The sequence below is a fragment of the Gossypium hirsutum genome, chromosome A11, assembly GCF_007990345.1.
Source record: "Gossypium hirsutum isolate 1008001.06 chromosome A11, Gossypium_hirsutum_v2.1, whole genome shotgun sequence".
In the NCBI taxonomy this organism is placed as follows: Eukaryota; Viridiplantae; Streptophyta; class Magnoliopsida; order Malvales; family Malvaceae; genus Gossypium; species Gossypium hirsutum.
The window spans coordinates 38,440,428-38,512,516 of record NC_053434.1 but is presented as its reverse complement, the minus strand read 5'-3'; the positions used below and the strand labels follow the sequence as shown (position 1 = coordinate 38,512,516).

At 35.7% G+C, this 72,089-nt stretch overlaps 1 protein-coding gene, 1 long non-coding RNA gene and 1 other non-coding gene across 3 annotated transcripts; 1 reads left to right on the top strand and 2 right to left on the bottom strand.

Moving 5' to 3' along the window:
* Positions 1-38,217: 38,217 nt before the first annotated feature.
* On the bottom strand, positions 38,218-44,480 carry LOC107897646 (uncharacterized). Its single transcript, XR_001684235.2, has 2 exons — positions 43,828-44,480; positions 38,218-38,533 (listed from the first exon to the last, which is right to left on the bottom strand). It is a non-coding gene; the product is annotated as an uncharacterized lncRNA (long non-coding RNA).
* A 3,294-nt stretch (positions 44,481-47,774) lies between these two features.
* On the bottom strand, positions 47,775-47,881 carry LOC121210625 (small nucleolar RNA R71). The gene has a single exon (XR_005905739.1). It is a non-coding gene; the product is annotated as a small nucleolar RNA R71 (small nucleolar RNA).
* Positions 47,882-55,649: 7,768 nt separating this feature from the next.
* Positions 55,650-56,634, top strand: LOC107958783 (uncharacterized). Its single transcript, XM_016894657.1, has 3 exons — positions 55,650-55,893; positions 56,001-56,395; positions 56,476-56,634. Exons 1-3 carry the CDS (start codon positions 55,650-55,652, stop codon positions 56,632-56,634), a joined length of 798 nt encoding a protein of 265 aa, XP_016750146.1.
* The last annotated feature ends 15,455 nt before the right edge of the window (positions 56,635-72,089 follow it).

The following is a 72,089-nucleotide window of genomic DNA, read 5'->3' as shown; positions in this document are numbered from 1 at the left end:
TTCAAATCTGCATACGACTTTCGTGGATCTGAAGTGGGTTTCAAGCAGTCACGGATTACCTTTACTTTTTCTTTGGTTTATCTAGCCAAATCAACCCCGTGAATCTGCCTCTCACTAAGCTCAGTCCAATACAACGGTGTTCGGCACTTGTGGCCATACAATGCCTGATACGGTGCCATTTTTATACTCGACTGGAAAATGTTGTTATAAGCAAATTTGACTAAAGGTAGATATTTCTCCCAACTACCTTCGAATTCTAGAATACAACATCGGAGCATATCTTCAAGAATCTAAATTACTCTTTTGGATTGACCATCGGTTTGTGGATGAAATGCGATACTAAAGTTCAACTTTTTACCCAAAGCCTCTTGTAATTTCTTTGAAAATCTCGAAGTAAACCTCGGATCTTTATCAGAAATAATAGAAATAGGCACCCCGTGCAATCTCACAATCTTAGAAATGTACAATTCAGCTAACTTATCAAGTGAGTAGTCAGTATGTACCGGAATAAAATGAGCCAATTTCGTCAATTTATCAACAACTACCTAGACGACATCTTTCTTTTTCGAAGTCCAAGGCAAACCCATCACGATGTCCATCGTAATTCTACCCTATTTCCACTCAGGTACCATCACTAGCTTAAGTAAACCCGAAGGCACTTGGTGCTTGGCTTTTACTTGTTGACATATCAAACATCTCGGTACGAATTCAGAAATATCTCTTTTCATACCTGACCACTAATACAATTTCTTCAAATCATTATACATTTTTGTACTACCTGGATGAATTGATAAACAACCACTGTGTGCCTCGTGTTGAATTTTTTGAATAAGTTCATCATCTTTCAGTACACATACTCTATCTCGGAACATCAAACAATCATCTGAACCGATCCAAAAGTCTGTATCATTACCCGATTCACACTAAGCTTTTTGGCTTGCAATTCACTAAGATGTTTCTAAGCTTCACAAATTTACTGAATAAATACTAGTCTAGCTCTCAACTCGGCCAAAATTAAACCATCATTAGATAAAGTCAATCTTGTGTTCATAGCTCTCAAAGCAAACAAGGACTTTCTTCTCAAAGCATCTGCAACTACATTCGCCTTTCCCAGATGATAGTCAATCACTAGTTCATAATCCTTCAGTAACTCAAGCCATCTCCGTTGTCGCAAATTCAGATCTTTCTGAGTCATCAAATATTTTAAACTCTTATGATCAGTAAAGATATGACATTTCTCACAGTGCAAATGATGAGGCCAAATTTTCAAAGCAAAAATGATGGCGGCCAATTCCAAGTCATGTGTCGGATATTCTTCTCGTGCGGTTTCAACTGTCTCGAGGCATAAGCTACCACTTTTCCCTCTTGCATCAACACACACCAAAACCATTCAATAAAGTATCGCTATAGATTACAAATTCTTTTCCCGATTCAGGTTGTACTAAAACCGGTATCTCAGTTAATAATGCTTTCAATTTCTCAAAACTTCGCTAACATTTTTCAGACCATTCAAATTTAACATCCTTTTCCAACAACTTGGACATAGGAGTAGCAATCATCATAAATCCTTTGAAAAAATGTTGGTAATAACTGGCTAAGCCTAAAAAGCTTCTAACTTCAAATACATTCTTTTGCAGTTTCCAATCAATAATTGCCGAAATCTTACTTGGATCAACCTGAATACCATCACGTGAAACAATATTTCCCAAAAATCTAACTTCTCGGAGCCAAAACTCACTTTTACTGAATTTAGCAAATAATTATTTATCTCTCAATGTCTGCAATACAATTCTCAAGTTGTAACACCCCAAACCCGGCCTGGAAGTTTGGCTCGAATCTGGCATGCCATATTGAAGTGTTTTTCGAAAACCATGTTTCTATTAAAAACCCTTCTTAATAATTAAAAAATTATACCCTTTTTAAACCTCGTTAGAAAACCTCAGCTGAATAACATTCTTAACAACTTTGTAAAAATCTTGGCAGTTGCGGAAGCTGAATTTAAAAACAATTGCGGATACGTGATGTTTTGAGCAACAGTAGTTGCTTTGGAAAACCGTGTTCTAATACTAGCAATTATAAGAACAATAAATAAAATTCCAAATTTGAAATCCAGAAAATTACAACGGTTGTACTACAACCCATATAAAAACATTTAAAAGTATTAATCAAAACTGTAACATAAACAATGTGTGTGGCTTCCTCCGAGCCCCTCGCAACTCCGATCCGTCTAAGGCTGGAAATTACCTGAAAGGTTAATAAACGAGGTGAGTTTACGAAAACTCAGTATGAAATCCCCTACCATATAAAAGGAACAGTCAGTCATATAAAAGAATTAAAAGTCTGGCCCCAGCCCTACTTACAGTTTCAATATCAATTGGGCCTTAGCCCATTATAACAGACAGTACCAGACGGGCCTTAGCCCATTACAGAATAAGAAACATTATCAAAACTAGAATCAAAATGAGAATCAGAATCAGAATCAGGTGACAGAATCAGAATCAGAATGTGAATGCAATCCCAACCCAATCTAGTCGTATACACCCCCGTACCAACCTTACACCATGTGGGGAGACAACTCGACCCACCCATCCGCTACACACCACGAAATTTGCAGCATGGCTGCCAGAACAGATATTGTGACAGAGCCACCAGATACAGATATTGTGGCAGAGCCACCAGAACAGATATTTGTGGCATAGCCACCAGAAATAGATATTTATGGCATAGCCACCAGAACACTTCCTCCATCAATATAACCCATATCCCACGCAACATGTCATGTATGTAGAATGTCATGCCCATATTTGAATCAAACAATCACAGTCAAGTCATTCATATCACCAACATATATTCACAATCAAATCCGTCAACCACACAGTCCAAGTCAGTCACTTGCCCATAAGGGCAAAATAGTCAATTAACACCCTAGGGGCAAAATGGTAATTTTATCCCACAAGGGTATCTCAGTAATTCTACCCTACAGAGGTATTTTGGTATTTCTACCCTACAAGGGTATTTCAGTAATTCTACCCTACAGGGGTATTTCAGTAATTCTACCCTACAAGAGTATTTCAATAATTTTGTAAATCGAGGGTAAAACTATAATTCTGTAAATCGGGGGTACTTTGGTAATTTGACAAGTCGAGGGTGTCTCAGTAATTTGGTAAACTAAAGTATTCTAAACAGGGATAACAATACGAATGGGCCTAAAGCCCATTCTCGGCCCAAATTGGCCCACACGCTCATGTGGCCCTTTTAACCCAAATCTAGCCACAGATATGAGATTCACCTAGCCTAGTCCAATATTTACTACACAATCAAACAGCTTATCCAATTGGGCCCGTAGGCCCATTGGGCCCACATGGCCCCTTTCGGCCCATCGCGGCCTGAAGTAGCCATCCTACAGCTAGAGTAGTGAGAAATACACACCTGCTATGAGACTGGAGTTAATCTGCGCTCCAAGCACTCTTAGCCGACGCCCAACCCAAACGAGCACACCATAAAGCAAAAGGGATCAGCCAAGAAAGGTACCTTTACTCTCCACATGGTTCTCTCTATTTAAAGCCAGCTTCGCATCCACTCTTATGTTAGCTTCCCAATGTGGGATCCCTCCATCATCAGAGTTTAAATTCAACACCAACTCTTGCCGCCCCCTATTAGCAAAATAAATGCTCTTTGATTGCCATGAGTTTTGAACCCTGGACCTCCTTGCCAACTCTGTGACGCCACCTTTCTGCCTCTTATGTGGCACTACTTTGCCACTAGACCACAAGGCTTTTTGTGGCACAATTTCTCCAACAATATTCATAAGGCCTACCTACTACACTCAGGGTTTGATTCACCTTAAACCAAAATTTTTTCTAGAGTCCAGGTTTGAACCCAGGACTTATCCAACACTTCTCAGCACACTTAACCACTAAAACAAGCCTTCATTAACGAAATTTACATGCACAACAAAATATTATAAGCTACCTTCAACCGCTCCCATGCTCAAGGCCCAAAACTTCTAGGCCCAAATTTAGGGTGTTACACAAGTGCTCGACATGCTCGGACTTATCTAGAGAATAAATCAGAATATCATTGACGAACACAACCAAAAACTTATCTAAATATGATCAAAATATTTGATTCATCAAGTCCATAAAAAGAACAAGTGCATTAGTTAATCTGAAAGGCATAACAAGAAATCCGTAGTGCCTATACCTTGTCATGAAAGCAGTTTTCGGCACATCCGACTCTTTAACTCTCAACTGATAGTAGCTAGATTTCAAATCAATTTCTGAGAATACCATTGCTCCTTTCAAATGATCAAACAAGTCATCAATTCTATGGAAAGGATACTTGTTCTTTATAGTCACCTTGCTGAGCTGTCGGTAATTGATACAAAGTCAGATCTGTCTTTCTTCTTTACAAACAACACTGGCACACCTCAGGGAGAAAAACTCGATCTCACAAAACCTTTATCTATCAACTCTTGCAACTGAGCTTTCAATTCTTTCAATTCAGTCAGAGCCATTCTATACGGAGCAATTGATATCAATGAAGTCCCAGGTACCAAATCAATAGCAAACTCCACTTCTCTGACCAGTGGCAACCCTGGCAACTCTTCCAGGAACACATCCGGATATTCACAAACTATCGGTGCTGGTTCAATTTTCAATTCAGACATCTTTTTATTCAACACATAAGCAAGATAAACTTCACAACCTTTCCTTATATACTTCTGAGCAGACATAGACGGCATCACAATAGGCAATTCCTTGATTCATCGGTTTCAACCGAAAGAACCTCACCATTTTCACATTTCAGTTCAATAGTTTTCTATCTACAATTTACTATGGCATCATGCAATGTCAACTAGTCCATGCCCAAAATAACATCGAATTCATCAAATGGCAACAACATTAAGTCGGCTGGAAAACATTAACCTCAAATCATCAAAGGACAATTCCTGCAAACTTTATCAACTAGCACATATTTGCCTAAGGGGTTTGTCACTTTAATCACAATTCAGTAGACTCAACAAGAAAATTATTAGTAGATACCAAATTCACACAAACCTAAGAATGAGTTGATCCAGGATCAATCAATGTAATAACATTAGTATCATAAAGAGAAAATGTACCAGTCATCACATCTGGAGATGACGCATCCTCACGAGCACGAATGGCATAAGCTCTAGCAGGTGCTCTGGCCTCAAATGTCACAGCTGTATCTTTTGTTCCACCTTTATTGTTAGTTCCATTCCCAGTATTTCTCGGTGGCCTACCTCTATTGGTAGTATTACTCGACCTTGCACTCTAAAATTGTTCTTTCTCAGCCATTTCAGGGCAATCTCAGATAAAATGCTCTTGAGAACCACACTTAAAACAAGCTCGGTCATTCATCCTACACTCATTGGGATGTCTTCTTCCACAATGCTGACATTCAGGTTTGTTAGACCTAACATTACCCACACTTGCCACTGAAGTAGCTTGGGACTTAAAACTTGAATATTGCTTCTTGCGGTCTCTATGCGAATACCCAATTGATACATTCAAATGAGAATACATTTCTCTAGATTTCTTTGACTGAGATTGAAATGACTTACTCATCGGTCTTTTCTTACATCTCTAGCCTCACTCTCGGTCTTTCTTTTCTCTTTGCTTAGCTCTTTAGCTTTGCAAGCTCGTTCAACCAATACAACAAATTCCTTTAGTTCCAAGATTCCATCTAACAGTTGGATGTCCTCATTTAGTCCATCTTCTAATCTTTTACACATAATAGCCTTGGAGGAAACACACTCTCGGGCGTACTTACTGAGCCTGAAAAATTCTCACTCATATTCTATCACTAACATTCGGCTCTATTTCAGCTCAAGAAATTCTTTACATTTTTGATTGATGAACCACTGGCTAATATATTTCTTTCGAAATTCCTCTTGAAAGAACTCCCATGTAACCCTCTCTCTCGGCACCACAGATACTAGCGTGTTCGACCAGTGATATGCTGTGTCCCTTAATGACGATATGGCACATTTCAAACATTTTTTAGGTGTACATGATAATTCATCAAATACCCTGATAGTATTCTTAAGCTAGAACTCGGCTCTCTCGGGGTCATCATCTACATTATCCCTAAACTCCTTAGCCCCTATCAACCGGATGCTTACTCTATCTTACCATATCCACACCTTGAGGAACTACGGAAATCGATTGGGGATAAAGAGGGAGTGAAGGATGTTGAGCATTCAGATTTGTTCGAACAAACTCTGAATACCACTCGTTCATCATGTGGAGGAAGGCTTCCTAGCCCCTGCTCCTTGACTGACAGTGGGATGTTTATTTTCAGATGACGCTACCCCTTGAGTGGCAATCGATGCATTACTTTCTACATCACCAGCTACAGATCGGTCAAGATCCATTTACTATATGAAAACATAGTTTAAAATTGTCAAGAGTCACCACACTATCACAGTTCATATATGGCATGTATAGCTAGACTCTTACACCCACTAAGCTAGTCCGAGAATCGACTAAACTATAGCTCTGATACCACTAAATGTAACAACCTTTTACCTATATTCGACACCAAAATAGGGTACAAGGCATTATCGAACTTAAATGCAAGCAAACATACATTCCCGAGCCATAAATTTTTGTTCATATTAAAACTTTTTACACTCAATCATAAAGTCCATAATTCGAGCGTATTGTGACAGCCCTAATTTGACCCTAGTCGAAATGTGGTTTCGGGACCACAAAACCGAGTCATAAAATTTAGTTAAAATTTTATTTGCATATCTTATATGTGTGATAGTACTTGTATAAAAATTTGATGTTTTAATTTTATCTTAGGAATGTGAATTTTGCTTGAAAGGATCTAGTTGAGAGACTTAGAAAATTATGATAGGTAAATAAGTAAGGACCAAATAGTATTAAAATAGGAAAGTTTGGGTTTGCATGTCAAAGTGCCCAATTCATGTTAAGTGGCCGGCCAAGCATGGTTCCATTCCTCCAAGTTTATGTTGTTTATTATTTAATATTGGTAAGTAAATTAAAATAAATTAAAGAAAGGAATTAAAAAGGAAAAGATGAATAAAATAAGGAGGGAAGAGGGAGTGTTCATTTTTTTTTCTTTGGCTATTGCAGTGAGTGAGGAGAAGGAAGGGAGATTTGGTTATTTGATTTTGGCTTGGAAGATGGCTAGAATGAGGTATGTATTGAATGATTCTTGAAAATCTATGCATGTTTGAGATGGTTAGTTCAAATTCTACTCATCCTATAGATTAGACTTAGGATTTTGAGGTTGAAATTCGGCCAAGAAGCTTGAAACACTTAGTAGATGTGTTAATGTCATTAAAATGGATAGTAATGTAGGATATGCTGAATGGTTAATTGATTTTAACTTAAAAGTTGAGGTTAAAATGGGTTAAGTGATTGCCGAATCTAATTTAGGGGTGGAGGATTGTGTTCATGTTATATTGGATAGGTAGAGGTTGTAATGAGGTTGAAATTGTTGAATTGTTAGTTGGGTAACAAATGAAGCAATCGGCCATATGGGGTAAAAATGGGATGCTCATTTTAGTTGTTGTTTCATTTTTGTGAGAAATGGGTCAAGTGTTCATGAGATGAAATTTTGTGATTAGACGAATTAAAAGTAATAGTATAGTTGATATATATATACATATTCGGCCATCACTTAGGAGCTTATGTGATGTTGAGTTTAAGCTTTGCATATGCGGCTATATATACATATATATGTAAGCCCATTCGTGATATTACCTTAGGACTATGTATATATATAACCGACAAAAAATGGGAAAATTAGCAAAGGTGATTGCCGAATGTCCAAGTATGCATATGCATGTGTGATTGGATTATTGAAAGTATGGTAATTGCATAAGGTTATTAGCCGAATAGCTAAGAACATAAGGTAGCAAGATAAAAATTTTACCATGTCGTTCCGTATGTCATAAAATCATTAAAATGTGAATACCAATATATGTAGCAAAGCGGTTGAATGAGTTAATTTATTTGTTTAAGCTCAAGATCCTAAAGGAGAGGCGTCCAACAAGGGGAAATCGAAGGTCATCGAGTAGCCGACTTGGAATTATTTTACCCAACACAAGGTAAGTCATTAAGCATATAGTTGGTATTGATTTAAATGATCGTAATACCTATGCAATTGTGTTTAATGAGATGAAATGTATACAAATGTATATGTATGTAGAGATGAAATTGTCGAATGTAAAAAGGAAGTGAAGCGTATAGAGTGGCTGGTTTTCGGCACTAAGTGTGCGGGCAATAAGTGTTCACGGTTGTGAGATTGGCACTAAGTGTGCGGGCTTGAAATGCATGGCACTAAGTGTGCGAGTTTAAAGTACATGGCACTAAGTGTGCGTGGTTGATTATTAAGCACTATGTGTGCGAACCCACTATATATATATATTTTCTATCAATTATTTATATTAAGGGTGCGACCTTACCGAGTCGATTTCGGACAGCGGAAAGGGTAAGTACCTTGAGTTCATGGCTAATAGGTGCTATGTTTATATTTGGAGTTGAGCGTGGTAAGTTTTGAACCTATGTGATGATTATAATTGAAGTCACGTACATAAGGTTCATCGTGGAATAGGTGAAAGTTCGTTTAGTTGTATGATTGTAACGAAAATAAAATGATGTATGGAAATGCCTCAATTATTCTATTGAATAGCGTATGAAATGTCAATGTAGGACTTGGAATGAGATTGAATCGTAAGGTCTAAGAAACTATGGCATAGTTCGGTATGGATGGAGTACTTAGCCTCATTTCGTTGTTTCCTCTTGTGAAAATTTTATTAATGGATGGTAGTGTAATGCTTATGACTTACTGAGTTATATACTCATTCGGTGTTTGCTTGTCACCTATTTTAGGTTTCTTGGACTCGACTTTTTGCGTACTCGGGACCGTCATCAAAGTCATCACACCGGCTAGCAACTTTTGGTATTTTCTTCTTAGTTGGTCTAGGAGAACATTTCGGCATGTATAGGCTATTATGTTTTGTTGAAATTTGGTATGTAAACTTTTAGCCATGCGAAAATGGCATAAATGTTCGGTTGGATTTGGTTCTATGATGTTTGGACACAAGTCTTGGTAATTCGGTTTTGGTTGAGTATTGGTTGAGGTCTACTCGATTATTATGCCATATGTCATGGCTGATTATTTTCGGTGTTAAATTCATGATTTGGTAATAGTGTAGTAGGGAGATGCTCGGTGATGATTAGCCTTTGGCATGGCTAGTCATGGTCATAAATTATGACATGTATGATGAATTATTAGTTAGATCAAGGAAAAATCATGAAATAGGCATAGTTTGTTTTGGTAACAGATGCTGACAGCAGCAGTGATGTGAGATTGAAAAATCACTAAATATAGTAGAAATGGAATTAAATAATGAATAAATTATGAAATCGAAGATTGATGAGTCTAATTTCATATGGAAGAAACGAAACAACCATATGAGCTGTATGTTAAGAGTTAATTAAATTCTTGTGAAACAGGGCCAGAGCGATTTCTGGATCCCCTGTTTTGACTTAGAAAATTCACCGTAAATTTTATCGAGATAATTAGAGGTCGTACCTTATATGTAAAAATTCATTACCGAGTCTAGTTTCATTAGAGACAAACGGCATAGGCATTGAAGCCCTGTATAGGGAGATATTTAAATCTTAAGGTACAGAGGTCAGTGTAGTTGAACCTTGAAACAGGGGAGACTTTAACAAATAAACTGTACTAATTGGCCCAACCAAAAATTCTACAAAAATTCCCCCATATAGATATATGAGTCTAATTTTGGGAAAAATTTACGGAATTGGATTTCGAGTTTCATAACTAGAAATATGATTTTTAAAGCGACCACGATACAGTAGCCAGCTTGCCTGGAACAAAAAAAAATAGGGGGAAATAAATGAACTAAGCCGGTAACACCTCGTGTTCGATTTCCGGTAATGGCCATGAGTTTGGGGTGTTACACGTACGATGCCCAAAAAATAAATTTGAAGTGGTTCGAGACTAAACCAAAAACTTTAGAAATATTTTTACAACACTTGGAAAATTTTTCACTAGACAGGGGTCACACGCCCATGTCCCTACCCCGTGTAACTCCCTGTTTTTCACCCAAGAACAAATTGAAGACACACGGCCAAGTCACATGCATGTACGCTAGGCTGTTGGTAGATTAAAAAATTTTCATTTTTCATGAAATAGGTGCAGACTTCACACGCCCATGGCACACGCCCGTCCCTGAGGCCGTGTCATCCACACGGTTGAGACACACATTTGTGTCTCTGCTCGTGTGCTCATGCTCGTGTGGTCAATTTTGAGCATTCTATTTTGTAAAAATTATGTAACACCCCTTACTCGTGCCCAAGACCGGGATTAGGTACGAGGTGTTACCGCTCGCAAACGAGATCATTCCAAAAAAATAGATTATAAAATTTTGTTTCCAAATTAAAACCAATTAAAAAAATCATATTGTCCCTATTATGGACCTATAAGGCCCAAATCATACTTTATTAGCGGTCCGGGACTAAACTAGGGACTATAGAAAATTTTAATAAAGTTCTTAGGGTTACACCTCACACGCCCGTGTGAAGGAAAAGCACACGCCCGTGTGGTTGGGGACACACACTTGCCCCTCACTCGTGTTGAATTATTGGATTTATTTTCCATTTCAAACCTACAGGGCCTTTTAGCCGGCCAAGCACACGCCTATATCCCTGGCTCGTGTCCCTCACATGGCCTAGACACTCCCGTGTCATCGCCCGTGTCCAAAAACTCAGACATTTTGTTTATGATGTCATCATTCCTTTTGAGGCACACGGCCAAGGCACACGCCCATGTGCTAGGCCATGTCCTCCACACGATTGAGACACATGGCTGTGTCTCTGCTCGTGTGTTTACTCATTGCCAATTATGACCTAACAATCTCCTAATGATTTGATGCCATATCGCATTAACTATCTAATGAAATATTCAAGCATGACATGCACAATTAGTAGGTTTACAACCTTTATCAAAATGAGCCACATCCTATGGCCATATACAAAATGAATAAGTATATCATTCAAGCCCTTACATTGGCTAGCCAAATGACACATATAACAAAATAACCAAGAATCCTATACATGCCATTAAACAAAATAAAAGTATCTATATACCAAAGCAGAACAAGTCAATAGTGTTGACAGTGTTCCAACCATCTTCCAATCTTCACGAGTCCACGAGCTCTGTAAGACAGGGAAAAAAGAAGGGGGTAAGCACTTATATGCTTAGTAAGTACGAATAACTGGAAAGTACAGTTATAGGTTAATTAGCATACAACCATATTAGGCAATAATTCCAACAAGTATGAAGTAGTTTCCCTATCACATGAACTCAATCATTAAGTTAGTCTCATATCAATACATCATATCATTAGTCTTAAATGAGCTCATCAATTCAATATTTTTCATCTCTATTTCTCATGTTAATCTCGTTGAATTTCTCGAAAATCTCGATGGATAGCCCAATTACCGTCAAGTCATACAAGTGATCATCTCTAGTACGCACTCCCGTAAAAATTACATCTTACGTTGGGATTACTAGTCTAGGCTAAATCCCTTGTAGTAATAACTCATAGAGCAATGTCGGGATTACCAGTCCAAGGTAAATCCCTTTTAACAACAATTGCTCTCATAAGCTCGGATCTGAATTGCCAGTCTAGGCTAAATTCAGTCCTCAATCAGATTACCCGTCTGGGCTAAATCCTTAATGCACCCATATTCTTCGGGAGGCTCGACCACTCAAGGAACACCCGTCCGGGCAAGATCCTTTCTATTTTGAGATCATCGGATTACCCGTTCGGGCTAAATCCTTTTCTGCAACACATACAGGATCTCATGTCATGTAAGCCATAATTTATCCATCGGATTTCCCTTTCTATTTCACTTGGAACATTTAACATCTTTTCATTTACGCTAGCACATTTCATGGATTATCATCCAATGAGTATCAAAATTTTCATATATTCAAGAACATGCATTACAAGTATATTAAGAGCTTACTTTGGGTTATACGAACTTACTTAGTAGTCGCTTCAAATTCGTGTATCAGTTATTCCGAAACCTTTCGTTTTCCATAGTTGACCTCTGAAATTGGTTCCTTGGGGTCTATATCAATAAAATTAGAATATTAATACATCACATTTTTCATTTTAGGATTAAAACTCACCCCTAGGCAAAATGACTATTTTGCCCCTACCCTTTCACAATATTTACAATTTAGTCCTAAGGCTCGTATAATGAAATACATGTAATTTCTTAGCTACCCAAGCCTAGCCAAACATTATTCACAGTTATAGCAGCCCATGTTTTTCCTTCATTCCATATTTTTCTACCCACTTTCACAACTTTTACAATTTAGTCCTCTAAGCCATTTCCATGAAAAACCACTTAGTAAAAGTTGTTTACCATCCTTTAAACTCTCATATTCCTTCATAAATCATCAAAACACAAACATCTCATGCATGGGTAATTTTCTAAACATGAACCCTAGCATTAGGTATGGGTAGAAATAGAAAGAGCATGTTACGAGGATCTCAAAAATACGAAGAACATTAAAAACAAGGCTAGGATTGACTTACTATCAAGCTTGAAATGTTGGAAAACCCTAGATATGGAGATGCCTAGAATTTCAGCAGCATGGAGAAGGAAATGAACTGATTTTAGCTTGATTTTTCCCTTTTTATTGAGTTTATTACGAAATGACCAAAGTGCCCTTCCTCGCTAAACTTCCAAAATTTTCAATGCATGCCCATTTTTGTCCAAGAACTTAGAAATTGGGTAAATTACTCTTTTGGGACATCTAATTAATATTCCAAAGCAATTTTATACAAATTGCTTTTAGAACCCAAGTTTTACTATTTATTCAAATTGGTCCCTAATTTCCAATTGGACACCTTACATATAGAATTTATTCATGAAACTTTAACACATGCTTATTCTCATATCCTAGACCTCATAATGATTTTCAAATAATTATTTTAACGTCGAATTTGTAGCCCTGAAACCACTATTTTGACTAGTGCCTAATTTGGGATGTTACATTTCTCCCCCTTAGGGACTTTCGTCCTCGAAAGTCTTACCTGTAAACAGGTCCAGATATTGACTTCTCATAGTTTCTTCGGGCTCCCATGTAGCCTTCCACTCTGTGTCGATACCATAAAACTTTCACCAAGGCTATATTCTTATTCCTCAACTGTTTGACTTCTCGAGCCAAAATCTTGACAGGTTCTTCACCATAAGACATATCCGGTCTAATTTAACTTCCGTAAGTGAAATCACATGGGAGGGGTCTAACCGATACCCCTGTAACATGGATACCTGGAATACATCATGAATTTTTTCTAATTCAAGTGGCAATGCTAAACGGTAGGCTAATGGTCCAAGTCTTTCAATGATCTCATATGGTCCGATAAATCGCGGACTCAATTTGCCTTTCCGGCCAAATCTTAATACCTTTTTCCATGGAGACACTTTCAAGAGTACTTTATCTCTGACTCAAAACTCAATCTCTTTTCTTTTCAAATTAGCATACGACTTTTGCCTATCCGATACCGCTTTCAAGTAATCCCGTGTCACTTTAACCTTTTCCTCAGTTTCCTTGATTAAATCAACTCCATGAATCTGACTTTCCTTGAGTTCTATCCAATACAGTGGAGTTCTACACTTCTTGCCATACAAGGCCTTATAGGGTGCCACTTTCAAACTCGTCAGGAAACTATTGATGTAAGCAAATTGCACCAATGGTAAGTATTTTTCCCAACTACCCTGAAATTCAAGGACGCAACACCGTAACAAGTCCTCAAGAACCTAAATCATCTGCTCAGACCGACCATCAGTCAGTGGGTGAAAAGCCGTACTAAAATGCAACTTTGTACCCAAGGCTTCCTGCAGCTTCTTCCAAAATCTCAAAGTAAATCTTGGGTCTCTACCTGAAAAATATATAACGGTACCCCGTGTAATCTCACAATTTCAGATACATACAACTCGACCAATTTGTCAAGAGAATAATCTATCTGTACCAGAATGAAGTGAGACGACTTCGTCAGTCTATCAATCACAACCCAAACAACATCTATCTTTTTCAGTGTCAATGGTAATCTCGTCACGAAATCTATAGTAATCCTATCCCACTTCCACACGGAGACCATCACAGGCTGTAACAAACCTGAAGGTACTTGGTGTTCAGCTTTGACTTGCTGACATATCAAGCATTTTGATACAAATTTAGAGATGTGTCCTTTCATGCCATTCCCCCATTACATTTTCTTCAAATTGTTGTACATCTTGGTACTTCCCGAATGAATAGACAAACGGCTATCATGTGCCTCTTGCAAAATTTTTTGAATAAGCTCGTCGTCTCTCGGTACAGAGATCTCTGAACATCAAGCAACCGTCAGAACCAATCCTAAAATCTAATTCAGTGCCTGACTAGCATTGAGCTCTCTTAGCTTGCAAGTCACTATCCTTGATCTATGTATTGCAAATTTCTTGTAGAAATGTCGGTCTGGCTCTTAACTCTGCAAAAATTGAACCGTCATCTAACAAGGTCAATTTCGTGCTCAAAGCTCTCAAAACAAACAAGGATTTTCTACTCAGTGTATCGACGACCACAGTCGCCTTTCCCGGGTGGTAATCAATGATCAACTCATAATTTAATCAACTCTAACCATCTCCGCTATCCCAAATTCAATTCCTTTTGAGTCATCAAGTGCTTCAAACTCTTGTGCTTAGTGAATACACGACATGTCTCACCATACAAATGGTGTCTCCAAATCTTTAGGGAAAATACAATAGTTGCTAGCTCCAAGTCATGTGTTGAATAATTTTTCTTGTGTGGTTTCAATTGCAAAAATCTTTAAGAAAAATACACTAGTACTATAGCTTCGGTCAGCAATGTCTTCAGTTTCTCGAAACTCTGCTGACACTTCTCTGACCATTCAAACTTAACATCTTTTTGCAAAAATCTTGTCGAAGGAGTTGAAATCATCAAAAATCCTTTTACAAAACGTCGGTAGTAGCCGGCCAAGCCTAAAAAGCTTCTAACCTCAGTTATGTTCTTCGGCAGTTTCCACTCGACAATAGTATATATCTTATTCGGATCAACTCGGATGCTATCACATGTAATAATGTGACCTAAAAATCCTACCTTTCGAAGCCAAAACTCGCTTTTGCTAAACTTAACATACAATTTCTTGTCTCGCAAGGTCCATAAAATAGTCCTCAGATGTTCAGCATGCTCAGACTCATTACGGGAATAGATCAAAATATCATCAATGAATACCACAAAAAACTTGTCCAAGTATGATCAGAAAACACGATTCATTAAGTCCATAAACATGGCTGGGGTGTTTGTTAGACCAAAAGGCATGACCAGGAACTCAAAATGACCATACCTCATCCTGAAAGCGGTCTTAGGCATGTCCGACTCTTTAACTCGCAACTGGTAGTAACCAGACCTCAGATCTATTTTTGAAAATACAGTTGCTCCTCTCAATTGATCAAACAGATCACTGATCCTCGACAACTGATACTTGTTCTTGATTGTTACCTTGTTAAGCTGTCGATAGTCTATATATAGCCTCATCAAACCATCTTTCTTCTTTACAAATAATACTGGAGTACCTCAAGACAAAAAGCTCGGTCTTACGAAACCTGCATCCGTCAATTCTTGCAACTGTCCTTTTAACTCTTTTAGTTCAGTTGGTGCCATCCTATACAGAGCAATAGAGATAGGAGCTATTCCAGGCACCAGCTTAGTACCAAACTCTACTTCTCTAACAGGAGGTAATCTGGGTAGCTCTTCCGGAAACACATCTGGATACTCGCATACTATTGGTACTGATTCCAACTTCAACTTAGATTCTTTAGTATTCAACACGAAAGCAAGGTAGGCTTCATATCCTTTTCTCATATACCTTTGAGCCATCAATGAGGTAATCACAATTGGCAGAGTATCCAACTCATTTGAATCAATCCGAAGAATCTCACTATCTGAACATTTCAATTCCATATACTTGCTACCACAATTTACAATCACATCATGCACAGCTAACCAATCCATGCCAAGTATTACATCGAACTCATCAAATGGCAATAACATAAGGTTAGCCAGAAAACTATGACCTTGAATCGTCAAAGGACAATTCTTACAAACTTTATCAACTAAGACTGACTTGCCTAGAGGGTTTGACACCTTAATCACAAATTCCATAGGTTCTACAAACATATCCATGCTAGACACCAAGTTCATGTAAATGCACGAATGGGTTGACCCTGGATCAATTAAGGCAATGACACGAGTATTATGATAGAAAATGTACCCGTGATGAAATTGGGAGCAGAGGCTTCCTCTTGAGCCTGTATTGCATAAGTTCTTACCGGGGCTCGAGCCTCTAATTTTGCAATAGCATTCTTAGCAACAGTTCAGCTGCCACTTGCACTTCTAGGATGTCTTGGGGATCTACCTCGAGAAATAGGAGCATTCAGCTACGGGGCTAATTCAACATCTTTATTAGCTCACTCCGGGCAGTCTTTCAGAAAAAGGTTAAGAGACCCACATCTAAAACATGCTCCACTCTTCATTGGCACTCTCCGAAGTGAAATTTGTTGCAGCTTTTACATGTTGGCTTTTGATCATCTACGCTCCCCACACTAGTTACCATAGGGGAAGTAGACTTCGGGTTATATCGTTTGGAGCTTCTTGCTCTACCCGAATATCCTACCGATGAAGTTGATGACTTCTCGATTTCTTTGTGGGGAAGAAGTGTGCTAAACTGCGAGACATCTTACTCGAAACTCGAGCTTCTCTCTTGGCTTGCTTTCTTTCATTATTTAGTTCTTCAGCCTTCTTGGCCCGACCAGCTAATGCGACAAATTCTCGTAATTCTAGGATCCCAATTAGTAACTTAATTTCCTCATTCAGGCCTTCCCCGAAGCGCTTACACATTTCTCCCTCTGATTGGACCCATTCTGTTGCTTACTGACTTAGCCTTACGAATTCTCTTACATATTCTGATAAGGTCTTATTTCCTTGTTTGAGTTTCAGAAACTCCTTCCTCTTCGAGTCTAAAAACCTTTGACTAATGTATTTCTTTTTAAACTCAGCTTGGAAGAAATCCCATGTAATGTCTTCTTTTCGTACCACTGAGGATACCGTCTTCCATCAGTGGTATGCAGTATCTTTCAGAAGAGATACAACACACTTCAAGCATTCCTCGGGCATACATGACAATTCATCCAAAACTCACACAGTGTTTTTGAGCTAGAATTCAGCTCGTTCCGCATCATCCTCGAGCTTAGCCCTAAACTCTTCAGCCCTTTATTTCCTAAGTTTATCTACTGGGGTCTTACCAAATCTCGCCGGTTCCACAACCCCTGGTACTTCATTAGGTCGGTTAGCAGGTGGAGGTGGAGGTGGAGGTGGTATTTCAGGATAATTTCTCAAGTATTCCCTGAACCACTCATCCATCATATCGAAAAAGGCTTCTCTCGCCTCTTCTCTACCTTCAAAAATGCATAATTTGTATAATCATTTCAAGTACTAAACTTACCTTAATTCCATGCCAAACACATCAAAGAAAAACACACCTCCTAAATTAAGCTAATTTTATGGCCTAATATGCATCATGCATTGCATTACTCATTACCAAATCACCAAAACCAAACACATCAAACATATTAACCATGAACATATAAAACCAAACTTAAGCATAATGATCAAGCCATTTTCACATGGCCTAATATATACAACTCAAAATCAAACATAATATAACAAGCCTATACATGCCATATGTTCAAAGTTTCAAACTTATAAAATACCAAAATAATGATCGATAGTGTGGCGAACTTCCTTGACGATCCCCGAGCTCGTAACTAGCTTTCCAAAATCAATAAAAAAATTAACACGCACACACAGTAAGCTTAAATAGCTTAGTAAGTCATAAGAAAATATATCAACAAATGAATATTAACATTATAATATCACTTCGCCGAATTTAAACAATCACATGTATATATAAATCACCTTTTATAACATGCATAATTTGTATAATCATTTCAGGTACTAAACTTACCTTAATTTCATGCCAAACACATCAAAGAAAAACACACCTCCTAAATTAAGCTAATTTTATGGCCTAATATGCATCATGCATTGCATTACTCAATAACGAATCACCAAAACCAAACACATCAAACATATTAACCATGAACATATAAAACCAAACTTAAGCATAATGATTAAGCCATTTTCACATGGCCTAATATATACAACTCAAAATCAAACATAATATAACAAGCCTATACATGCCATATGTTCAAAGTTTCAAACTTATAAAATACCAAAATAATGATCGATAGTGTGGCGAACTTCCTTGACGATCCCCGAGCTCGTAACTAGCTTTCCAAAATCAATAAAAAAATTAACACGCACACATAGTAAGCTTAAATAGCTTAGTAAGTCATAAGAAAATATATCAACAAATGAATATTAACATTATATTATCACTTGGCCGAATTTAAACAATCACATGTACATATAAATCACCTTTTATAACATGCATAATTTGTATAATCATTTCAGGTAATAAACTTACCTTAATTTCATGCCAAACACATCAAAGAAAAACACACCTCCTAAATTAAGCTAATTTTATGGCCTAATATGCATCATGCATTGCATTACTCATTACCGAATCACCAAAACCAAACACATCAACCATATTAACCATGAACATATAAAACCAAACTTAAGCATAATGATTAAGCCATTTTCACATGGCCTAATATATACAACTCAAAATCAAACATAATATAACAAGCCTATACATGCCATATGTTCAAAGTTTCAAACTTATAAAATACTAAAATAATGATCGATAGTGTGGCGAACTTCCTTGACGATCCCCGAGCTCGTAACTAGCTTTCCAAAATCAATAAAAAAATTAAAACGCACACACAGTAAGCTTAAATAGCTTATTAAGTCATAAGAAAATATATCAACAAAAGAATATTAACATTATAATATCACTTGGCCGAATTTAAACAATCACATGTACATATAAATCACCTTTTATAACATGCATAATTTGTATAATCATTTCAGGTACTAAACTTACCTTAATTTCATGCCAAACACAACAAAGAAAAACACACCTCCTAAATTAAGCTAATTTTATGGCCTAATATGCATCATGCATTGCATTACTCATTACCGAATCACCAAAACCAAACACATCAAACATATTAACCATGAACATATAAAACCAAACTTAAGCATAATGATTAAGCCATTTTCACATGGCCTAATATATACAACTCAAAATCAAACATAATATAACAAGCCTATACATGCCATATGTTCAAAGTTTCAAACTTATAAAGTACCAAAATAATGATCGATAGTGTGGCGAACTTCCTTGACGATCCCCGAGCTCGTAACTAGCTTTCCAAAATCAATAAAAAAATTAACACGCACACATAGTAAGCTTAAATAGCTTAGTAAGTCATAAGAAAATATATCTACAAATGAATATTAACATTATAATATCACTTGGCCGAATTTAAACAATCACATGTACATATAAATCACCTTTTATAACATGCATAATTTGTATAATCATTTCAGGTACTAAACTTACCTTAATTTCATGCCAAACACATCAAAGAAAAACACACCTCCTAAATTAAGCTAATTTTATGGCCTAATATGCATCATGCATTGCATTACTCATTAACGAATCACCAAAACCAAACACATCAAACATATTAACCATGAACATATAAAACCAAACTTAAGCATAATGATTAAGCCATTTTCACATGGCCTAATATATACAACTCAAAATCAAACATAATATAACAAGCCTATACATGCCATATGTTCAAAGTTTCAAACTTATAAAATACCAAAATAATGATCGATAGTTTGGCGAACTTCCTTGACGATCCCCGAGCTTGTAACTAGCTTTCCAAAATCAATAAAAAAATTAACACGCACACATAGTAAGCTTAAATAGCTTAGTAAGTCATAAGAAAATATATCAACAAATGAATATTAACATTATAATATCACTTGGCCAAATTTAAACAATCACATGTACATATAAATCACCTTCTATAACATGCATAATTTGTATAATCATTTCAATTACTAAACTTACCTTAATTTCATGAACATAACTTCGCACGTACCTGAACCATTTCACTCGATTTCACATTCGATCTTAACTTAACATTGCCCGTTGAACCATTCAGAATCAATAAGGATACTCAGATAGCTCAAAAAACTCGTACAATGCCTACGTCCCAGACGAGGTCTTACATGTAATCAACTATCGATGCCACTGTCCCAGACAGGGGCTTACACGAAATCATATACGATGCCAATGTCCCAGACATGATCCTCCACATAAATCTCTAATCGATGCCAATGTCCCAGACGTAGTCTTACACAAAATCACATATCGTAATCTTATGTCATGACAAATGTATCCTAACTATTCCTAAGGTTTGTACGGGGCTTTTGGACATAGTAATTCGATAAATTCAAGCTCGTATGTAATGCTCCCATGCTTAATTCAATCCGGCATATACACATACATTTGTAAAAATTCAATTCGGCACTTATAAAATATATACATTCGAATTTAACGACATTTATTTACTTATGAACTTACCTCGGATAGAGATGAACGAACTAGAGCGACTATTCAACAACTTTTGATTTCCCCCGATCCAAATTTGTTTTCCTCTTTTCTTAATCTAAATTAGTACAAATTAGACTTATTTAATCACATATGTACTCAAATTCACCCAAAAACACATAAAAGGGCAATTTGCACTTTAACCCCTGACATTTCACATTTTTCACCATTTAGTTTGTATTTCACAAAACACAAAATACATATAATTTCATTATACTCTAGTATAGCCAAATTTTACTAAGGTTCATAGCAGCCTATTTCTTTCATTTATTTCACATTTTAACCCCTCAATTTACAAATTTTATAATTTAATCCTAAATAGACATTTTTACCAAAAATCACTTAATTAAGCATATTAATCTAACAACATATTTTTATTTTCCGTCATCAAACAACAAAAACCACAAGCTATCATCAATGCCAATTCATGAATACATCATCAAATTCAAAAATTCAAGCATGGGCTAGCTAGTATTCGAAGCAACGATCTTAAAAACGTAAAAAATTATCAAAAATCGAGCTAAACACATACCTAAATTTAAGAACACAAGGGTCGAACCTAACTTTCTCTTTTATTTCTTTTTCCTTTGCACTTTCGGTCAAAGATGAATGAAAATCCATGGCCATTTGATTTGTTTATTTTTATTATTACATAATATTAAACATTTACAAATTTAACCTTATTAATATAATGATAAAGCCTATTAATATAAGCCCATTATCGTCTATGCATATTTCCAATGGTTAATTATCAACATAAAGACCCCACACTATAAAGGACATAGCAACTTAACACTTTAACAAATAGCTAGCCAATTTTACATTTTACGCGATTAAGTCCTTTTATTAAACCGAACACTCAAACGATAAAATTAAATCACGAAAATTTCACACATATAAATTAACATGATGTAGACACCAAAAATAATATTAAAATATTTTTCTGACTCAGATTTGTGGTCACCAAACCACTATTCTAAATAGGGTCTAAACCGGGTTGTTACAACTCTCCCCTCTTAGGGATTTTCATCCCCAAAAATCTTACCAGCGAATAGGTTTGGGTAACGTTCTGTCATAGCATCCTCGAGCTCCCACGTAGGTTCTTCAATCTCGTGTCGGTGCCATATGACTTTCACTAAAGAGATTTTTGTATTTCTTAATTCTTTAACCTCGTGATCTAAAATCCAGATCAGTTCTTCCTCATATGTCATATCGGATCGAATCTCAATCTCAGACGGGGAAATCACATGCAATGGGTTGTATCGATATCGTCTAAACATCGATACGTGAAATACATTGTGAATCTTTTCTAATTCAGGTGGTAACAATGATCTATAAGAAACCGGCCTGATACGCTCAATAATCTCATACGACCCAATAAATCTCGGACTTAATTTGCCTTTACGACTGAATCAGAGTATTTTCTTCCATGGAGATACTTTTAAAAACACTTTATTCCCGATCTGAAACTCAATATCTTTCCGTTTCATGTCTGCGCACGATTTCTAACGATCTGACGTTGTGTTTAGACTTTCACGTATCACTTTTACTTTCTGTTCAGTCTCTTTGATCAAATCGACCCCATCTATCTTATTCTCATTGAGCTCAGTCCAAATAAAGGTGTTTGACATTTGCGACCGTAAAAATCCTCATAATGTGTCACTTTTATACTTGATTGAAAGCTATTATTATATGCAAATTCAATCAATGGCAGGTATCGTTCCCATGTACCTTCGAACTGAAGAATACAACATCACTACATATCCTCGATTATCTGAATAATCTGCTCGGATTGACCATCTGTCTGCAGATGGAAAGCAGTACTAAAGTGTAGCTTCGTAACTAATGCATCTTGTTGTTTCTTCCAAAACCGCGATGTAAACCTCAGATCTCTACTAGAAACAATAGAAATAGGTACTCTATACAATCTCACAATCTGGGAAATGTACAACTTAGCAAGCTTAACAAGTGAATAATCTGTGCGAACCGAAATGAAATGAGCCAATTTAGTCAATCTATCAACAACAGCCCAGATTGCATCTTTCTTACTCGATGACAGAGGCAAACCCAATACAAAATCCATCGTGATTCTGTCCCATTTCCACTCGGGAATCATAATCTGCTGAAGTAACCCAGATGGAACCTGTTGCTCAACTTTAACTTGCTGACAAATTAAGTATTTTGAAACAAATTCCAAGATATCTCGTTTCATACCATGCCACCAATAAAGTTGTTTAAGATCATTATACATTTTAGTACTACCTAGATCAACAAATAACCAACTACTATGAGCTTAATTTCAAATCATCTAAATCAACTCTGAATTTCTCGGAACACATATTCAGCCTCTGAATCTCAAACAACCCTCAGCATCAACCCGAAATTCTGAATCAGTATTCAAATCACAATGAGCCTATTTTGCTAACAATTCATTATCGACTTTTTGAGCTTCGCAAATTTTCTGCATAAATAATGGTCTCACTTTCAACCAGCTACAATCGAGCCATCATCAGACGAAGAACAAACAGAGATTTTCGGCTTAAAGCATCAGCAACAACTTTGGCCTTTCTCAGATGGTAGTTAATCACTAGTTCGTAATCCTTTAACAACTCTAACCATATTCACTATCATAGATTCAGATCTTTCTAAATCATCAAATATTTTAAGCTTTTGTGTTCGAAATGAACGTGACATTTCTCACTGAATAGATAGTGACGCCATATCTTCAACGTAAACACAATAGCTGCCAATTCCAGATTGTGTGTCAGATAGTTCTTTTTGTGCGATTTTAACTGTCTTGAGGCATAAGCTATGACCTTGCCTTCCTGCATCAAAACATAGCCCAGACCATTCAAAGATGCATCACTATAAATGAAAAAATCTTTACTCGACTCTGGTTGAACTGGCATCGGAGCTTCGGTTAACAAAACTTTCAACTAATCAAAAAATTTCTGGCACTTTTCTGACCATTCGGACTTAAAATCTTTCTGAAGCAGTCTCATCACCGGAGTTGCAATCATAGAGAAACCTTTTACAAACCGTCTGTAATAACCAGCAGGTCTCAAAAAGCTTTAGACTTTGGAAACATTTCTCGGAGGCTTCCAATATAGTATTGTTGAAATCTTGCTCGGATCAACCCGAATGCCCGATACTGATACAACATGTCCTAAGAAACCAACTTCACACAACCAAAACTCACATTTACTAAACTTCACATACAATTGTTAATTACGCAAAGTCTGTAGCACTATTCTCAGATGTTCGGCATGCTCGAATTCATCACGGGAATAAATCAAGATGTCATCTATAAACACAACCAAAAATAGATCAAAATACAGTCTGAAGATTTGATTCATGTAACACCCCTTATCCAAGACCGTTGTCGGAGTCGAGCAACAGGCGTTACCAGACTTAGCTTACTAATTCGAGGCATAAAAATTTGCTTTTAAAATTTATATAGTTTCATTCATTCATTATGTCCCTAAAAACGGTCCTCAAGACCCTAAAACATGAAATTGAAATAGTTCGGGAACAAATCGAAATAATAAAAATTTTCCGATCCCTTAAACAAATCAAAACAATTTATTTCATCTTTCATAAATAAACTATCCATCTGGGTCATAGTCACTAAATAAATCATAACTCGAGTTAGAAACTCGAAATTCAAATCCGTAAATTTTAACTGAAACTAGACTTGTATATCTTCTTACTAATTCTTTTTTTAGAATTTTTGGTCCAGCCAATTAGCACAGTTTATTTGTTAAAATTTCCCTTGTTTCAGTGTTTGGCTACTTTGACCTTTGTTCACTACGAATTAATCTTCTCCCTATACAGAATTCAAATCACCATTCCATTTATTTCTCCTAAAAGTAGACTCAATAAGGAATCTATACATATAAAGTATAACTTCTAATTATTTTTTACAATTTTTAGTGAATTTCTAAAATCGAAATAGGGGATTTAGAAATCACTCTGACCCTGTCTCACCAAAATTCAAATATATCATAAAATAAAACTCCTTTCTTTACTCTATTTCTTTTATATGAAAATAGACTCTATAAGATTTAATTCTATATCTTATTCACTATCTAAATTCATTTCTACTATTTTTAGTGATTGTTCAAATTCACGTCATTACTGTTGTCCGATATTGTTTTAAAGCTAATTTCACCTTTTTCATGATTTCCATGGAATAACTAGCATTTAGGCATACATAACACCAAACAAGTCCTTGATTAGCCATTCTAATAGCTAATCATTATCAAGCATTTACATACCATTCATTAGCCATATCATAAGACCATACACACAAAAATGGCTACGATGCTATACATGCCATACTCAAAATGAAACGTCTACCTATACCAAAAACAATCCTTGTGATAGTGTGCCCGGACCTCCGACGTACTTTACGATTCCCGAGTTAACTTGACAAAACTATAAAAAGAAGGAAAATAAAGGGGGTAAGCATTAAGGTTAGTAAGTTTGCATGTAAATAAATAACAACATTCATAAGAATTATCTTACTACTTGGCATGATACTACTAAATGTAACTTCATTAATTGTCATAGACATATTTTAAACTTCTTCACTTACTCACTTACTTAAATACTTACTTACTTAATCAAATTTATTAATACATTTTACTTACCTTTTTCTTATCAAGCATACATGAACATTATATACTTACCTTTGCTCTTCTAGCATGAACTTGTCTTACCCTTTTTAGTATAACTCGTCTTACCTTACCTTACCTTACCTTGATATTCTCTTCAAATTTTCCGGTTGAACCACTTGGAATACTAAGGATACACGGGTACCTTACCATTTCCATGACTTGTCATGGTCTTACGTGGTATCCTTTTGAAACTTACCATTTCCATGTCTCGACATGGTCCTATATGGTATCCTTGCCTTATGAACTCACCAATGCCATGCCTTGGCATGGTCTTACATGAGACCTTTGCCTTATAGTAACTTATCAATACCCTGTCCTGATATCTTACATGATATCCTTGACTTAGAAACCTTTCCAATTGCCATGCCTTGCCATGGTCTTACATGGTATCCTTAAACCCTAATGTCATGACATTTGTATAATACACATTCCTAAGGTTCAACCGGGACTTTCTGAAATTACTTCTCCGTCAATTCATGCTTGAGTCTTCCTTGAATAATTTCATAAAATAAATTTACACATGCTGAAAATTAACAAAATTAACATAAAATAATAGAATATTGCATTTATTTACTGCAAACTTACCTCGAAAAAAATACGATCAACTATATCGATTTAGTCCACTATCTTTTTCTTTCCCTAGTCTAACTCTGGATTTCGTTCTTCTTGATCTATAATAACAAATGTAGCTTATTTAATACTCACATTTATTAAAACAGTCCTTGACTCAAACTTTGGAAAAATTACATTTTTGCCCCTAAACTTTTACATATTTACACTTTTGACCCAAGATTCGGAAATGAAACTTCATCCTATTTACTTATGTTTTTATGACATGCTGATCATTTTTCCCTTCTATGGCAACATCAAATTCTCACTCTAACATGTACTTATGAACATTAGGTATTTTTACCGATTATGTCGTTTTACTCGTTTTCACATGAAATCGCTTAGCAAAAGTTGTTTAACACAATTTCAAGATTTATATTCTACCATAAAACATCAAAATAAACATATTTCACCTATGGGTATTTTTTCAAATATAAACCCAAGGTTAAATTATTGCTAGAATAAGCTTAATTAAGTTACCGGGACTCCAAAAACGTAAAGAACATTAAAAATAGGGCTAAAACGGACTTACAATCGAGCTTGGAAGCTTGAAAAACCCTAGCTATGTCTTCCTCATGTGAAATTCGGCCAAAGGGTTGAAGATGGACAAAAATTGGCTTTTAATTTTGTTTTTAATTCATTTTAATAACTAAATGACCAAAATGCCCTTAATTAAAAACTATGGTGTTTTATCTTCCTTTAGGTATTTTTGTCCAGAAAAGTATAATGGTCTAATTACTATCCAAGGAACTCCACTTTAAAAACCCATTACTCACAAGTACTTAGTACCTTTGTGAACTAGAACACACATTTTACGACTTTTGCAATTTAGTCCTAAATATCAAATTGGACCCTCTATCGATAAAATTTCTAAACGATATTTTCACACAATCATGAAATCATGCCATAGAACTTAAAATGATAATAAATAAATTTTTCTACCTCAAATTTGTGGTTTTGCAACCACTATTCCATTTAGGCCCTATTTTGGGATGTTACATTTCTCCCCCTTTAGGGATTTTTGTCCCCGAAAATCTTACCTGTGAAGAAATTTGGGTACTATTTTCGCATAGCCTCTTCGGGCTTCCATGTAGCCTCATCTACCCCATGTCTATTCCATAATACTTTCACAAGTGCAATACTTTTTTTCCTTAATTGCTTTACCTCTCGAGCTAGAATCTTTACCGGTGCTTCACCGTAAGTCATGTCTAGCTGAATCTCAACCTCCGTCTGAGAAATCACATGCGTCGGATCTGAATGATAATGATGTAACATAGACACATGAAATACATCATGAATCTTCTCTAACTCAATCGGAAAAGCTAACCGATATGCTAATGGTTCAACTCTCTCAATCACTTCAAACGGTCCAATAAAACGTGGACTTAGTTTGCCTTTCTTGCGAAATCTGAGAACTTTCTTCCACAGGGATACTTTCAAAAACTCTTTGTCACCAACTTGATACTCAATCTCATTTCTCTTCAAATCTGCATTCGACTTCTGTCTGTCTGAAGCTGCTTTCAAGCAATCTCTGATGACTTTTACTTTCTCTTCTGTTTCTTTAACTAGATCAACCCAGTAAATCTGATTTTCCTTCAGCTCTGTCCAATACAAAGGTGTGCGGTATTTACGTCCATACAAAGCTTTATTAGGTTCTATCTTCAAACTCGACTAATAACTATTATTGTAGGCAAATTCTACAAATGGTAAGTACTTTTCCCAACTTCCTTGAAATTCCAGTACACAACATCTAAGAATATCTTCAAGTACCTGAATAACTCTCTCTGACTGACCGTCGATCTGAGGATGGAAAGCTGTACTAAAACTCAACTTTGTGCCCAAAGCTTCTTGTAACTTCTTCCGAAACCGTGAAGTAAATCTTAGATCTCTGTCTGAAATGATCAATAATGGTACCCCGTGTAGTCTGACTATCTCTGAAATATACAACTCGGCCAACTTGTCAAGTGAATAATCCTTACTAACTGGGATAAAATGAGCCGACTTCGTTAACTTATCAATCACAACCCATACTGCATCTTTTTTTCTTGATGTTAACGATAATCTTGTCACAAAATCCATAGTAACTCAGTCTCATTTTCACTCAGGGACTAGCACAGGCTGTAATAAACCTGAAGGTACCTGATGTTCAGCCTTTACCTGCTGACAGATCAAGCATCTAGAAACAAACTCTGAAATGTCCCTTTTCATTCCTACCCACCGACACATTTTCTTCAAACCATTATACATCTTTGTACTACCTGGATGAATAGACAAAGAACTACTATGTGCTTCCTGTAAGATCTTTCGAATAAGCTCATCATTCTTCAGTACACATACCCTGCCTTTAAACATCAAACTATCGTCAAAACTAATCTAAAAATCTGACTTTATATTTGACTCACACTTAGCTCTTTTGGCTAACAACTCACTGTCATTTTTCTGAGCTTACAAATTTCTTCAAGAAACATCGGTTTAGCTCTCAACTCAGCTAAGATAAAACCATCATCTGATAAGGCTAGACTAGTGTTCAAAATTCTTAATGCAAACAAATATTTCCTACTCAAAGCATCAGCAACAACGTTTGCCTTACCTGAGTGATAATCGATCACTAGCTCATAATCTTTAATCAACTCTAGCCATCTTCTTTGCCTCAAGTTAAAATCTTTTTGAGTAATCAAATATTTCAAACTTTTGTGATCAGTGAATATTCGGCACTTCTCACCGTACAAATGATGTCTCCAGATCTTCAGCGCAAAAACAATGGCAGCTAGCTCTAGATCATGTGTCGAATAGTTCTTCTCATGTGGCTTTAGCTGTCTAGAGGCATAAGTAATTACCTTTCCTTCTTGCATAAGTACACAACCAAGTCCATTCAAGGACGCATCACTGTAAATCACAAACTCCTTTCCTGGTTCTGGTTATACTAAAATAGGAGCTTCAGTCAACAATGCCTTTAACTTGTCAAAACTCTGTTGACACTTCTCAGTCCATTCAAACTTGACATCCTTTCGTAGCAATCTTATCAGCGGGGTAGCTATCATGGAAAATCCCTCTACAAATCGTCTATAATATCTGGCAAGTCCAAGAAAACTTCTGACTTCTGATACATTTCTAGGAGGCTTCCAATCAACAATAGCTGAAATCTTACCCAGATCAACCCTGATACCTTCACCTGAGACAATATGTCCAAGAAAACCAACTTCTCGTAACCAAAACTCACTTTTTCTGAACTTGGCATACAACTGATTATCTCTCAAAATTTGTAAAACTGTCCTCAAATGCTCTGCATGCTCAGTCTCATCATGAGAATAAATCAAGATATCATTAATGAACACAACTACAAACTTATCCAAGTACGGTCTGAGAATTCAATTCATTAAGTCCATGAAAATGGCAGGAGCATTAGTTAAGCCAAATTGCATCACAAGGAACTCATAATGACCATACCTAGTCTGGAAAGCAGTCTTCAACACATCTGACTCTTTAACTCGCAACTGATAATATCTGGATCTCAAATCTATCTTGAAGAACATAGTGGCTCCCTTCAATTGATCAAAAAAATTATCAATTCTAGCAGTGTATACTTATTCTTTACTGCTACCATGTTAAGCTGCTGATAATCTATGCACAATCTCATCGATCCGTCTTTCTTCTTTACAAATAGCACTGGTGCACCCTATGGTGAACTACTAGGTCTTGCAAAGCCTTTATCTGTTAATTCCTGCAACTGAGCTTTCAATTCTTTCAATTCCAATAGGGTCATTCTATAAGGAGCGATAGAAATGGGTGTGGTACCTGGAATCAACTCAATACCACACTCAACTTCTCTAATAGGAGGCAAACCTGGTAGTTCTTTCGGAAACACATCAGGAAACTCACATACCACATGCACTGATTCAATTTTAAATTCTAGATCTTTAATGCTCAACAAAAAATCAAGATAAGCTTCATACTCTTTTCTCAAACATTTCTGAGTAGGCATAATAGAAATCATGGCAAATGAATTATCTAACTCTTCTGAATTAACCCAAAGAGTTTCACCATTTTCACATTTCAACTCAATGAATTTCTTTCCACAATTCACTATCACATCATGTGTAGTCAACCAATCCATACCAAGAATCACATCAAATTCATCAAACGGCAATAGCATGAGATCGACTGGAAAACAGTGACCTCTAATCATCAAAGGGAAATTTCTACATACTTTATCTACTAATACATGCTTGCCTAATGGATTTGATACTTTAATCACAAATTTTGTAGGTTCTATAGGCATACTCATACTAGGCATCAATTTCATGCAAACATATGAATGGGTCGAACCCGAATCAATCAAAGCAATAACTCTAGTATCATGAAGAGAAAATGTGCCCGTAATCACATCGAGGAAGGATGCCTCTTCGCGACAACGGATAGCATAGGTCCTCGCAGGTGCTCTAACATCTGGCCTCACTGTTGAATCTCTAGATGCACCTCTATTACTTGTCCCAACTCCCGAATTTCTTAGTGGTCTGCTTCTGACAAAAGCGTTGCCTGATTTTACACTCTGTATTGCTTCTCTTTTAATCATCTCGGGACACCCCCGAATAAAATGGTCTGGTGCACCACATCGAAAACAACTTGTCTCAGTTGCTCGACACTGGCCTGGGTGATGTCGACCACATCGAGGACACTCTGGTCTATCAGGCTGAACACTGCAAACACTTGCAATCGAAATGGTTTGAGCTTTCGGACTCATAAATCTTCTGCCTCTGTTTTGGCTAGAATATCTAGCTGAAAAATTAGATCTAGCAGAGAACTCTCTAGGCCTCTTGGATGTAAACTGAAATTACTTGCTCATTAGTCTTTTCTTCATATCTTGCGTCTCAATTTCAATTTTGCCCTTTCTTTTGAATAGCTCCTCTGCCTTACAGGCTCTCTTAACTAGGACAACAAACTCTTTTATTTCTAGGACACCAACCGACAATTGGATATCATCATTAAGCCCATCCTCAAATATTTTGCACATAATAGCCTCTGTTGACACACACTCTCAAGCATAATTGCTGAGTCTAACAAACTCGCACTCATATTCAGTTACTGTCATATTACCCTGTTTCAACTCTAGAAACTCTTTTCTTTTCTGGTCAACAAACCTCTGACTGATGTACTTTTTACAGAATTCCTCCTGAAAGAAATCCCAAGTGACTCTCTTTTGGTACAAATGATATAAGTGTCTTTCACCAATGGTAGGCCGAATCTCTAAGAAGTGATACAACACATTTCATACATTCCTCAAGTGTGCAGGATAACTCATCAAAGACTCTGATAGTATTCTCAAGCCAAAATTCTGCCTTTTCTGCATCATCATCTTTTGTAGCTTGAAACTTTTCAGCTCCTTGTTTTCTAATTTTATCAACTGGTGGCTTTTCTCTTATAATCGTACCTGTGACTGGGGGAGCTACATGGGTGGTCTGATGATCATGAGGGGGTGGAGGTCTAATAGTTGGATTCGTACGAATGAACTCGACAAACCATTCATTTATAGCTTGGAAGAAGGCTTCTTGAGCCCCTCCTCCCTGACTAATTGTAATGGGCCTTTCACCAGTATCTGGTGGTACTATCCCTTCTGTGGGAGCCTGTGCGTTACTCTCTACATCATTTACACCAACTTGTTTGGGATCCAAAACTATAAAAGAAAACATTTTAAAATCGTCAGGAGTCGTCACACTATCAACATATAAGTATGGCATGTATAGCTAGACTCTTACTCACACTAAATATTCTAAGAACCGACTAAACCTTTGCTCTAATACCAATAAATGTAACACCCCTTACCCGAGACCGTCACCAGAGTCAAGCACGAGGCATTACCAGACTTAGCTTATTAATTCAGGGCATAAAAAATTGTTTTTAAAATTAATGTAGTTTCATTCATTAATTATGTCCCTGAAAAGGGTCCTTAAGACCCTAAAACATGAAATTGAAATGGTTCGGGAATAAATCGGAATCAATAAAAATTTTCCGATCACTTAAACAAATCAAAATAATTTATTTCATCTTTCATAAATAAATTGTCCATCTGTGTCATAGTCACTAAATAAATAATAACTCGAGTTACGAAACTTGCAATTAAAATTCGTAAATTTTAATTGAAACTACACTCGTATATCTTCTTACTAATTTTTTTATTAGAATTTTTTGTCTAGCCAATTAGCACAGTTTATTAGTTAAAGTTTCCCCTGTTTTAGTGTCCGGCTGCTCCAACCTTTGTTCACTACGAATTAATCTTCTCGCTATACAGAATTCAAATAACCATTCCGTTTATTCTCGCTATAAAGTATAACTTCTAATTATTTTGTTACAATTTTTAGTGAATTTTTAAAGTCAGAACAGGGGATTCAGAAATCACTCTGACCCTATCTCACCAAAATTTAAGCATCTCATAAAATACAACTTCTTTATTTACTCTGTTTCTTTCATATGAAAATAATCTCAATAATCTTTAATTCTATTTCTAATTCACTATCTAAATCCATTTATACTATGTTTAGTGATTTTTCAAATTCATGTCATTACTGCTGTCTGATACTATTTTAAAGCTAATTTCACCCTTTTCATGATTTCCATGGAATAACTAGCATTTAGACATACATAACACCGAACATGTCCTTGATTAGCCATTCCAATAGCTAATCATTATCAAGCATTTACAGACCATTCATTAGTCATATCATAAGATCATACATACAAAATGGCTACGATGCTAGACATGCCATACTCAAAATGAAACATCTAGCTATACCAAAAATAATCCTTGTGATAGTGTGCCCGGACCTCTGACGTACTTTATGATCCCCGAGTCAGCTTGACAAAACTATAAAAAGAAGGAAAATAAAGGAGGTAAGCATTAAGCTTAGTAAGTTTGAATGCAAATAAATAACAACATTCATAAGAATTATCTTACTACTTGGCATGATACTACTTAATGTAACATCATTAATTGTCATAGACATATTTTAAACTTTTTCACTTACTCACTTACTTAAATACTTTCTTACTTAATCAAATTTATTAATACATTTTACTTACCTTTTTCCTTATCAAGCATACATGAACATTATATACTTACCTTTGCTCTTCTAGCATGAACTTGTCTTACCCTTTTTAGTATAACTCGTCTTACCTTACCTTACCTTGATATTCTCTTCAAATTTTCCCGTTGAACCACTTGGAATACTAAGGATACACGGATACCTTACCATTGCCATGAATTTTCATGGTCTTATGTGATATCCTTTTGAAACTTACCATCGCCATGTCTCGACATGGTCTTACATGGTATCCTTGCCTTATGAACTCACCAATGCCATGCCTTGGCATGGTCTTACATGGGACCTTTTCCTTATAGTAACTTATCAATTCCATGTCTTGACATGGTCTTACATGATATCCTTGCCTAAGAAACCTTACCAATTTCCATTCCTTGGCATGGTCTTACATGGTATCCTTAAACCCTAATGTCATGACATTTGTATCATACACATTCCTAAGGTTCAACCGGGACTTTCTGAAATTACTTCTCTGTCAATTCATGCTTGAGTCTTCTTTGAATAATTTCATAAAATAAATTTACACATGCTATAAATTAGCAACATTAACATAAAATAATAAAATATTGCATTTATTTACCGCAAACTGACCTCGAAACAAAATACAATCAACTATATCGATTTAGTCCACTATCTTTTTCTTTCCCCTATCTAACTCTGGATTTCGTTCTTATTGATCTATAATAACAAATTTAGCTTATTTAATACTCACATTTATTAAAACAGTCCTTGACTCAAACTTTGGCAAAATTATATTTTTTCTCCTAAACTTTTACATATTTACACTTTTGTCCCAAGGCTCAGGAATTAAACTTCATACTATTTTCTTATGTTTTATGACATGCTAATCATTTTTCCCTTCTATGGCAACATCAAATTCTCACTCTAAGATGTACTTATGAATATTAGGTATTTTTACTAATTATGTCATTTTACTTGTTTTCACGTAAAATCGCTTAGCAAAAATTGTTTAACAATTTCAAGCTTCATATTCTACCATAAAACATCAAAATAAACACATTTTACCTATGGTTATTTTCCAAATATAAACCCTAGGTTAAATTATTGCTAGAATAAGCTTAATCAAGTTACCGGGACTCCAAAAACGTAAAGAACATTAAAAACGGGGCTAAAACAGACTTACAATCGAGCTATGTCTTCCTAGCTATGTCTTCCTCATGTGAAATTCAGCCAAGGGGATGAAGATGGACAAAAATTGGCTTTCAATTTTGTTTTTAATTCATTTTAATAACTAAATGTCTAAAATGCCCTTAATTAAAAACTATGGTGTTTTATCTTCCTTTAGGTATTTTTGTCCAAACTAGTATAATGGTCTAATTACTATCCAAGGAACTCCACTTTAAAAGCCCATTACATACAAGTACTTAGTACCTTTGTGAACTAGAACACACATTTTACGACTTTTGCAATTTAGTTCTAAATATCAAATTGGACCCTCTATCGATAAAATTTCTAAACGATATTTTTACACAATCATGCAATCATGCCATAGACCTTAAAATGATAATAAAATAAATTTTTCTACCTCGAATTTGTGGTTTTGCAACCACTATTCCGTTTAGGCCCTATTTCGGGATGTTACAATTCATTAGATCTATAAAAGCAGCAGGTGCATTAGTAAGTCTGAAAGGCATAACCATAAACTCATAACCATAAACTCATAGTGTCCGTACATTGTTCAGTAAGCAGTTTCTAGCACATCGGTGTCTGTTACCCACAGATGATAGTAACCTGATCACAAGTCAATTTTTGAAAACACTGTAGCCCCTTTCAACTGATCGAACAAATCGTCAATTCATGGCTGAGGATATTTATTCTTTATGGTCACTTTATTGAGCTGTCAATAATCGATGCACATTCTCATGGTTTCGTATTTCTTTTTCACAAACAAAACCCGTGCACCCTAGGGAGAAAAACTCAGTCATGTGAAATCTCTGTCTATCAATTCTTGCAACTGGGCTTTCAACTCTTTTAATTTTATCGATGCCATTTTGTACGGAGCTATCAAAATCAGAGTTGTCCCTGACACTAACTCAATGCGAAACTCTACCTCTCGGATCAGTGGCAAACCTGGTAATTCTTCAGGAAACACATCTGGATAGTCACACACAACTAGTACTGATTCAATCTTCTTTTCGGTCACTTTAGAACCGAGTACATAGGCAAAGTAAGCTTCACAACCATTTCTCACATATTTCTGAGCTAACATTGAAGAAATCACTACTGGTAAACCATTTAGATCATTAGACTCAATTTGAATTATTTCATCATTCTAGCATCGTAGATCAATAGTCTTCTGTTTGTAGTTAACAATAGCATTATGCAACGTTAGCCAATCCATGTCCAGAATTATATCAAATCCATCGAATAGAAATAACATCAAATCAACTAGAAAGCATGAATCTCGAATCATCAACGGGCAATTCTTACTTACTTTATCAACCAAGATATACCAGCATAAGGGGTTCGATACTCTAATAACAAGTTTAGTAGACTCTACAGGCAAAGTCTTACTGGATACTAAAGTCTCACATACATAAGAATGAGTCGATCTAGGATCTATCAATGCAATAACACTAGTATCATAGAGAGTAAAAGTACCGGTACTAACATCTGGAGACGAAGCTTCTTCACGAGCGCGAATAGCATAAGCTCTAGCAGTTGTGTGAGCCTCAGATCTAATAGCTATGTCTTTAGTTCCCCTCTAGTTTCCACTCGCATTGCCAGTGTTTCTAGGTGGTCTACCTCGAGCTGACATGTTGCTCAGTCTTGTATTCTGCATTATGTTTTGCTCAGCTAACTCAAGGCATTCACGAATGAAGTGATCCATCGATCCACATTTAAAATAAGCTCGATCATTCAATCTACAATTGTCGAGATGCTATTTAGTGCAATGTTTGCACTTAGGTTGGTTCGTTTAACATTTCCAACATTAGCTACTGAGGTAGGTTTTGAACTCATAGGTGGTCTGTCTCGATCTCGTCTAGAGTAACCCACAGTAGTCTTTGAATGGCTAAAATCATCTTAGAATTTCTTTGATGCCGACTGAAATGACTTACTCGATGATCTTTTTTGTGAATCTCAAGCTTCAAAGTCAACCTCTCTTTTCTCTTTCCCTAGTTCTTCAGCTTTGCATGCTCGCTCAACTAGTACCACGAACTCTTTTATTTCCAGAATACCGACTAGCAGTTTAATGTCTTCATTCAACCCGTCTTCAAATCTTTTACACATTATTGCTTCGATCGATACACATTCCCAGGAATATCTGCTGAGTCTCACAAATTCTCGTTCGTATTTTGTCACTCTCATGCGACCCTATTTTAACTCAAGGAATTCTTTTCATTTTTGATCTATAAATCTCTGGCTGATATATTTCTTCCAGAATTCAGCTTGAAAGAACTCCCAGGTAACCCGCTCTTTCAGAACCACCGATACTAGTGTATCCTACCAATGATACGTAAGATCTCGAAGCAAAGATACAACACATTTAATACACTCGTCAGGGGGATAGGATAGCTCATCAAACAGACGAATAGTATTACCAAGCCAAAATTTAGCTTGGTCAGCATTGTCATCAATAGTGGCTCTGAATTCTTTAACCCTTGTTTTCTAATTTTAACAACCGAGGGCTTATTTAATCTCATCGAATCAATAACTTGAGGTATTATAGGTGAGGATTAGGTGAGGGTGGAGGTTGTTGAGTAGCCAGATTTGTACGGATATATTGTGTGAACCATTCGTTCATCATCTGGAAGAAGACATGTTTAGCCTTTCCCTCGTGGCTACTCGTAATAGGTCTAGAAGCAGATTACACTGCCCTTGAGCGGGAGTGGGTGCATTACTTTCTACATCATCTGCTATGGCTCGATTGAGATCCATTTACTTTACGAAAACACATTTTAATTGTCAGGAATCATCACACTATCACAGTATATCAATATGGCATGTATAGCTAGACTCTCATGCACTACGTTAGTCTTAGATCCGACTAAACCATAGCTCTGATATCAATCAAATGCGACACCCCTAACCCATATTCGTTGCCAGAATAGGGTTACGAGGCATTACCAGTCATATCACAACTCAAAATGACCTTCATTACATTCTATACTTCGAAATAAATACACATGCACATTTTAAAACCAAATGAGTCATATTACACAACTTAATATCCACTCACATATGCAGTATTAGCAATAGTCAATATGAACAAATATACCCATTTTCTCATTACAAAATTTTACACATATGTACTTATCAATTGAACCATATTCGAATTCCCAAAATTAAACACATCACTTTACAAGTACATTATAGTTTTATTAGCTGACCTTATTGTCTAAATATTATGGCATTAAAACTCCTACAATAAATATCATTCATGTAATCAAACCAAATCATCTTATTCCGTAACCGAATATATACCTATACACTTACATTATAATAATTTAAATAATCAACCAATCATTCATGACACAAATATTTTCCTTGTCATTACAAACCGAATCATATGCAAACATGTCATATGCATCATTTATAAATATATTCAATTACTTATCTTTAACCCAATATGAATGTGCACCATTTATCATTTCATTAATAAATAATCGATTCCATGGGACCATATTAGTACTAATTCGTCTAATACTTTACACATAATTATAATCGAACTTTAAAGTAATCAAACTGACGTTAAAAACTGAATCACAAACAAAACATATCATATATTTATTTATGCATAATTTGCCTATCATTAGCCGAATATAAACATCATATTTTACACTTTTAAATATTTCATTATAAGCTAACCAAAACATACCTAAATCATACACCTCAAATACCATTTGAAGTTATACCAAAACACTTAACCAAAACAGTCAAGTAGCATATTCATTTCTTACCTTCACTAACCGAACCTAATAGCCAAATACCAATGATGACATATACATTACTTAACCAATTTAATACATACCATATACCGAACATACATCCATCCGTTATCTCATTACCAAGCCAAATTATAAGTCCAAACATCACACCAAACATATCAAAGAAAAACACACCTTCTAAATTAAGATAATTTTATGGCCTAATATGCATCATGCATTGCATTACTCATTACAAAATCACCAAAACTAAACACATCAAACATATTAACCATGAACATATATAACTGAAATTAAGCATAATGATTAAGCCATTTTCACCTGGCCTAATATATACAACTCAAAATCAAACATAACATAACAAGCCTATACATGCCATATGTTCAAAGTTTCAAACTTATAAACTACCGAAATAACGATCGATAGTGTGATGAACTTCCTTGACTATCCCCAAGCTCATAACTAGCTTTCCAAAATCTATAAAACAATGAACAAGCACACACAGTAAGCATAAATAGCTTAGTAAGTCATAAGCAAATATATCAACAAATGAATATTAACATTATAATATCGCTTGGCCGAATTTAAACAATCACATGTACATATAAATCACCTTTTATAACATGCATAATTTATATAATCATTTCAAGTACTAAACTTACCTTAATTTCATGAACATAACTTCGCACGTACCTAAACCATTTAACTCGATTTCACATTCGATCTTAACTTAACATTGCCTGTTGAACCATTTAGAATCAATAGGGATACTCAGATAGCTCGAAAAACTCATACAGTGCCTATGTCCCAGACGAGGTCTTACATGTACTGAACTATCCATGCCACTGTCCCAGACATGGTCTTACATGAAATCATATACGATGCCAATGTCCCAGACATGGTTTTACACATAAATCTCTAATTGATGCCAACGTCCCAGACGTGGTCTTACACGAAATCACATATCGTAATCCTATGTCATGACATCTGCATCCTAACTATTCCTAAGATTTGTATGGAGCTTTCGGACGTCGCAATTTGATCAATTCAAGCTCGTATGTAATGCTCCCATGCTTAATTCAATTCGGCATATACACATACATTTGTAATAATTCAATTCGGCACTTATAAAATATATACATTCGAATTTAACGACATTTATTTACTTATGAACTTACCTCGAACAAAGACGAACGAACCAAAACAACTATTCAACAACTTTTGATTTCCCCCGATCCAAATCCATTTTCCTCTTTTCTTGATTTAAATTAGTATAAATTAGACTTATTTAATCACATATGTACTCAAATTCACCCAAAAACACATAAAAGGAAAATTTACACTTTAACCCCAACATTTCACATTTTTCACCATTTAGTCCTTATTTCACAAAAACACAAAATACACATAATTTCATTAAACTCTAGTATAGCCAAATTTTGCTAAGGTTCATAGCAGCCCATTTCTTTCATTTATTTCACATTCTGGCCCCTCAATTTACAAAATTTACAATTTAATCCGAAATAGACATTTTTTATCAAAAAACACTTAATTAAACATATTAATCTAACAAAATATTTTTATTTTCCATCATCTAATAACAAAAACCACAAGCTATCATCAATGGTAATTCATGAATACATCATCAAATTAAAAAATTCAAGCATGAGCTAGCTAGTATTCGAAGCAACGATCTCAAAAACGTAAAAATTATCAAAAATCGAACTAGACACATACCTAAGTTGAATAACACAAGGGCCAAACCTAACTTTCTCTTTTCTTTCTTTTTCCTTTGAACTTTTGACCAAAGATGAATGAAAATGCATGGCCATTTGTTTTCTTTATTTTTATTATTACATAATATTAAACATTTACAAATTTAACATAATATTAAACATTTACAAATTTAACTTTATTAATATAATGATAAAACCTATTAATATAAGCCCATTACTGTTCATGCATATTTCCAATGGTTAATTATCAACATAAGGTCCCCACATTATAAAGAACATAGAAACTTAACACTTTAATAAATAGCTAGCCAATTTTACATTTTACGCGATTAAGTCCTTTTATTAAATCAAACACTCAAACGATAAAATTAAATCATGAAAATTTCACACATATAAATTAACATGCTGTAGACACGAAAAATAATATTAAAATATTTTTTTGACTCGAATTTGTTATCTCGAAACCACTATTTTGAATAGGTTCTAAAACGGGCTATTATAAGAGTCTCGCACACTAAGTACCTATAGCATGGCTCAAAGCCAAATCAAGGTAACTTATATCTGAACTACTGATATCATGGCCCAAAGCCAAATCAGCTGATATTCATGGCCCGAAGCCAAATTGGTATAACTCGCACCCAAAATGCTAATATCATGGCCCAAAGCCAACTTAATGTATCCCCTAATGACATGTCACTAGTATCCTAAACTATTCCTAAAGTTCAACCGGGATTTCGAATGCTGAATTACCATCAAGTCATTAACGAACTTATCTGAATTCTCATATTTACAACTTATTCAATGACAAAGAGTTTAAAATACATTTATAATGAAATTTATCACATATGAACTTACCACGGATGTGAAAACGATGGAATGAGTCGATTAGTCAATAACTTTAGTTTTCCCCCAATCTAGATCTGAATTCTACTTTTCTTGATCTAAATATATTCAAAATTAATTTATTTAATAATCTCTCTATTTAAATTAATCCAAAACACACATTTAAGCACATTTACACATTTGCCCCTAATCTTTCACCACTTTTACAATTTAGTATTTATTTCATAAAATCACAAATTAATGAAATTCAAAATATATCCATGCTAATCGAATTACTATAATGCCCTTAACAACCCACATTTATCAACTTTTAACACATTTAACCACACATTTTCACATTTTCACAAATAAATCCCTATTTTGCATTTTTACTCAAAATCACTATACAAAATATATAAATCTAGCTACAAGATTTCGATTTCATCATCAAACATCAAAGAACACATATTTTCATCAATGGAAACTTTCAAAATCTTTAACAGTTTTGAAAAATAGTCCCTAGGCTAGCTAGACCTAATTGCAACGATCTCAAAAACATAGAAATCATTAAAAACGGAGTCAAAATTACTTACCAATTGAGCAATGAAATGGCCAAATGTTTAAAGCCCTAGAATGGCTTTCTTCTTTGCTATATACAGTTATGAAAGAAGAATGAAAACACATTTTTATGTTTTTTTTTATTAATTTAACTTATATTTGCAAATTACTATATTAACCTTATTATAAAACCATTTAAATCATCCATTTAATGACCAATATTGTCCACTTAACATTATAATGGTCTAATTACTACTTAAGGACCCTTAATTTAAGGTTCTATAGCTATTTGACATCTTTAGCTATTAGAACAACACTTTTGCACTTTACATGATTTAGTCCTTTTTTATCAAATTGACTAATCAAACAATAAAATTTCTTAACGAAAATTTCCCACAATCATCATATCATGTTATAAACATTAAAATAATAATAAAATAAATATTTTGACCTCAAATTTGTGGTCCCAAAATTACTATTTCGATTTGACTAAAAACGGGCTATTATAGAGAGTTTATCCCTACCATAAATCAGGGTTTCCTTAAAAGACTTATATGAAAGGGGTCAAATAGCACAATAATAGCATATCCTGATATTCATCATCAAAATCAACCTCAACATTCTTCAGACCATACAAGAGAGTAACAAATTCGCTCATGTAAGCCCTAACAGACTCACCTTTGGCTATATTGAATATGTATAGACAGTGTTTCAACACCAATCAATTAGGCAAAGCCTTGATCATAAGGTGTTAAAATTCCTAATAATGTGTTATGAGAATTTAGTTTCCATGAATGGCTACTAAATTTGGGAATTGGTGACATATAGTATTAAGGTGGTAAATATGTGGTTAATGTGTTAATTTTGCAAAGTTGTAGATAAAGTTGACACATAATTATAAATGAGGAAAATGTGTTAATATACCACCATGGAAAAATTGAAGGATTAATATGTTGTTATCACCATCTTGTTCAACTAATGTACTCAATATATGGTAAATTGTACATGGGCTATAAATGAAAATCTGATTTTGTAAATGAGGTCATAATGACAATAGTAGAAAACTTGCTAATTGTGGCCTGTCGAGACCATGATATGAATAGTGAATTTATATGCTTAAGTTGACATTGTGAATTGATTATATGCAAGGCACTCCAAATGCCTATATATGTGTAGATATACCTTTGAATCCTTAAAATCTATATGAGAATAAATATTGAAATACTGTAAATTCTATAAACTTCAAACTACCTTTGAATGAGTAATGAATATGCTATTAGCCTTTGATCTGATAAGTCATCGATGTTTATAATATATCCTAATAAATTTAGTGAAATAATCATGATATGATTAGCATGCTAATAAGGATTTGATGTGTGTTTATAGTTTTGTTGCCTCCACACCTTGAACATTAATCTTCAAACTCAAAATAAGAACAAATTATCCCAACAACATAAAGGAAAAAAAAAATAACGAGAAAGCCAACAACGAAATTTGAAGAACATACAGGTAAAAGTAGCTAACAACAATAAAATAAATAAATATAAGAACTCATAAAAGAAGCACGAGAAGAAGCATGAAACAATCAAAGGAACCTGACTAAAAAAAGAAGCATGAAACAATCAAAGGAACCTGACTAAAAAAAATAGTTGGGTGTCGAAATTGCTGCTGAAATAGTAGTTCAAGGATCCAAGTGTTAAGGAGTGTGTACAATGGTTGGATTGTTACCTTATCCAAAGGCTTAGGTTTGAATCCCTTTGGAAGTAAATTAATTTATTTTAATCAACCTTAAATTAATATGTTATATAATGATATTTTTAGTGTTATAATTAATATTCTGTCATATATGTTATAATAATTTTTTACAATATACCATATTATACTTTAATACTATAAATACATGATTAAAAAAAAAACAAATTGTTAACACAAAGACTTTTTTGGTGAAATTGAAAATAGGCGATGTTTAAAATTTGAGTTATTGGAAAGGTATTTTGGAAGAAAATTGGAAGAATTCTCTTTAAACTCTGGCAACAATTCCTCTCGTCTGATATTAGAGAAGGGTGATGGTCTCGGGTAGATGTGGACCGCAATACAAAAAAAAGTTCGTTTTAAAGAAGGAAATGGGGAGGAAGATGCTAATATGGAGGTTGTATATGAATCGAGTCCAAAGATATCATGGAAGGATAAACTTCTGGGGATCAATCCTAGAGCGATTGATAAAGAAGAGTTGGGTCCTCCAAGCGCCGACGCTTATGATGATCTTGAATTCATAGAAGAGCACATCCATAGAATTCAAAAATTACTGTTCAAAGAAATGGAACTCATGATAGTCTTGAAATTACTTGGAAGAAACATAGGGTATGGGGCCCCTAATAATCGAATTAGTAGCTTTTAGAATCCTACCAAGCCTTTCCATCTCATGGACATTGAGAATGGATATTATCTAGCTAAATTTCAATCTACTGATGACTATACTAAAGTATTATCACAGGGGCCTTGGTTGATTTATGGGCAGTCTTTGATAGTCCAGCCTTGGAGAAAAGATTTCAACCCCACACAACCTTACCCAAGCACGGTGTTGGCGTGGATAAGGTTACCAGGTCTTCCAAGTTTCTTATACAAGAATAAGATTATTGAAGAAATAGGACCTACCATTGGGAAAGTAGTTCTGTTGGATTTCAACACTGATAGTAGGATTAGAGGCCGGTTCGCTAGGATGGCTGTCTACATTAATTTGGACAAGCCTCTGGTTGCTCGAGTCCTCGTGAATGACAGAAATCATAGAGTTGAATATGAAGCATTGCCGACCATTTTCTTCTCTTGCGGGAAGTACAGCCATACCAAGGAATTATGTGATTCCATACAATCGGTTTTGGGCTCGGAGAAGGTACAGGTGAATGGTACTCCGACGGAGAAGGGGAAAGGAGGATAATCTATAGCTTACGGACCATAGATTGTGGTCGACAGAAACAATCAGCATAATTCTCGGGATGATTTTCCAAACAGAGTGGATATTAAGGGAAAAGGCAAATCGGGTTCCCATTTTGGTGTGGAGGATTTGGGAAAGAAGCTTAATAAAGGAACTGAGGGAGAATTGGCCGAATTTCAGGGGAGATTGAAGGTTGGAGATTTTGTTAAAGAACAGAGTCTTAAATTTCAAGGTAACCCTAATTTGAATAAGAGTATGCGGCTAGGGGGAGATAATTTAGGTGATGGGTCTCTTAATTTACCTTTGGCTGACCCAGTTGTTAATGGGTCATTAGATCAGTCTTCTGATGTAGGGGTTTTAGGTAATGGTGCTAAAGACCCATCTTATGGCAAGTGGGTAAGCGGCCCTAATAGACTTAGTCTATTCTAGGCCAATAATGGCGTGGGCCCAAACTGCACTGACGCAAGCTTTATTCAGACTGACCCAGGGAGTTTTTTTAAGCCCTCCTCTGTTTCTGCTATTAAGACTTCGAATGGCATTGATTTTTATAAATCACTTTCTTCTAATTATTAATATGTCGTGTCTGAATCCTATTTGTTTTGAATAGGGGGCGAATTTAAATGCAGATTCTGCTTTGACTTCCAAATCTATTTCTTCGGTGTCGAAACCAATTGAAGTGCAGGTTGTTAATTATTCTGGTGATTTAAGTCCCACTAAGCACACTGCTGTTACTTTTAAAGAAAAAGGTTCAGCTGATGGTGTCAATCTGGAAAAAGTCCCGTTGCTAAATTCTGGTGATAGCAAGACTCGAATTATGGGGAAAATAATGGGAGGTAAAGAAGAGGGTTTTCGGGCCACTAGAAAAATTAAGAAAATTCCTTATAGGAAAGGGAATAATATTAAAATTAAAAATTCATCTAAATTACCTTTGAGTGGTTCTATGTCCATGTTGGCTCAGTCGATTCCGCCCTTCATAGTGATGACCCTGGTGCAGGTGATTCTAGTGTTGGTAAAAGAATTTAAATTTTGATTGTAATGTTCTAGTTTGATAGGTGTTTTGAAGTTATTTTATTTTTCTATATTTTGGCTTATTTTTTATGGATTCTAATCTTTCATTTTTTTCTTGGAATTGCCAAGGATATGCGAGTAGTAAATTTCTCCGTGTTTTTGGTGAGTATAATTGGAAACATAGAAATTTACGCATTTTTACAAACCCTTTTTAACTTAAAATCATACAGTTTCGATAAAATTCTTGTCGAAAAATAATTAATTTTTATAAAATAATTAAAGTTCACTTAAAATATGAACATGTTGAATTTTAGTTAATTTTTATAATTATTTTTTATGAACTTTGGTTATTTTCGACAGATTTGCACAAAGGGCAAAAAATGGCTTGGCAGACACTACTAGAAGCACAAATCTGAGAAGCAATTTGAAGTATCGAGGTGAACTAAATTTTAGCCTAAAATGGTCCAAAATTAGATGTATTAATTCATAATATAATTAATTTTTATTTATATCCAATTTAATTTGGGTTAATAAATTAATTAATTATGAAAAGGTGGTCCAGTTGAACCAACCTAAGTGAACTGAACCGCCCAAGAAATGGACAGCCCAAAACCGTCCCAAGAGCTGACCCAAATCAGCTTATTAGCTGATTATTTCAGCTTGCAAAGAGGCTCTCGAAGACTTGTTCAAGTTCAATTCAAACCCCTCTACAATTGGTGGCTTTGTAGATATGCCCCAAGCCAAATTTAGCAAAGTTGAAACCATCAACCTTGCCACATGTATGGCCGGCCAAGGGATGGCTCTTTGGCCGCTATTTTTAGCTAATTTTAGCAGCCATCTTCAGCTATAAACCCCCCTTGGCTGATCATTCAACACACCTCAATTCATTCACATCTTTTCTCTCTTCTCTCCACTGTCAATCTTCTTTGTCATTCTAAATTCTCTTGCTCTCTTGCCAATTTCCTCCCTTGGAAAAGGGGTGTTCATCAGCCATTTTGGAGCAACATTGAAGTGTTCTAGCAGCTTTGATCAATGAGGACAACAAAGAACGAAGAACGGAGCAAGCTAGTCAAGCCACGAAAAAACACCGGATTTGATTCTTGTTCCCTATCTCTTTAATTTTTGTTGTTGTTATGATGAACATATCTATGAATATCTATGTTGTTGGGATGGTTAATTTAATCAATTTAGCTTGAATTTAATTTGTGTTAGGTTGATTGCATTTCGTCTTCCTAAATAGGCCTCGATAAGATGCTTGATTAAGTAAAATCATGACTAAGTTATTCTTGCATTACAATTGTTTGGTAACTAATGAATTAATTATTTAAATAGATTGAAATTTTAATTAATAGAAACAGCACTTAATCAGTGCATGTTTAATCAACTAAGGTAGCTGAGGGTTAAATTTGCAATAGTATCTGACGATACAATTGCCTTGCATAACTTGCAAGATTATTGTGATTAAACTGTTTCAAGGTAACGATATTTTGTTACCCCACATAGTCTTTTATGTGCTTATTAAATCGAGTTAATTGTTTGAATTGACATAGGGATATGTTTAAGATATTATTTCAATTTAATAAGTATGTATGCGTTATAACATATTTGCCTATTAAGATTTGTTTAATTGATTGGATTGACATAGAGATATGTCTAAGAGATAAATGGATTTTGGTAGGTGAGTATGTTCATAAGTTAGCAAATTACTGAGTTGCCGTGAATTTATTCGTAACAATATAAACATGAGTTTAAGAATTCTAAGTTAAGAAATGAAATTAATCTTACACAATATGTCATCTTGATTAAAATTATATTTTGAAATCATGCATTTGAGATTTATTTATTTAGTTTACTTAGTTTAAAATCTTAGTTTTTAATCACCCTCTTCAAACAAAATATTTTTCTTCACCAAAGTATTCTAAATAGCATTCATAAATAATTCTTGTCACAGTCCCTGTGGGTATGATAATTCGACATTTGCTTGTCACTTTATTACTTTTTGTGATTATGTACACTTGCACATTTCTGTCATTCCAAGTTTTTGGCACCGTTGCCGAGGACTGTGTTTTAAAAAGTCATTATTTGTGAATTTTTTAGTTTTGTATTGTGGTTTAATTTTCTGTTAGTTTTTCATTTTGATTTAATTTTCTGTTTAAATTATAACATTAATTTTTCAACAGCGAAGAAGACAAGCAAGTTAGAGAAGGATCGAAGAGATGAACTTTGAAAATCCAAATCAAGGAAACGGAGCAAACCCTACTAAAAAATCCTATCCTTATTGCTAATGATAAGGATAGAACTTTAAGATAGTATGTCGTGCCAGTGTTTAATGATCTTAATCTGGGTATTAGGAGACCTAAAATTGAGGCACAATAGTTCGAGCTAAAGCCAGTCATGTTCCAGAAGCTTCAAACAGTGGGTCAATTCAGTGGAATGCCTACTGAAGATCCTCACCTACACTTAAGACTGTTTATGGAGGTGAGTGATTTTTTCAAGTTAGCCAGAGTACCCGAAGATGCATTACAATTGAAGCTGTTCCCATATTCACTAAGGGACAAAGCTCGAGCCTGGTTGAACTCATTGCCACCAAATTCAATTTTGCACATGGCAAGAGTTAGTAGAAAGATTTCTTACGAAGTATTTCCCACCTAGCAAGAATGCTAAGTTGAGGAACAAGATCACTACTTTCCAACAAATGGATGATGAGTCCTTGTATGAGGCATAGGAAAGGTACAAAAAATTATTACGAAAGTACCCTCATCACGGAATCCCACATTGCATCCAACTTGAGACATTTTATAATGGTCTCAATGCTCACACGAGGATGGTAGTGGATGCTTCTGCTAACCGTGCTCTCCTTTCTAAGTCTTATAATAAGGCTTATGAAATCATTGAGAGGATTATCAGCAACAATTACCAATGGCCAACCAATCGAAGGGCGTTGAAAGACGAGTTGCTGGAATACATGAAGTAGACGCTCTTACTTCACTCGCATCTTAGGTATCATCAATATCCTTAATGTTAAAAAATCTTACTACTAATGGGCCTAATAGTTTTGCAGCATTGCCACCAAATCAATTTGAAAGTATCGCCTGTGTCTATTGTGGGGAAGGACATTTGTTTGAAGAATGTCCATCGAACCCAGAATCCGTGTATTACATGGGTAACCAGAACCAAAATCAAGGAAGGCAAGGACTGCAATCCAACTTCTATAACCCATCATGGCAAAACCACCCAAATTTTTCCTAGAGTAACCAATGGGCTGGTACCAGTAACACTTACGCCCAACCTAGAACGAACCAGCCACCTAGTTTTCCCTAACAAGTTCAGAAACCAACTCAAGTTGAACCATCCAGTGGCTTAGAAAATTTGTTAAAGGCATACATGGTGAAGAATGATGCCTTAATTCAAAGCCAAGTAGCTACATTGGAAAACCTGGAAACCCAAATGGGCCAGCTTTCTACTGAACTCAGAAACAAACCACAAGGTGCTTTACATAGTGATACGGAGAATCTGAGGAATCCAGGGAAGGAGCATTGTAAAGCATTAACATTGAGGAGTGGAAAGACATTAAATCCCAAATCCATCGAAGTTCAAAAAGAGACAACTGATGCTCAAAACTCAGGGGAATTTCAACTGAGTGTTGAAATTCCCGTTTCACAAGAACCGAAATTTAAAAAATCTGACAAGGTGACTTTAGAACCAGCTAATTCTGATCAACAAAAAACTTTGTTAGATGCAGAATTGCCGGAAAAAATGAATCAACCAGTTCTAGTAAAGAAACCTCCACCACCCTACCCTCAAAGACTTCAAAAGTAGAAGTAGGAAATTCAATTCAAGAAGTTCTTAGATGTACTCAAGCAACCTCATATCAGCACCCCATTGGTTGAAGCACTTGAAAAAATGCTGAACTACGTCAAATTCATGAAGGATATCTTATCTAAAAAATGAAGACTTGGAGAATTTGAGACAGTAGCCCTAAAAAAAGAATGCAGAGCATATCTTCAAGACAAATTACCCCCAAAGTTGAAGGATCCTGGATGTTTTACCATACCTTACAACATTGGAGCAACATATTGTGGTAAGGCACTATGTGACTTAGGTGTGAATATCAACTTTATGCCCATGTCAATATTTAGAAAGTTGGGGATAGGTGAAGTTAAACCTACTACTGTTACACTTCAATCAGCAGATCAATCCTTAGCACATCCAAAAGGAAAAATCGAGGGCGTATTGGTACATGTAGACAAAATTTTCTTTCCTGCTGACTTTGTGATTCTAGAATTTGAAGTAGCCAAAGAGGTGCCAATCATCTTAGGAAGGCCTTTCTTAGCAACCAGAAGGACCCTTATTGATATGTAGAAAGGGCGAGCTTACTATGCGTGTTCAGGATGATCAGGTAACATTTAACGTTTTTAAGTCTATGCGATTTCTTGACACAATTGATGATTGTTCTGCAGTGTCCGATTTAGAGGAGTTAATCATGGAAAAGGAACTCAACTATGTTGAGGAACAAATGTTGACATCAGATCCTCCAAATGATGAAGAGGGGGATGGATACTTAGCTTTGTTAGAAGCTAATCAAAGGGGATTTAATCTGCAATCCCTTTTTGAATATTTGGAATTAGAGAAAAGGGATTATGCCCAACCAAAAGTGTCAATCGAGGAGCCACCTAAATTAGAAATGAAAGTACTTCCCTCACATTTGAAATATGTTTATTTAGGTAACTCTTCTACTCTACTTGTGATTGTTTTAGCAGAATTAACTACCAAGCAAGAAGAGAAACTCATCCTAGTGTTGTAACAATTCAAGAAGGCTATCGAATGGACCATAGCAGGTATTCGCTGTATTAGTCCATCTGTATGCATGCACAAGATTATCATGGAAGATGGCGAAAAAGGAACGATTATAGAAAATGAAGACTAAACCCCATCATGAAGGACATAGTCAAGAAAGAAATCATCAAGTGGTTAGAAGCGGGTATAATCTACCTCATCTTAGATAGTTTATGGGTAAGTCCGGTCTAGTACGTGCCAAAGAAAGGAGGTATCACAGTCATTGAAAATGAGAATAACGAGTTGATACTGACTAGAGCGGTTACGGGATGGAGAATTTGCATCGATTACCGGAAGCTGAACAAGGCAACTAGGAAAGATCACTTTCCTTTGCCGTTTTTGGATCAGATGCTGGATAAACTCGCAAGGCGAGACTATTACTATTTTCTCAATGGATACTCGGGGTATAATCAGATTTTAGTAGCACCAGAAAATCAACACAAGACAACAGTCACCTGCCCGTAAGGTACATTTGCATTTAGGCGTATGCCATTTGGTTTATGTAATGCACATACTACATTTCAAAGATGTATGATGTCTATTTTTACTAACATGGTTGAGAAATATTTGGAAGTCTTTATGGATGATTTTTCAATATTTGGAGATAAATATGATGATTGCCTAGCCAATCTAGCCAAGGTACTAAGGCGATGCGAAGAAACAAACCTCGTACTCAATTGGGAAAAGTGTCATTTTATGGTACGAGAAGGTATTGTTCTAGGGCATCGAATAACAAGACATGGAATAGAGGTTGATAAAGCAAAGTTAGATGTTATTGAGAAACTCCCACCTCCAACATCTGTAAAGAGTGTTAGGAACTTTTTGGGCCACGCCGGTTTCTATCGAAGATTCATCAAGAACTTCTCCAAAATTGCTAAACCCTTATGCAAATTATTGGAAAAGGACACGACGTTCAAATTTGATGAAGAATGCTTAAGAGCTTTCAATGATTTGAAGAGTCTATTAGTTACGGCACCAATAATCGTCACAACAGACTGGGATTTTCCATTTGAGTTTATGTGTGACGCAAGTGACTTCGAGATAAGAGCTGTTATGGGCCAGTGAAGGAACAAAGTTTTTCATCCCATCTACTACGCAAGTCAAACTCTGACAGGAGCTCAACTGAATTATACAATAACAGAGAAAGAGTTACTTGCTATTGTGTTTGCTTTTGACAAGTTTCGATCTTATCTTGTAGGTACCAAGGTGACTATCTATACGGACTACTCGGCGATTAAGTATTCGCTTGCCAAGAAAGATATTAAGTCGAGGCTAATCTGATGGGTATTTCTACTTCAAGAGTTTGATTTAAAAATTCAAAATCGAAAGGGAGTAGAAAACCAAGTAGTACATCTCTTGTCCAGATTGGAGCCGCAAGAATGGAATTCTCCATTTATACACATTCAAGAAACATTTCTAGATGAACACATACTAAAGGTAAATCATGTCCATAATACCCCTTGGTTTGCTGATATTGCTAACTATTTAGCTTGTGGTTTGATGCCGATTGATAAGACGTATCATCAAAAGAAAAGGTTTATTCATGATGTAAAGTACTATTTTTAGGAAGAACTATACTTGTTTAAAAAGTGTGCAGATCAAATGATCAGGAGATGTGTGTCAGAAGATGAAGTACATAAGATTTTATACTATTGTTAGTAGTTTTGAGTGGGGGACACTTTGGAGGTACACGTACTGCAACCAAGGTATTGCAAGCCAGATTCTTTTGGACAACACTATTCAAAGATGCATATCCTTACGTAAAGAGTTGTGATTTATGTCAAAGGGTCGAAAATGTCACCAACAGAAATGAGATGCCTCGAACAAATATCATTGAGGTAGAATTAGTCAATGTTTGGGGTATTGACTTTCTCGGTCCTTTCCATCTGTCTTTTTGGTCACAAGTATATCTTGGTAGCTTTAGACTACATGTCTAAGTGGATTGAGGATGAAGCATATTCGACAAACGATGCTAAGGTTGTAATGAAGTTTTTGTAGAAGCATGCGTTCACAAGGTCTGGAACCCAAATAGCCATAATCAATGATGAAGGGTCCCATTTTGTGAACAAGTGATTGAAATGGTTATTAGATAAACATGGAGTGAAACACAAGGTCGCTACAGCTAACTATCCGCAGACGAATGGGCAAGCTGAACTGGCAAACAAGGAGATTAAAGCATACTCGAGAAGGTAGTTTGTTCGAACTGACTAGATTGGTCCAAAAGATTGGATGATGCTTTATGGGCTTATAGGACAGCATACAAGACACCTTTAGGGATGTCACCTTATAGGCTAGTCTTGGGGAAAGCCTGTCATCTACCCTTGGAGTTAGAACACAAAGCTTATTGGGCTCTCCGACAACTCAACTTGGATCTTAAGCTTGTTAAAGATAAACGGATGCTCCAGCTCAACGAGTTAGAAGAATTCCAAATGTTCTCATACGAAAATTCCAAATTTCTCAAGGAGAGACTTAAAAAATGGCATGACAAACACATTCGAGTTTGTGAATTCAAAGCAGGTTAGCAAGTTTTGTTATTTAATTCGAGACTAAAGTTCTTCCCAGGTAAGTTAAAATCACGTTGGTCTAGTCCATTTACGATTCATCGAGTCTATCCATACAGAGTTGTTGAACTTCAAGGTAAGGGAGGTAATTTTCGAGTTAATGCTTAACGCTTGAAACATTACTGAGGAGATAAAATTGAACGGAATAAAATCTCATTCATTTTATCAGATATTTAATTTTTCTTGTTCTTCTTTTTGAATAAATGATTTAGGGTATATTTTTGGGATTAGTATGTTTAAATAAATTATGTCTAGGAGATTGGAACTTAAGCGGGACCACTTGTGGCCCTTCAATCTTTCCTGGGAATTAATTTTGACATAATTTTTCGAGAAATTATCCCCTAAATGGAAAAATAAATTTTTAAATTTTCAAATGAAAGGGTCAATTTTAATCAAAGTTTTAAATTGGCAACTCAATTTCACAATTTCATTAAGTCTAGTGACTTAATTGAACTATTTTTAAAATTTAGTTGCTCTTTTTGTAAATATTAAAAACTAGATGCCTCTTTTTGTAAATATTTTCAAAAGGCTTCTAGAATAAATATTTTTAGTTTAATAAAAAAGATGATAATTATTATCAACTTTATGTAGAGTTAGGATTAGTTTTAATTTAATCATATTTTATTTGATAAGTTTTTATCTTAATAAATTAATAGCAAATAATATTTTAATATGCATTATATTAATTATTAATTGTTATTTACTTTGAGTAGAATTAGAACTTAGAATTTTTAATTATTAAATTATACTAAGAATTCTACCCTAGCTCATACTCCCTTCACTATAAATTCCACCCATCTCTTTTTATTTTTTTCATTCATACACCTTTCCCTCCAAAAACACAAAAACCCTTAAGTGCCAAAACCTCTTAGAAATTCCCTAACCACAGCATCGCCCAACTGATCGATCAGCAGCACACCGCATGCCCACCTAACGCACGCTTGCTCCATCGTGCGCTGCATTGTGCGCCTAGTCCTGCTCAGCACCGAGTTGCTCCTTGGCATGCCTACTGCACCAGCCCCAGCTGCCCAGGCTGTGTCCCTCACCAATGCCCAGTTTTCGCACTAGCCTACATCAGGCCTGCCCAACGATCCACACGCTGCTCACATCCCCTACTGCGCACTGCTACTTTGCACACTTCAGCGGCACATCACCCTTTCACCCGTCCTTAGCCAAAAATCTTCCAACCTCTTTTAATTTGCCATCTTTTGATTCAAAATTATTTTCTTAAAAGCTCTTAATTTTTACAAAAAAGATGGTAAGACCAATTTTTCTCCTAAATTTTAATTTTATTCAATTATCTAATTTTTCAATTTATTAAATTATTAATATTACATTAATTAAATTTTTGAAAAAATAATTGTTACCATCTTATGACCAAGTTAATCATTCCTCGCAAGAGAACTCGTGCATCCGCCCAAGTTGACGAATCACAAAACAAGTTTCACTGTGAAGAATGCCAAAGCAAGATACTAGAGTATATTTAAGAATCAATAGATGCATCCAAAGAAAGGCTTCACCTTGAAAGAAAGCAACTATATTGATTTTATGGCGCATATCCATCAGGTTGCTAAAACTCTCAATTGGGAGTTGTTTTATGAGAAGAAACCTAGTGTGGATGAGGAGTTAGTGCGAGAGTTCTATGTGAATTTAACCTCAAGTGAGTTGACAGAAGTTCCAGTTCGCAGAATCAAGGTACCATTAACTTCAAATGCTATTAATGAGTTCTTTGAATTGCTGAATTTTGAAAACGATGAATATTCTCCCTTAATGAGCAATATGGAGCCTGAAAATTTGCAAGAAATTCTCAAGGAACTTACAGTTCCAGGTTCTAAGTGGACTGTGTCAAAGCAAGAAATCCACACTTGTCGAAGAGAATATTTGACACCACTCACAATGGTATGGTTCTATTTCATCCGTTTCAATCTTATCCCTAGCTTATATGGGACTACAATTTCATTGGAGTTAATAGTCTTACTATACTTAATTTTAACTAGGAAGACCTTTGATGTGGGAAAAATCATCCTGAGGGAGATGCGGAATTGTGTCGTTAGACGTTCTAGCTCAGCTTACTTTCTCTTTACGATAACAATTCTGTGCTTGAAAGCTAAAATTCTTACAAACGTAAAGAAGACAGGCTATAGCTAGGGCACAATCATAGATTAGGACCTCTACCGAATAGTTAGAGAATCTGTTCTATGACAACGAGTTAAAGAAAGTGAGGACCCAAGAAGAAGAAGATCCCATAATGTAATCAGTTGAAGACCTAGATAAGGAGGAACCAATGGAACCAGAAGCTGAACTTGATGTCGAAACTTCAATGTCCAGAGCTCAATCACCTCGCCCAGATCTTCGAGATGAGCTATCAAAGCTGATGGACATAATACAACATATGCAGTGGCAGCAACAAGCTTATTGGAGATAGTAAAAAATAAGGGATGACTCAATGAGAAGTGCTTTTACGAAAATATACAATGACCCATATTATTTTTGTGCCTGAGTTTCCAGATTTCATATTTGAACCATGGAGTCCACTATCGAAGAAGGAGCGAAGCGATTCATACAAAGGGAATAATGATGGAGCAAAAGATGAGTCAAATTTGAAAGGATCTGCAAATAAATAAAAGGGGGGATCTTGACTTTATTTTATTTATGTTTATTTCATATCTCCTGAGCAAGCGGGGTTTATTGCTGGTCGGAACATCTCTGATAATATCATCATTGTGCAGGAAGTTATTCATTCAATGCGTAGTAGGAAAGCAGGTAGGAACTGGATGGCCATTAAGTTGGACTTAGAGAAAGCTTGTGAAAAGATTAGTTAGGATTTCATTGATGCTTCCCTTGTTGCTGTTGGGATCCCTGAGTTTCTCAGGAAGGTTAATATGGATGCTATTTCTTCATCTAATATGTAGATCCTTTGGAATGGAGTTCCGTCTATGCCCTTTAAGTCGATAAGAGGGATTAGACAGGGGTGTCCTCTATCACACAATTTATCCGTTCTTTGTATGGAATGGTTAGGATATCTTATTAGTTCAGAGATCACAGCAGGCTGATGAAGTCCTATTCGGTTATCTAGAATGAGGCCGTCTTTATCTCATCTCTTTTTTGAAGATGATCTTGTCTTTTTTGGTAAGGTAAAGATGGATCAAGCCCTTATTCTAAAGGAAATCCTTAAATGTTTTTGTGCTTTTTCTGGTCATAAGATTAGCGTAAGGAAGAGCAACATGTATTTTTCTAAAGGGGTGGATCCTAGCTTATGTGATCAAATTAGTCAACTCTTTGGGTTTCAAAAAGTCACTAATCTTGGAAGTTACTTAGGGGTACCTGTCCTCTATGACAGGGCCACTAAGAGTACTTTGAATTTTGTGGTTGAGAAAGTGCAAAGTAAACTTCAAAATTGGGACGCTAGAAGACTTTCTTTCGTAGGAAGGGTCATCTCGCTCAATCGATTCTTCTTGCTATTCCTAACTATTTCATGCAGTCCTTGTTAGTTTCGAAAGGAGTCTGCAATGGGATTGGAAGGATTGCTAGATATTTTATTTGGGGAGGTTCAGTTGGACATTTAAAAACTGCCTTGGTAGGATGGGACTTCATTTGCCAGCCTAAGTCTCATGGAGGATTGGGTATTAGGCATCTTCATGATCAAAACAACTATTTCCTTATGAAAATTGGGTTTAATCTTGTCTCTCTAAGGATGCTTTATGGATTTAAATTCTTCACTCAAAATATGGTTGGAAAAGTCAGCTTCCTGTTTCTATCCATAAGAGTAATTGCTCTCATCTTTGGCGATCTTTCTCTAAGGTGTGGCCCTTATTTTGTGAGAATATTATGTGGTCAGTTGGGGATGGCTCTACAATCTGGGGATGGAAAGATACTTGGATACCTGGTGTTGGGCCTCTTCTCTATTATGTTTATGCTCATGATAGACTTAATTTGGATAGTACTCTGAAGGATTGGGTGCTTTAGGATGGCTCTTGGAATGTTGACATGCTCCGCATTTGGCTGCCTGATGACATGATAAGACACGTTATAAATACTCCTCCTCCTCATTCGGCTGGTGGTGAGGATAGAATCATTTGGGCTCGCTCAGGATCGGGATCCTTTTTCGTTCGAAGTGCTTATTGAGCCTTAAGGGAAAATTCATGGTGCCCTAAAGATGATATTTGAAAACTCATTTGGAAATATCAAGATCCTGAGAGGGTTCGTCTTTTCCTTTAGGTTGTGGTCAAACAGAGACTTCTTACTAATTCTTAATGAGCCAGGAGAAGTATCGGGCAAAGTAGCACGTGTCCACAGTGTGGTCACGATACTAAAGACATCATGCACGTACTTCGAGATTGTTCGAAGTCCAAGGAAGTTTGGAAACTTGTAGTTCCTATAGAGAGGCAAACCAGGTTCTTTTCTGATCCCTTTCAAATTTGGTTTTCAACTAATCTTTGTTGTCATCTTAAGATCCAGGATAAGGGAATTACTTGGTCGTGTCTTTTTGGCTTAATTGCTTGGAGAATTTGGAAGAACAGAAATTTGTTCATCTTTCAAAACATTAACTGGATGGCTTATGAGGTTCTTAAGTCCTCTCTCAGTTGGGCCCAACATTTTGAGCCTTTCTTGCTTGGGTCCAATGCTAGATAAACCTTTTTGGAGATTCATCATCATTATTTAGATGAGTGCATGCATTTAGTTACTGATGCAGCAGTGGCTAGAGCCTCCAGAAATTCCGCAACGTGTGGACTGGTTCGTGATCAAGATGGAAATTGGATCCTGGGATTCACACATTATCTGGGCAGATGTTCACCTTTGGAAGCAGAACTTTGGGGTATTCATGATGGCACCTTCATTTTGTTAGATAAAGGGTATAAGAGAGTCAGGATCCAGACGGATAATCTAGAAGTGGTCAGGGCCCTGAATATGGAGGAGAATGTAGATTTCGACATTACCTTACTTAGAAGAAGTAAATGAGTTTTGCATTGAAAAAAGAAGTGGAAATCAAGTATGTTCCTAGAGAGTATAATTTAATTGCTGACCATTTGACAAAGATCAATCTTTGGCAAACTTCCCTCCAGATATTTGAAGTTCCTCCGGATGTGGTAGTTACGACTATCCAGCTTGATAAAGCTTTTAGCGTTTCTTAAAATCTTTTGAGTTGTATTTTTGTTTTTGTTTTTTCACCAAAAAAATATGTTAATTACTAAAAATCTATTAATTGTTTGAAATCAATAGTTTAATTATTATTTTCTTAAAAAATATACTTTAATTATTAGACAAATGCATTGTTTCATCTGTGTTTGGTACATTATATGATCATTTAATTTCATATCATAGAAAATATAAACCATTATATAATATTAGGGTTGATTTTAAGGTTTATAAATTAAAATTTGGCTTGTTTAGAAGTAAGACTTTAGGATATACTAGTTTGGTGTTTTTAATTTTAGAGTAAATTACGCTCAAGTATATTAAACTATTAATAATTTTAAGTTTTGTTCACTCAATTTTAAAAGGTTACAAAATGGTCACTGAACTGTTCAAAAGTTTTCATTAAAGTCATTGAACTATCAGAAAGTTTTTATTTAAGTGAATGAATAATTAATTTTCTTTCTTCTTTTTAAGTTTGACTAGCGAACTCCAAGTGACGATCTAATGATTATTACAATGGATCAATATTCATGTAATAGTCCGATTTTGACCCTAGGCAGAATAGTGGTTTCGGGACCACAAATCCAAGATTGGAAAATTATTTTAATATTATTTTCTGTGTTTATAATATGTAAATTAGTATGTGTGAAAGTTTAGTGTGTTAATTTTATTGTTTAAGTGGTTAATTTAAAAAAAGGACTTAATCGCGTAAAATGCAAAAAGTTGTGTGCCAGATGTTAAAATTGTTTAAATGATATGCATTGTAAAATGTGAGGTCCTTATGTTGAAATTTGACCACAGTTAGTGGAGATGGACATAAATAGACAACCATTAAGTGAATTTTTATTGTTTTAATAAGGGGTAAAATGGTAAAACATGAAATAATGTATTAATAATTAAAAAAAGGTTCAAATTTGCTTCAAAGTTCATGTTCTTCCACTAAAATAAGAAAGAAAAATTAGGGCTTGAAGCTTTTACATATTCGGTGCATGCTTGGCTCTATTAAGGTATGAATTTTGTTCGGTTTTTGATGATTTCTATGTTTTTGATGATTTCTATGTTTTTGTAATCGTTGTTAAGTGTTCTAGCTAGCCCATGCTCAGATTCATGAAATGCTTGATGATTTTGAGTTGAGCCATTGATGAAACTATGATTTTTGTGATGTTAATGGATGAAAAATGAAAGATATGTATTGGGTTAGTATATTTTTCCTTTTAATTTTTGATGAATTTGAGTAAAATGGGCTAAATTGTGAAAATGGTAAATTGAAGGACTAAAATGTGAGATAAGTGAAATGTGTGGACTAGTATGAGTATTAGGAGAGTTCGGCTAAGCTTGTGTACAAGCAAATTATGTGTATTTTGTGATTTTGTGATTTAAGGACTAAAGTATCAAAATGTGAAAATATGATGGTTAGTTTGCAAAATGCCCTAATTATGTGTTTATGGATTGTTTTGAATGATTTAGTGAATAAAAAGGGTTAATTTTGAATACATATAGATCAAGAAAAGAGGAATTCAGATTTAGACCGAGGAAAGTCAAAGATAATCAAGTAGACAATTCAAATAGATAATTCTGAGTATGAGATAAGTTCATATGTGATAAATGATGTTACAAGTATTTTTTGATGCTTTAATCATACATAAATTGTGTGTATATTTGATTATGTATTGAATACGATAATAAATGAACAGCATTTTGCACTAAGTGTGCGATTCAAAATAGCTCCGGCTATAAATAGCACTAAGTGTGCGAAATGGTATAGCTACGGCTGCATGAGGCACTAACTGTACGATACTGAGATAGTTTTGGTTAATTAAGATGGAACCAAGTGTGCGGAATTGTTCTAGCTTCGGCTAACCTTTAAAGCACTAAGTGTACAGATGTTTGAAGCAAAAGTAAATTACAGAGAGTCTTAAAATTATCCTAACGGAAAGTGAGGATGAAAATTAATAAGTACGGAAGGTTCAGGTATGTACGATACCTATGTGGTAGATGATATTATGTATGTGAAGTTCGTTGAATTGGTATGAAAATATGAATTGTGTTGGCATAGGATTGATAGAAGATTCGAGAAATTATAAATACTTATGTATTGATGTTTCATATTTTATATATTGTTTATGATTTTTGGTACAAGCTTACTAAGCTTTTGAAAACTTACTTGTGTGGATTTGCATTGTGTTATAGATATCGAACCTACTACGAGCTCAGGGATCGTTGAGGATCATCACCACATTATCGAACCTTATTTTGGTATTTGAAAATGTATATATTAAATTATGGCATGTATAGGCTAGTAGTTTTGAGATTATGTTTTGTGATATATATACTTAGCCGAGTGATTTGGCTAGTTTGTGTATGAACTCATAGTTGATAATGGCTTTTGGTATGTGATACTAATGTGTAAATGTGGTATGTTTTGTTTGGACAAAAGAAATGATAAATGTTGGTAAGTTTTGGTAAGTTTTAGCATAAGATTGAATGATGTATGGAAAGAAATGCCTAATATGCTTTTGACATATGTTTGGACATAGATTAGTAAGGCTTATGAGTATGGATTTTGGTGACTAATATATGATATGAATGGCTTATGTTTTGATATTGAATTTGGCTGAATTGGTGGGGCAAGTATATTTCTTTTATTGCTAGTAGGTTTGACCCAAATGGGGGTGGCAAGTTGGCAATTCAAGTGGGCTATTTTTGTCCACATGGGGAGAGTCATAGGCGTGTCTCTCAACCGTGTGCAACACACGAATATGTTACACGGCCGTGTTTTCCCTGGGGTACCCTACAATCATAAGTCAGATTTGAGCATGGCCAAGGTACACAGGAGTGTGGCTAGCCGTGTGAACCAAATCAAATTCGACCACGGCCAAGGCACATGGGCGTGTCTTGTGGTCGTGTGATCAAGTCAATATGTATGTCCTATTTTGACACGACCTAGACACATAGGCGTGTCTAATACCGTGCATAGGACACGACCTGTAAGAGTCCAGTTTTGATCCTAGTAGGAATATTGGTTTCGGGACCACAAATTTGAGTCTAAAAAATATTTTAATATTATTTCCTGTGTCTGTGATATGTGAATTTACATCTGTGAAATTTCTGTGATTTAATTTGTCTGTTTCTGTGCTTAATTATGAAAAAGGATTAAATCGCGTAAAGTGTATGTAACACCCCGAATTCGGGCCTAGAAGTATTGGGCCTTGAGTGTGGGTCCGTAAGGAGGTTGTATTTAGGTGTTTAATTGTGCAATGAAATGACACAATTAAATGTCTGCTTTAGTGGTTAATGGCCCTGAGAAGTGTTGGAGAAATCTTGGGTTCAAACCTGGGCTTTAGCAAAAATTTTGGTATTAAGTGAAGAAAACCTGGATGCTTGGATAAGGGCCTTTTAAATTATTGTGTTAAATAAATTACACAAGGAAGCATGTGGTCTAGTGGTTGTGGCGTAATTAAAGTTGTATGGGAGCTTGGGTTCAAGCCTTGGCTCTTGCAATTTATTTTGGTTTTTTTAAAGGAACCTGGACTTTGGCCTTTAGACCTTATAATTAATTAGGGATAAAATATGACACAAAAAGAGCCTGTGGTGAAGTGGCAAGGTGGCGTCATAGAGTTGGCAAGGAGGTCCAGGGTTCGAAACTCATGGCAATTAAAGAGCATTTATTTTGGTAACAGGCGGCGACAATAGTTGGTGTTGAATTTAAACTCTGATGTTGGAGGGATCCCACATTGGGAAGCTAACATAAGAGGGGATGCGAAGCTAGCTTTAAATAGAGAGAACCATGAGGAGAGTAGAGGTACCTTTCTTGGCTGATCCCTTTCGCTTTATAGCGTGCTCGTTTGGGTTGGGCGTCGGCTAAGAGTGCTCGGAGCGTGGATTAACTCCAGTCGCCAATCAGGTGTGTATTTCTCACTACTATAGCTATAGATGGCTACTTCGGGCCATGATGGGCTGAAAGGGGTCATGTGGGCCCAATGGGCCTACGGGCCCAATTGGATAAGTTGTTTGATTGTGTAGTAAATATTGGACTATGCTAGGTGAATCTCATATTGTGGCTAGATTTGGGCTAAAAGGGCCACACGAGCGTATGGGCCCATTTGGGCCGAGAATAGGCTTTAGGCCCATTCGTATTGTTATCCCTGTTTAGAATACTTTAGTTTACCAAATTATTGAAATGCCCTCAATTTGTAAAATTACCGTTTTACCCGCGATTTATAGAATTACCGTTTTACCCTCGATTTATAGAATTACCATTTTACCCTCGATTTATAGAATTACCATTTTACCCTCGATTTATAGAATTACCATTTTACCCTCGATTTATAGAATTACCGTGTTACCCTCAATTTACAGAATTACCGTTATACCCTCGATTTACAGAATTATCGTTTTACTCTCGATTTACAAAATTACTTAAATAACATTAGTTTACCAACTTACCAAAATACCCTCGATCAGTAAAATTACCAAAATACCCCTGGTTTGTAAAATTACTAAAATACCCCTGGTTTGTGAAATTACCAAAATACCCTTGGCTTGTAAAATTACCAAAATACCCCTGATTTTTGAAATTATCAAAATACTCTCAATTTGTAAAATATCGAAATACCCCTGTAGGGTAGAATTACCGAAAAACTCGTGTAGGGTAGAATTACTGAAATAACCCTGTAAGGTAGAATTATCGAAATACCCCTGTAGGGCAGAATTACTAAAATACCCCTGTAAAGTAGAATTACTGAAATACCCTTGTAGGGTAAAAATACCGAAATACTCCTGTAGGGTAGAATTACCGAGATACCCTTGTGGGGTAAAATTATCATTTTGCCCCTAGGGTGTTAAATGACTGTTTTGCCCTTATGGGCAAGTGACTGACTTGGACTGTGTGGTTGACGGATTTGATTGTGAATATATGTTGGTGATATGAATGACTTGACTGTGATTGTTTGATTCAAATATGGGCATGACATTCTGCATACATGACATGTTGCATGGGTTGGGTTTTATAAATGGAGGAAGTGCTAAAAGGGCTATGCCCCAGTTTACCGAAAAGGGCTTTGCCCTAGTTTACCAAAAAAGGCTTTGCCCCAGTTTATCAAAAAGGGCTTTGCCCCTGTTGTTAAAAGAGGCTAGGCCTCCAGTTATATGATAAAGTAGCTATGCTGCCAGTGGAGAGTTTGGTTGGGTGGGTTGAGTTATTCCCCACATGGAGAGCTTGGTTGGTACGGGTCGAGAGTAGCGGATGGTGGGTTGAGTAGTCTCCCCAAATGGGCTTGCATACATTCATTGGTATTTCATGTGATAGTAAAATGGGCCTATAGGCCATATCGTTTACAGTAAAGGCTTCGGCCCAGTGATATGATTTATGAAAAGGCTTCGACCCAGTAACCGTTAAACGAAAGGCTTCGGCCCAGTATATGTCGAGAATGAATAGGGCTTTGGCCCAGATTGTAATGATACAATGTTATTCACTATTTGTTAATTATTGGGATTACATACTGAGTTTTCGTAAACTCACCCCGTTTCTAACTGTGCAGGTAATCCTTAAGCTTAGATGGTTTGGAGCTGCGAGGGACTTGGAGATGGCCACACTACTATTTCTGTTTCTTTTAATTGCAATTAGATTTTGTTTTAGGTTTTTAAATTATGTAATAAGGCCGTAGGTGGGTTTTAAGTTTTAATTTGGATTGTGATTTCTTATACTAAATGCTAGTTTAGGAAAACTCGAGATTTCAAAATGGCATGATTTTTTTAAGGAACACAAGCTTCCAACAACAAAATTGTCAAAATGCTTCCGCGATTTTAAATGAGGTAATATACCAAAGGCAAACAAATTGGTAAACGTTTTGATGAGAACTTTAGTTTAATAATAATAAAGGAATTTAGATTCAGTAATGGATTTTCACCGGAAAGATCAAATTTAAAAAATGGTTTGATGTGACGCACCAGATTCGGCCATAATATCTAGGCTATGTTTGGGGTGTTACATTTAATAGTATCAGAGCCAGGTTACAAAACTCGGCTGTGGTATGGGTAGCAGAAAATTGTTGTTATTTTTTTCTTTTCTTTTTCCGAAATTGGGGTTTTTCTAAAATTTTGTTTTAAAATTTATCAACAAAACTTGACTTGTTTCTGAAAAGATGTTATTAGAAGTGTGGCACACCTAGTCTCTGGCACCAAATCTGTAAGTTCTCTAGCTCTGTTTACTGTTATAGATTGAAATGCTATATTGAGAAACTACTATAGATAGTAGCACTATACTGGAACTCTCTAGTTAGAGTAAACTGTAATGCTTCAATTTAGATTTAGTATTTATTTGGTGTGTGTTCTGGAAATGTAGAAATTGTTCGCATGTGAAATCTATCCGCTCCGATGGATAAATGTTTTGGGTGTATGTTAGTATTATTAGTATCAGAGTGCACAGCGGAAGTGTGATGGTGTAGTCTGAGAGTGGGAAATTTCGAGGACGAAATTTCTTTAAGGGGGTAGAATTGTAACACCCCGAATTCGGGCCTAGAAGTATTGGGCCTTGAGTGTGGGTCCGTAAGGAGGTTGTATTTAGGTATTTAACTGTGCAATGAAATGACACAACTTAATGTCTGCTTTAGTGGTTAATGGCCTTGAGAAGTGTTGGAGAAATCTTGGGTTCAAACCTGGGCTTTAGCAAAAATTTTGGTATTAAGTGAAAAAAAACTGGATGCTTAGATGAGGGCCTTTTAAATTATTGTGTTAAATAAATGACACAAGGAAGCATGTGATCTAGTGGTTGTGGCGTAATTAAAGTTGTATGGGAGCTTGGGTTCAAGTCTTGGCTCTTGCAATTTGTTCTAGTTTTTTTTAACGGAACTTGGACTTTGGCCTTTAGACCTTATAATTAATTGGGGATAAAATATGACACAAAAAGAGCCTATGGTGAAGTGGCAAGGTGGCGTCATAGAGTTGGCAAGGAGGTCTAGGGTTCGAAACTCATGGCAATCAAAGAGCATTTATTTTGGTAACAAGGGGCTGCAAGAGTTGGTGTTGAATTTAAACTCTGATGTTGGAGGGATCCCACATTGGGAAGCTAACATAAGAGGGGATGCGAAGCTAGCTTTAAATAGAGAGAACCATGAGGAGAGTAGAGGTACCTTTCTTGGCTGATCCCTTTCGCTTTATGGCGTGCTCGTTTGGGTTGGGCGTCGGCTAAGAGTGCTCGGAGCGTGGATTAACTCCAGTCACCAATCAGGTGTGTATTTCTCACTACTATAGCTATAGATGGCTACTTCGGGCCGTGATGGGCTGAAAGGGGTCATGTGGGCCCAATGGGCCACGGGCCCAATTGGATAAGTTGTTTGATTGTGTAGTAAATATTGGACTAGGCTAGGTGAATCTCATATTTGTGGCTAGATTTGGGCTAAAAGGGCCACACGAGCGTGTGGGCCCATTTGGGCTGAGAATAGGCTTTAGGCCCATTCGTATTGTTATCCCTGTTTAGAATACTTTAGTTTACCAAATTATTGAAATGCCCTCAATTTGTAAAATCACCGTTTTGCCCTCAATTTGTAAAATTACCGTTTTACCCTCGATTTACAGAATTACTGTTTTACCCTCGATTTATAGAATTACCATTTACCCTCAATTTACAGAATTACCATTTTACCCTTGATTTATAGAATTACCATTTTACCCTCGATTTATAAAATTACTGTGTTACCCTCGATTTACAAAATTACCATTATACCCTCGATTTACAGAATTATCGTTTTACACTCGATTTACAAAATTACTAAAATACCCTTGGTTTACCAAATTACCAAAATACCCTGGTTTGTAAAATTACTAAAATACCCCTAGTTTGTAAAATTACCAAAATACCCCTGGCTTGTAAAATTACCAAAATACCCTTTATTTGTGAAATTATCAAAATACTCTCGATTTGTAAAATATCAAAATACCCTTGTAGGGTAGAATTACTGAAATACCCCTATAGGGTAGAATTATCGAAATACCTCTGTAGGGTAGAATTACTGAAATAACCCTGTAGGGTAGAATTATCGAAATACCCCTGTAGAGTAGAATTACTAAAATACCCCTGTAAGGGAGAATTACTGAAATACCCTTGTAGGGTAGAAATACCAAAATACCCCTGTAGGGTAGAATTACCGAGATACCCTTGTGGGTAAAATTACCATTTTGCCCCTAAGGTGTTAAAAGACTGCTTTGCCCTTGTGGGCAAGTGACTGACTTGGACTGTGTGGTTGACGGATTTGATTGTGAATATATGTTGGTGATATGAATGACTTGACTGTGATTGTTTGATTCAAATATGAGCATGACATTCTGCATACATGACATGTTGCATGGGTTGGGTTTTATAAATGGAGGAAGTGCTAAAAGGGCTATGCCCCAGTTTACCGAAAAGGGCTTTGCCCCAGTTTATCAAAAAGGGCTTTGCCCCTATTGTTAAAAGAGGGTAGGCCTCCAATTATATGATAAAGCAGTTATGCTGCCAGTGGAGAGTTTGGTTTGGTGGGTTGAGTTATTCCCCACATGGAGAGCTTGGTTGGTACGGGTGGAGAGTAGCGGATAGTGGGTTGAGTAGTATCCCCAAATGGGCTTACAGACATTCATTGGTATTTCATGTGATAGTGAAATGGGCCTATAGGCCATATCGTTTACAGTAAAGGCTTCGGCCTAGTGATATGATTTATGAAAAGGCTTCGGCCCAGTATATGTCAAGAATGAATAGGGCTTTGGCCCAGGTTGTACTGATACCATGTTATTCACTGTTTGTTTGTTATTGGGATTACACACTGAGTTTTCGTAAACTCACCCCGTTTCTAACTGTGCAGGTAATCCCTAAGCTTAGATGGTTTGGAGCTGCGAGGGACTCGGAGATGGCCACACTACTGTTTCTGTTTCTTTTAATTGCAATTAGATTTCGTTTTGGGTTTTTAAATTATGTAATAAGGCCGTAGGTGGGTTTTAAGTTTTAATTTGGATTGTGATTTCTTATACTAAACTGCTAGTTTAGGAAAACTCGAGATTTCAAAATGGCATGATTTTTCTAAGGAACACGAGCTTCCAACAACAAAGTTTTCAAAATGCTTCCGCGATTTTAGATGAGGTAATATACCAAAGGCAAACAAATTGGTAAACATTTTGATGAGAACTTTAGTTTAATAATAATAAAGAAATTTAGATTCAGTAATAGATTTTCACCGGAAAGATCAAATTTGAAAAATAGTTTGATGTGACGCACCAGATTCGGCTATAACGTCTAGGCTGGGTTTGGGGTGTTACAGTGTAAAAGTTGAATGCTAGATGCTAAAGCACCTATTTGGCTTGGCTTTTAAAATAAAGGTCCCTGCTTGTCAAATTGACCATTTATCTTAGTGGTGGACAAACATGGACATATAGTTGGTAAGTTTAATGTTCTTGAGATATCTGCTTTCCTGCTGATCTAATACTTTTGCCTTTCAACGAATTTCATATAATTCTGAGAATGGATTGGTTAACTTTGCACGATGCTATTGTGAATTGCAAACAAAAAGTCATTGATTTAAGGTGCAAGAATGATGAGATAATTCAAATTGAGTCTAGTGATCTGAATGGACTACCAGCTGTGATATCTGCAATGAAAGCACGAAAATTTGTAAAGAAAGGTTCTGAAGCCTACTTAGCATATGTGTTAGACTTGAAAGTGACGGATAAGAAAGTCGAATTAGTGCCTGTTGTCTGTGAATTCTCTGATGTGTTTCCTGAAGAACTACCGGGTTTGCCTCTGATTCGAGAGGTGGAGTTTGGCATTGAGTTAGTATCTAGTACTACTCCGATTTCAATAGCTCCGTATAAAATGGCTCTGACCGAGTTAAAGGAATTAAAATCTCAGTTGCAAGAATTGACTGATAGAGGATTTGCTAGACCGAGCTTTTCACCATGGGGTGCTCCTGTTCTGTTTGTGAAAAAAAAAGATGGTACAATGAGAATGTGTATTGATTACCGTCAGCTTAACAAAGTGACTAAAAAGAACAAATATCCTCTGCCCAGAATTGATGACTTATTCGATCAGTTGAAAGGTGCTATTTGAGATTGGGTTATTATCAGTTGCGAGTAAAGGACTCTAATGTTCCGAAAACTGCTTTCAGAATGAGGTACGAGCATTATGAATTTTTAGTTATGCCATTTGGATTAACGAATGCACCTGTTATTTTTATGTATTTGATGAATAGAATATTCAGACCATATCTAAATCAATTTTTTGTTGTATTCATTGATGATATATTGATTTATTCACATGATGAATCTGAACATGCCGAGCATCTGAGAATAGTATTACAGATTTTGAGAGATAAACAGTTGTATGCGAAATTCAGTAAATGTGAGTTCTGGTTGCGAGAAGTTAGTTTTCTGGGTCATATTGTATCAGCACCTGGTATCCGAGTTGATCCAAGCAAAATTTCTGTCATTCTGGATTGGAAATCTCTGAGAAATGTTTCTAAAGTCCGTAGTTTTTTGGGACTTGCCGGTTACTACAGGCGATTTGTAAAAGATTTCTCTGTGATAGCAACTTCGTTGACAAAATTGCTCCAGAAAGATGTAAAATTTGAGTGGTCTGAAAAGTGTCAGAACAACTTCGATCAATTGAAAGCTTTATTGACTGAAACTTCAGTTTTGGTACAACCTGAATCTGGTAAAGAATTTGTTGTTTACAGTGATGCTTCATTGAACGGACTTAGTTGTGTTTTAATGCAAGAAGGAAAAGTTGTTGCTTATGCTTCGAGACAGCTGAAGCCACATGAGAAGAACTATCCGACACACAACCTTGAGTTAGCTGTCATTGTGCTTGCTTTCAAGATCTGGTGTCACTATCTTTTTAGTGAGAAATGTCACGTGTTTTCTGATCAGAAAAGTCTGAAGTATTTAATGACACAAAAAGACTTGAATCTGCGACAGAGAAGATGGTTAGAACTGTTAAAAGATTACGAACTTATGATTGATTATCATCCAGGAAAAGCAAATGTTGTTGCTGATGCTTTGAGTCGAAATTGTTATTTGCAATGAATGCTCATTTAGTTCTGTCTGATGATGGTTTAGTTTTAGCTGAATTAAAAGTGAGACCTTTGTTTTTACAACAGATTATCGAAGCTCAGAAGATTGATAATGAGATTTTGGCTAAATGAACTCAGTGTAATTCTGAATCTAATTCTGAATTCTGAAAAGATGATGATACTGTCTGAGGATTCGAAATAGACTTTGTGTTCCAAGAAATCCCGAGTGATTCAAATGATTTTGAGTGAAGCTCACAGTTACATCCGAGGAGTACGAAAATGTATAACGATTTGAGACAACTATATTGGTGGCCGGGAATGAAAAGAGATATTTCTGACTTTGTTGAGAGATGTTTAATCTGTCAGCAAGTTAAAACTGAGCATTAGGTGCCATCTGGGTTATTACAGTCGATTATGATTTCGAAATGGAATGGGATCGAGTGACCATGGATTTTGTTTCAGGATTACCTCTGTCTTCGAAAAAGAAAGACACAATTTGGGTTGTAGTTGATCGTTTGACAAAATCAGCCCATTTTATTCTAGTACAATCTGATTTCTCACTCGATAAATTGGCTGAGTTATATGTCTCTGATATTGTGAGATTACATGGCGTGCCATTGTCGATAGTGTCAGATAGAGACCCGAGATTTACATCGTGATTCTGGAAGAAATTGCAAGATGCTCTGGGTATTAAATTGCAGTTACCACTACTTTTCATCTACAAACAAATGGTCAATCTGAACGGATTATTCAGATAGTCGAGGATATGTTGAGATGTTGCATTCTTAAGTTTGAAGGTGCGTAGGAACAATATCTACCTTTGATTGAATTTGCTTATAATAATAGCTTTCAATCAAGCATTAAAATGGCACCTTACGAATCCTTATATGGTAGAAACTGTAGAACTCTGTTATACTGGACTAAACTCAATGAGAATAAGATTTACAATATTGATCTGATAAAAGAAATAGAATAGAAAGAGAAAGTAATCCGAGGTAGTTTGAAAGTTTCCTCTGATCGTCAGAAATCTTATGCGGATTTAAAACGAAAAGATATCGAATTTAAGATCGGTGATAAAGTGTTTCTGAAAGTATCTCCATGGAAGAAATTGTTCCGATTTGGCAAAAAGGGTAAGTTGAGTCTGAGGTTCATTGGAACATATGAAATCATCAAATGAGTTGGGCTGGTTGCTTGGAGATTGAGGCTACCATCTGAGTTAGAAAAGATTCATAATGTGTTTCACGTATCAATACTTCGACGATACAGATCTGATCCTTCGCATGTAATTTCACCATCTGAGATTGAAATTCAGTACGATATGACTTATGAAGAAAAGCTAATCCGTATTTTAGCTTGTGAGGTTAAAGAGTTGCGAAAAAAGAAAATTTCATTAGTTAAAGTGATGTAGCATCGACAGGGAGTGGAAGAGGCTACGTGGGAGCTTGAGGATGCAATGAGACAACAATATCCGAATCTATTTAACGGTAAGATTTTCAGGGACGAAAATCCTTAAGGGGGAGAATTGTAACAGTTTGGTTTTGACACTAGTCAAAATAGTGGTTTCGTGACAACAAATTCGAGTCTAAAAAATTTTTAATATTATTTTCTGTGTCTATGATATGTGAATTTACATCTGTGAAATTTCTGTGATTTAATTTGTCTGTTTCTATGCTTAATTATGAAAAAGGATTAAATCGCGTAAAGTGTAAAAGTTGAATGCTAGATGCTAAAGCACCTATTTGGCTTGGCTTTTAAAATAAAGGTCATTGCATGTCAAATTGACCATTTATCTTAGTGGTGGACAAACATGGAAATATAGTTGGTAAGTTTAATGTTTATTATTCAAGGGCAAAATGGGAAAGAGTAAAATAATTAGTGATATAATAAAATAAAACATGTTAACGGATGAAATGTTCATCCACACTTGCCGAAATTCAAAGAGAAAGAAAAGAAATAAAAGCATTTAGGGTTCGACTAGATTAAAGCTCAATTAAGGTATGGATTTTCGTCCGTTTTTGATAATTTCTACGTTTCTATGATCATTGCTTAGTGTTCTTCAAAGCCTATGTCTGAATTTCTGTTTCTGGTAAAGATTTCATGAAATGCCATTGTTGATATCATGAGTTTTGTAATGTTTTTGAATGAATTATGAAGGCTTGGTAGATGGTTCATAAGTTTTATCTTTGAGTTTTTGATGAAATCGAGCTATTTGGACTAAATTGTGAAAATGAGGTTTTGAAGGACTAAATTGTGAATTAAATATGTTGTATGGGCTTATATAGAAGCCATGGAAATTCGGCTAGCCCTTGTTGCAAAGAAATTTTGCATATTTGTGATTTTATGAAAAATGGACTAAATTGTCAAAGTATGAAAATGTAAGGGCTAAAATGAAAAGTTCCCTAAATATGTGTATATGGATTATATTGAATGAAATGAATGGTTGAATGGTTTAATTTGTATTGTATTAGATCAAGAACAAAGAAAATCAGACTTAGATCGGGGAAAGTCCAAAATAGTTGAATAGTTGACTCGTTTTATCCGAAATTCGTAGGAGGTAAGTTAAATTACAATTACGTGTTAATTGAAATAAATTCTGCACATATAAACTATAATTTGTACTGGATGGCTTTGAGTGTCGGATGAATATATTTGGAGTAATGTATGACGATATGTTTGTATCTGAAAAGCTCTGTATGTATCTAAGAAAAGTTGACATCTGTCTGAGACATTGTGTAAAACTGTGTCTAGGACACAGGCCTCGATTGAGATTTACGTATAAGACCATGTCTGGGACATCGACATCGTATTTGATTTCATGTAAGACCCTGTCTGGGATAGAGGCATTGATATTGAATTACATGTAAGACCACATCCGGGACGTCAGTATTGTACTTGATTATGAGCATCTTTATCATTTCTGAACCATCTGATGATAGCGCATGAAAGATGATTATATGTATTGTATAACCTATGTAGGTACATTTGTATCGTACTAAATTTCCGAATATGAAAAAATCTGTCTCTATGAAATATGTATAGAATTTGGAAATGAAGCATGACATATATGCAAACAAAGGAGCACGGTTAAGCTTATGAATTATTCTTTGAAATGGTTATGAATCTTTATGGTTAAATTGTACTTATGTGCTTTAGTGGTTAGACCAATTGTATTTGGCTTACTAAGCTCTTTGTAGCTTACTCTATGTGATTACTGTCTGTTTTACAGTTATTGTAGCTATTGAAGGCTCGGGGATAGTCGAGGATCGTCACCACACTATCGAACTCATTTTGGTACTTTTGAAAGTGTAAATATTTTAAAGTGTGGCATGTATAGGCTAGAAAGTCTATGTATTATGTTTTGATTTGTAATTATATGTTATGCCATGAGAGTTGGCTAGAAAATGGTATGAA

What these genes read in the sequence shown, in the direction of transcription:
- LOC107958783 (XM_016894657.1), top strand. Translation starts at nt 55,650, where the DNA reads ATGGATCAAGCCCTTATTCTAAAGGAAATCCTTAAATGTTTTTGTGCT. An exon ending in TGTGGTTGAGAAAGTGCAAA is followed by an intron (nt 55,894 to 56,000) that starts GTAAACTTCAAA and finishes AGTCCTTGTTAG; the next exon opens with TTTCGAAAGGAGTCTGCAAT. An exon ending in GAAAGATACTTGGATACCTG is followed by an intron (nt 56,396 to 56,475) that starts GTGTTGGGCCTC and finishes TGGGTGCTTTAG; the next exon opens with GATGGCTCTTGGAATGTTGA.